The sequence below is a fragment of the Ylistrum balloti genome, unplaced genomic scaffold, assembly GCF_031769215.1.
Source record: "Ylistrum balloti isolate Yb309-2 unplaced genomic scaffold, AGI_CSIRO_Ybal_v1 Utg371278, whole genome shotgun sequence".
NCBI classification, from domain to species: Eukaryota; Metazoa; Mollusca; class Bivalvia; order Pectinida; family Pectinidae; genus Ylistrum; species Ylistrum balloti.
In genome coordinates this window covers 193,474-265,562 of record NW_026782687.1, presented here as the reverse complement: position 1 = coordinate 265,562, position 72,089 = coordinate 193,474, and the positions used below count along the sequence as shown (strand labels likewise).

At 35.0% G+C, this 72,089-nt stretch overlaps 3 protein-coding genes and 1 pseudogene across 3 annotated transcripts in view; all 4 read left to right on the top strand.

Annotated features, from left to right (window-relative positions):
• Positions 1–6,631: 6,631 nt before the first annotated feature.
• LOC132561790 (ras-related and estrogen-regulated growth inhibitor-like) lies at positions 6,632–24,697 on the top strand. The gene is made up of 4 exons (XM_060226489.1): positions 6,632–7,537; positions 19,295–19,351; positions 20,466–20,539; positions 21,977–24,697. Exons 1-4 carry the CDS (start codon positions 7,387–7,389, stop codon positions 22,475–22,477), a joined length of 783 nt encoding a protein of 260 aa, XP_060082472.1. The 5' UTR covers positions 6,632–7,386; the 3' UTR covers positions 22,478–24,697.
• Positions 24,698–44,026: 19,329 nt separating this feature from the next.
• On the top strand, positions 44,027–61,601 carry LOC132561794 (isobutyryl-CoA dehydrogenase, mitochondrial-like). The gene is given in 12 exon segments (XM_060226493.1): positions 44,027–44,147; positions 54,676–54,776; positions 55,341–55,510; positions 56,003–56,112; positions 56,593–56,669; positions 57,766–57,903; positions 58,194–58,329; positions 59,052–59,128; positions 59,130–59,150; positions 59,946–60,098; positions 60,335–60,437; positions 60,812–61,601. Coding segments are annotated over 12 exon segments (1,278 nt in total). The 3' UTR covers positions 60,883–61,601.
• Positions 48,986–50,400, top strand: LOC132561800 (uncharacterized; annotated as a pseudogene).
• Positions 61,602–67,553: 5,952 nt separating the features above from the next.
• The window catches only part of LOC132561795 (uncharacterized), a 19,671-nt gene continuing 15,135 nt past the window's right edge, over positions 67,554–72,089 (top strand). The window contains exon 1 of the mRNA XM_060226494.1: positions 67,554–67,756. The gene's annotated coding sequence lies outside the window, so the exon portion shown is untranslated. The remainder of the gene's footprint in view (positions 67,757–72,089) is intronic.

Here is a 72,089-nt window from a genome sequence, read left to right as displayed (position 1 = left end):
TATTTCTATAATGTAGAGTATGTGACGATGAATTACTAGTTAGTGTGAGGCCTGAGATGTTGACTCCCGAGTATACCTGCTGACACGGGAGTACAATACGTACCGTGACAAAGCGTCAACGTGGATACAGTGGGTGGGGAACGCACTTAGGTCGTTTACATTACATTGTATAGAAAGCACGATGGTAAATTCAGTAAAAAAAAAACAAAAACAAAAAACAAAAAACAAAAAAAAAAATCTAGATATGGGATAATTTAAAGTAATTTACAATATTTGTTGCCATGCTTACTTTGAATCCAATAACAGTGATATTCTCTTATAATCATTAAAGCAATGAAATGGTGTAATATTGAAAAACACCACTAAATGACCCAGTAATGCATGGCAGTTATGCTGTTATGACGAGTCGAGATAAAAGAATTGTAACGTCTATCGTACATGTCAGAGTGGAAACAATGGTTTACCCTCTGACAAAATAGTAGTAGTTCCCTTTCAACCCACCCTCTTCACTGGTGGGGGTGACACGGAGTGTTGACAAAAAGATACTATCAATCCGTAACCTACTCGATAGTGAACTAGTCAAGGAGAAAACTGCCAAGCGACGTGCCGTGGTGTTGGGTATCTCTAACTCACTTCTGTGTACTTCCATTGTTTTCCATCCTGAAAAATGTACTTGACTATTTCAGCATGAAGACGAAACCGAAGCCATATTATCGAACCTCATGCACCTGCAGTTTTGGGGAAAAATAAGTAGTATGCTGTAATCGATCGCAATGAGGCGACCAATGTGGATGCCATGGTAAAATTTAGGATATTCTAAAGTATACGCTACTAGCGGTGATTTCCATTGCGTATTAGCCTATGAGATGGTCAAATATGACCTTTAGCATTTAAGTTGTACTCTGTATTAATTAATCCTAAAACTGTTCTTAGCATCTTACATTTATCAACCAGTACTCTCTGAGCTGTTGCAGCTAATGATATCAGTTGACTAACAATTCACTAAAAGTGGGGGAACTCCGGATAGTCAACAAGATCTCGAGGTACTGACAAATAACAACCAGTTTGATAACATACTATTGTCTTGGCAGTACCACATATAGATACTGTGTGTATTTTACCATAGCGACTATTGAAATCACTCACTTTGATATAGTATTTGGGGACGCCAATAGTGGTGTGTCAGCTTTTCCATTGATATTGATGGTCTATTATTTGAAACAAAATCGACATTTATGGAAAACACGGCATAAAGCACAAAATTATATATAGATATATATATATACTGTTCTTCGTTATACGCCGCACGTGTGTAAGGTGCAGAGTAACACAAGCCAACAACAGATAACAAAACACCACCTCAGAAGCAGACATAGAGATGTCAAGTGTTCCTCATTACTGACAGTCCGACTTCGAACAAGAACAATAATATGTATTTGTTTAACATTCCAACACCTAGTCGTGATAAACGTTTCTCCTACTTATTCTCCTACTCGGGAGTATCTATTGAGACACCTGTCTCCACTTGACCTTAGCTGCTGCTAGGACGAAAAACTGTTACCAACCCAAATAAAAAACACCATTTGCAATAAACCCTGCAAACGCCATACTCTCCTTAAAGTACAAAAGCAGACACAGAGAATCAATTAATCAATAATATATGTGTGGTTGTTAAATAACGTAAGTTATTGGCATATTTCCACACACACACACACATATACACAAAGAAATTGACTCTGTGTTGTTGTAATGTAGTATAAAATGAAAATACTCATCCAAGCACAACACAACAGAAAATAATTTGTTAACATTTAGTGTCTAAGAAAAGGATCCAAGACTTTTACGTAATTCTGATCATACCCTCTATTCTAGCACCGAAACGTGTTGTAATGTTTTCTGATTTGGACAATATGCAGAGAAAAAACATTAAAGTTTGACATTTTCTATTTTGTTTGTTGTAGATATTCCCTGCAACACACGTGCAATCGGTAGACATATATAGAATAGGGTCGATTAAAAACATTAAAGTTTCTGTAATACTGCATTGGTGTTAAACGTGACTGTCAAACACGTCTGATATTGGTTATATGAGAAAATCATATCGATGAACGACATTCCAGGCTACCTTGTCTTATTCTCATTGTACAGAACATTGGTTTTCTGTCGATCGTTTTTATGTTTTCCTTCCTTTTGTCAAATAAGTGTTGGAATTTAAGAAGTTTTTTTTTTTTCATTGACCTTCTAGTGGTATGGGAACATGATATGATATGTAGCATGTTGCTTATATATGTATTGTGTTGTCTGGAACAAGCATGTATATAATTAGGCGTGTCAACAACATGCTATTCCGTCAATAAACTATCATTGCCCACACCTGGTACATACCTACCTGTCCATATTTTACAGCCAGGGTGGACACAATCATATAAGTATCCCATCATCACAAGTAATACAGGTAAGCCTGATATCAAATACTTTCCAACAGTAAATCAAAACCTCCCATCACGTCAATAGTAAAAGAATGTACACTATTCGGTGAATCTGATTTGTCATTTAACATTACATTTTATCTGATCAAAATGAAGTTCAACATCTTTCTATTCTGATGTGAAACATTCCCAGCATGTTGTTGGGAGCATTAGATATTCCAGAAACTAAGGTGAGTTTTTTTTTGTTGAACTTTATAATTTCCACTTTTGAAAATAAATAATTGCCTATCACAATGCATTAAACGTAAATGTTCAATTGTAAGGCAACAAAAACCTAAAATAAACGCCATCTTGATTCAGATTAGAGATTTGAGGATGACGTTATAGAACTTTCTCATTAACAAAGTCACTCCTTAACCGACTGGTTCTATATCAGGACTGTTATACTAGGGCCTTACGTGTGTGTACTCTGGTGGTGTAAAACCGTTATACTGATCAAATGGCAACGTCAAAGTGGAAGGAACATATCAGAGCCTTATTGATATGGTCATCGTTATGTTTTTTTAATTCGACAGCAGCAAACAGATCGACCCTGTATCTGTGGGTGTAGAGGTCACATTTTGGGGGTGTCAGTGCATGGTTTTTCAAGCTTTGTCAGTTTTATGATTTCTTTTATTTTACAATTTGTATTATTATATCTGATTGTTTTAACAATAAATGTTCATGTTTTGTATCCTTCAGAAACGATATTTGATCAATGGCGATGTAAGTTTCTTTAAGTGTTTTCTTCTTTCTATATTACATAACATTTAAAAAAAAAAAATTTTTTGTTATCAAGCTTGTCCAACATCGAATATCCGACAACTATTGAGGTTGAATGGATGTGATTTGTTAATATTGACTTCAAACACGGTTTTAAAGAAACTGCGTGTTACATGTTGAAATACCTAGTTTATCTATATTGTATTATGTATGTTGAGTTAAACGATAACGGAAGGAAAACATTCAAAAATTCATTAAAATATTGAGCAGGAAATTAGTTTTCTTATAAATACACCTCCCTTTTTGATTGGTATGTTTACCTGCCTTGTATAAGTGATAATGTGTATATTAGCTTGATAATTTAAAACGTGGGAGCGTTCCAGGTACAAGGTACCGACTCTTTAGATATCTTAATTAGCAGTAAACCTGTGTACATTTCTATGGTACTAATGATATGATAAAGCACTATCAATGAGAGCAAAAAATACTAATACGCTGATATTGAATTTTTTTATGTCATTATTTTGCTAACTTGAAAAATATGAATGGAAATGTATGGGAATGTTACCACACTTTTCAAAATATAAACTTAATATATTGTTATTTTGATAAGCAAATCAAGCACAACGTTTTTACTCTAACCCCACAGAAAGGGCCAGGTTTATCTGTTTTACAGTGCTTAGCACATGGTCGCATAAATTAAATTACTGATATCTAACAATAATTAATATAGAAAGCAATATGGATCAAGGCGAAGCCGAAATCGAGATATCGAGATCTTATCCTGGAAGTATCACGCGAGTTTTATGTTTATCTTTACATGTTTACGTGCCACCAAGGGCGAACACCTTACCTGTAGTTTTTACCTGAGAAACGGGTTTACACAACAACCATCCAGGATGTGTAATTTCATCTTAATTTCTTATCAAACTTCTTGCATTCTTTTACAGGTGATAAGCCACATAATCGTGCTACTGTTAAGAGTGTAGGACTATATAAAAGATTAGTATTGGGTTATGTGGTTAGTTGAGTTTATATCGTCGAACGGATACATTACATTAGTCTAATAGGACATCATATAAAATTCCGGGAACTGTGTATCTCCTTCATATAACCTTACATTTTAAAAATTAAGTAATAATTATATAGCGTAAGTATTTGACTTTTCTTAACGTTGTGATTACACATAAGTCTATTCTATCCATTTGGTTAGTTTTTATCTTAAAAAAAGAAATGCAGAATGTTCTAAATATAGTTCGGGAACTGTATCTCATTAACATAACTCTACCTGTTGAAAACTAATTTATAAATATTTAACATAAGTATTTGACTTTTCTTAATGTTCCGATTACACATAGGTGTATTCCGTTTATCTGATTAGATCATTTCTTTAAAATGAAAAGCAGCATGTCCTCAGAATATAGATAAATATTATCAATATATTCTCGAAACTTTAAAAAATAGAACAAATATTAGTTTGCACCTTTGCGATTACTTTCCGCCTTCGTAGATGTTAAAATGATATCTTTACTGCCAATGTTTGATATAACCCTACATCATGCTACATCCATTATGGTTTGTTTACCACACAACATCCCTCATGTTTTGAGAGCACATCTTTAAATTGTTCCCGTGATTTCATAGTTGCTGGGAAAAAATAAACGCATGAACGATGACCTTTGATAACAAATGCTTTTAACTATTCGTTAACGACCTTCAAAACGTAATTACCTTTGATAAATTTCTGTGAGTTTCATAAAAAAAAACTGAGGGAAAAGCAATCATTATGCGGTGTTTTTGTTGCACTTTTTAAGATTCGAGGGAAAAGAGTGTAGATTTGATAAGGATATTTTTTGTTGATTGCAGGTGTACGTGGTGCTATGCGAATTCTTCAGCATGAGGAACGACGGTTTAAGGTATCAACTGTAAGTATAGTAAAACATATAGTGTTAGACAGCAGGAAGAGTGAGAACACACACAGATTGATTCTATAGCTACATGTAAATATATCAATGTCAGAGAGTCCTAGAATTATTTTTCATCTCAGTAGATCCATTCACTAACACCTCTGAATTAAAGATAAGCATTAAAGAGCTTTCTTCAAAACCTTGAATTCGCGTTCTTTAATTGATTTTTATGGAAGCTAATACGGGTCCTATATAACAATGATTATATACTGCTGTGTAGTATATTCCTACAAATGAATTCATTAATTTCTTGGTACCTTTCGTTCGGATAGACGATACACTTAACAGCCTAAATCTAAGTCCATGCTACATATCCTCTTTGCCTGTTGAAGTTAAATGCTGAAATACTTTTTGGGAGTCTCTGGTTGAGATATACCATTTGCTGAACATGTATACAGTGAACTAATTGATATATTCCAGTATAAATAATCTAGATCTATATTCAACTTATGTACATATACAATTATAGACATGCATTTTTAGACATTTCATGTCTTTGAGGTACGTAAATGTATCTGTTACTGAGTTTACATGAATATCTTCATGCCTTCTTATTATGATTTGAAAAAAAAAAAAAAAAAAATTAATGTATCCTCCCAAGAGGATCCAAGGCCGGTATCGATGTAGATTAATACAGTTACGACTTAAGGAAACTGAATTTTTTTTCACGTTCAAAATAGTGTACTGATAATATCATTGCACTCTCTTGCCCCTTCCAAATAGTTTAATTCTGTGTCACTATCATCAACACTTTGATTTGCCTCTGCGTGAAGTCTGTCTCATTTTTTCTCAACGTTAACGAACATATGTATACCACAAGTACCACATGTGGTGCTGCTAATTCTGTTAATATGAGAAAGGAGGTAAAGTAGCACAAGCTCATAATTAAATGATAAAAAGGCAGGCGTTTTCGTGTCTAGCTTTTCATATTACCTTTGTAAATCAGAATTTCTTAACTTCTTTGTGGTTTTTTTATTGACGATATATACCGTTACTTCCGGTTAAGATATACTTCTGTAGCAATTTCCGGTTTGTTACAGTGGTTGGCTAATGTAAATGCTTCATGTAGATACAGTGGTTTTGCGTTATAATATAGTAATTGGTTTGACATTCGGAAGTTGTTACAATGCTCATGGAATATCAGTAAGTATGTAAATCTTCCTTTGACAGGTTTCACCTAAGTTTTTTCTTTTTAATTATAGTCCCGTTATTGACACATCACAGTATTCCACTCTCTCGTGACAAGTTACATCCAAATTCAATGTACAATATAGTTTATAAAATATAATAATCGGTTTTAGACAGGGTTGACCTTACGCGATAGTGCTAAACGACCTGATTTTATGACGCCTAGTATTTATGAATTAAGTCGCTGACAATGTAACCACCCTTCCGAAGCCTGCACCTGTTTGGTCGTGCTGTCACTGTTCTGTGGTAAACCACACGGGAACACAGCAGTCCCTATCAAACTGCATTAGTGCTACTTACTGTGATAAATACGTATGCTCCGACACCGGCGCTGAAATAGTAATACACGTAGTGTAGTAGTACGGGATACTGAAGTGGAGTGTCGCTTTTCTAAATCACAATTCGTTTTAATGAATACATGTTCTCATGTTTTAAGAGCGATGACGACTGTTCAATGATTACAAATAACTACGTTCGGGATTTCTTTAATAGTGTATTGTTATTTTGTTTGCGTGGAGATTTGAGATAGAAAAAAAACACACGGAAAGTTATTTGTGTAACATGAATTAAAAATTGCCGGGAGAGTGATTATTTCCGCTGAATGACTGATAGATGGTGGAATTAATGGTCAAGCACTGACCCTGTCAATTACATTTGCTGACGAAGACAAGCGTAATCCCTGTATCACTATACCGTACGTCAGTGGAAGTAGATAGATACACTGAGCACACAGAGAGAGGGTATAGTAGAGAGACCTTCGGTTGAGTGTCAGTTGCTATCTAAGTCACACTCGTCTGGGAACTCATAGAACTGTGGGAACTTCAGTATTCTTGGCATCCAGTGCCACCGGAACATATTTGTGTGATACGATGTGTCCATGATCAGATGTATTTGGGATGGTTAATGTTGTGAAAAACATACCACATTGAACATTGTATACAAAACAGAAAAATATGTTATCGAGGTTTTAGAACATCAGCGTTGTCAGTAACTGTATGAGGTGTGGAGTATGTTAGTTTAATTGTGTCGCAGTTATTACCATGACAGATATTACTTCAATACACAGGGAAAAACTCAAAGAGAATATGAGAAACATGTCATCCCCCAATCTCCTCCGCAAGATATCGATGTCTTCAAAGCAACGTCCATTTCGAGTTGTTATCCTGGGACAGAATGGAGTTGGCAAATCAGGTAAGTCTTTTATTTTTCCTTATTACAGCAATTCGGTTCTAGTTAATTGATATTTTGGTAAAACATGATGATAAACATTAATTACAGAAATACTGGTTGATGTAGTCATTTTGATAACTGAACTTAATAATACATACACTGCTGATACTCTGTTTATTGAACTTAGTTCCATCTTAGTTCATTTTTAAATCCATTAATGGAAAATCACATTAATATTCTGAGTTTGTGTCGTCGAGTTTGAGTCTGAATTAAACCATGTTGATAGCCTCTTTGTCGATTTTGTTTGTCGTATCATATGAAGGTTTTGTATTATGGTTCCTTTGCTTAAAGATTGTTCAAAATCTTAATGGGAGGTGTACTAGACTAACTTTCCTAATTTTCATATGCAAGATAAGTTTAGAGAAATGCCAACTACATATATATATTCTGAGCCGTGCCAAGTTAATTAAAATGTGGCATGCAGGTTATGGCAAATTTCGGAGACTAAAAGTCCACCAGCAGTGTCTACCACTTGCAAACTCCAAGATTGTACAAAAGACACGCATGTTGAAAACACTGCTTAATACAAATTTAGATAAGATACAGCAGAGTCAAACATATTTATTACTTAGTGTTAGCTTGAGCTTTTTCATTTCTTGATTTTAGATATGAAATGTTGATTTCGAAATGCATTTTACCATAATTAACAAAGACATTGTACAAAGAACAGGCAATGACCGCTCTGAATTAACTGTAAAACTGAATCTCGCGAGTCTTTTGAATAACTCCTAAAACAACCTAGATTTGTCGTGATTTTGTAATTGTTGTTCAACGCCGATCTGACATTTGTGACACCATGACACAATTTCTATGGAGCCAGAATTTCCACTTGAATTCCATATCGAACACAATGTGACATTGGGACCGTTAATAATAGAGAAATTACAGGAGAAAGCTAGACGTTTGATAAACACCAGTGTATGTGTATATCTCACGGATGGTGACACAAATATTGAATTTATTTGTTGTAAATAACAATACAAACACCAAAAGCTATAAATCTGTGGTCCGTTATTGCTCTGACATTTCGCGCTTAACTGCTGTATTATAAAGTTTAAATACAGCATGCGACGGTAAACCAACATTGTAAAACGTTTTATTTATAACGTTAAGGATGCTTTAAATACTTAATTCAGGTCATATAATGTCCAAAAAGGTTGTAACCGATTAGGGTCGCCTTGGTTCTGAACACAGCGAGTACTCGTTAATGGAGTGTGTTTATTTCAAGCCTTCAATTACCTTTATTAATTTGCCACACTTACATATCAAAGTTCTATAAGTTTTTTCATTTGCCCTACGTTGTATATGCTAGCTGACTTCATGTTTGGGCAAAGTTATAAACCTCAGTCTTTCTCTAGCTCCCAAGTCTGAGAGAGTTCTAATACCCGAGACTTACCGTAACCCGCATGCAACGATGTAATTCATACACATACTCTTGACGTTCTTTTAAAACTATCAGACTAGTGCACTTGCCCATCTAGATTCTTACATTCCTTTAGATCGCTTTGTATTTCCTCGGTCGCCTTCTGCTTCAACATTTAGACCCCTAGCATCACTGGTGAGTCCAAGAAAGACGACACATTTGTATGATGCGGTTCAATTTATTGTTTTTCTTTAATATATCTTCTCTAAATTTGTATTAAATTTACTTGTGTGTCTTTTGTACAATGCGACGGAACAAGGACGGATGTTTATTCTTGGACTTTGTATTTGTGAAGCTGTTGTCTTTTCTGTAAACTTTTCCCTTACAATTATCGTATACGTCTTTACTGTTTTGCTTGGTCATGAATTGTGTACGAAAAATGATCTATCCAATATTATCATGCAAAGCATACATAAGTACAGATTGTGAACAAGCACAGATTGTGAACACATGTCTAGAAACTAGCTGGTGAAGAGATCCGATCTCGCGTCCTCGGCAAACATTCTTGTATATTGTGTCGCAGTCGATATATAGATTAGATAAAAAGGAAAATAACAAGATTTTATTATCTGTTATCAGATCATGAGAGAATTTCAAAATATCAAAATTTCACTGATTGTTCTGTTGATTGGTAAATTTGATAAATAAAATAAAAATATTGTATAACTTTAAATAATGACACGTGCAGACGATAGCACGATATACTGGCATTATCTATTCACGTACATTCAACTGCTCAAATGGTTGACATGAGTTATTAATCTCGAATAATCTGATTTCACAACACGATTAGAAAATAATTCATATCATGTGTGTGGTAAGTCCTTTTACTTCTGCATTTAAGGCATTTTAGCTCGTTGTTCATCCAAAGAAAATGAAACAAGTTGATATGTACAGATGATAAGCCGGAATTTTTGTCAATCACACACAATTATGTAGTATTGTCTGGGCTGTGGACATCCAGTTAATGCTAGACATACCTTGTGTCATTTAACACTGCATTTACCCACTTTAAACATCTGAAGAAGATAGATTTACTGTCGACCTGTTGACTGAGGACATTTCAACTTTCACTTTCGCTAGTACAGCGTAAATTTGTATTTAAAACGTGACGAAATCTCCAGTGACATTAAGAAATAAAAGAAACAAACAAGACTTCATATGTCAAATATCATATATTACAGTATAAAGGGAAATTTAGACTACAGACAGATTGTGTTATTTGATTGACAGATAAACGAGATTTTTGCTTCCTAATTGGTTTATACCGGGGAGGATGTTTAACAACCACAAGAACGTTGTTCTGAATTTCAAATATCACGCACTATAAAAGAACACGTCTTTTATATAGGAAAATACATTGAAATATCAATTTCCGTCTACTTCGACTACAATTTTTCGTAGTGAAATGTGACAGAATTTTGTCTGAAAGATGCATTTTTAGAACCTGAATGATGCTGAAGTTTTAAAAGAATAAATTAGAAAAATGAACCAAAAAATAGAGAATGAAGTTCATTTACAGTTGAACAGAAAATAGGTCAGTTGAACTCATCCGGCGGTGAACTACTCCACTAACTCATCACTGTATTATTGTACTGTTATAGGGATGAAGCTAATATCTTATCTGGGTACTGAAATTTGTCGATTGTTCACGGGAAACATTATAACAATATTTAATCACACGCCCCGTGGACGTAATTTCACGCCAAGTTTGTAAACTAGTTTTCTCGGATCGTTTGTAGTGTTATGTCGTATACTGATGGAACTGTAAGAAATAGTCAACTTGAATTTTTATTTCGTTATTTAAAGTTTCAATTATGTGTGCACCAATACCGTATTGTTCTGAAGAAAACAAAAAAGCGGCGCTTTTAACTTCTAAACCACGGCATCGTCTACAATATCGTTAACAACTTTTTAGTCAACAAAGGATAATTTCATCTACATCGAGCTTTAGCTGACTAATCTTTTTGTAAAATATCCATTGGTACAAGACCAGTGAATGTTTCTTGAATAAAGCAGGTTCATATGTAAACTCGGAGAACCTGTAATGGACGAGAGGTAATTTAGACCTTTTGTGATATAGAGGTCGGCGACACATACAAATTATTGACGTCCGACACATAGACATTAGGGAAAACGAGTGTTAAACATTGGGGGAAACATCTCCCTAGCCTTTGATGATTCAATTCCAACACTGTTTACGCAAAAACTTCAAGGCTGCATCTTCCACTATTATTAAACATTCCCATGTTTAACTTGTACATTGAAATGTAAATGGCGCGACCTTCACCTGTGTTAACGTTTGACCTTTTCCAAAGAGGTCTGTCAGAAAAACTTGCTGACTTTGTAAAACATTTGTCATCAGATCTACGTACGTCAAAGTTTCACGCGTTTAGTGACAACTCGAAATATTCCACCTGTGTGTATCAACGATTAGTTTGCTGTTGTTTAACATATGTCTATATCGGAGCTTATAAAGCCATAATGTTCGACTGGTATTGTATTATACTGTTTAACTTAAACATTCTTTTCGATATGATCAACGAAGTAAATTGATTTTATTATATGTATCGATTCCTAGCACCAGATTGTTATAATGTTTACCCCAAGGAAAGTCGGTATGTAGCTGTATAGATTGACAAAAACCGATGAAAGTGTTACCCGTCATATCATAAAGTCTTGGGTTAAGGTACGAAAGTTCAAGATGACAATGAGCCAAGTTTACCTAGCACATTAAAGCCTAGATCAATATGCCGAAACAATTATTAGATGATATGTACACTGACACATTGCGGCAGATTTGTAGTTTTATCTTTGGAAGTAACGTTATAACCAGCCCAAACACAATATCTATTCAGTCATATCTGTTTTGAAGTATAGACATCGTTGAGTTACTTACATGCAACTTAACGAAGGTTGTTGTGCTTTTAGAAAACAAAATTCACAAAGTATTGAACAAAACAACCTTTCGTGTCGATCTTTGGCATAATAACGTTTTATCCAGTATACCCTGATACCCAGCTGTATACCACTAATCAGCCTTGACTGCTTATTGTATGATCTACAAGTTATCGTATTGTCAACAATCTAGACAATCCGGTTACTACCTGTTTAACTTGTTTCATTCTTTAATTCTGACACTATCATGTAATACCGGTAGGTAATACTCTCCTAATCTGGGTTAATAATCGCTCCCGTCTGGTAATAGTGACTGTTTATTGTGTTGCGCTGTGTATTAATGCAGGGAGCGGTTATTATTTATGTTGTAATCACTCTTTTATAGGACTAATACAGCTATAATTTGATGTCGATTTCGACCAATTAGTAATCCAGTCCAGATGTCAATACATGTATATTATTTTGCACACGTAACCAGTTTTCGAATTAAGGCGTAGAGTGTTTATATAAGTACTAACAAAACTTGTTGTAATTTCATTAACAAAATATTAGGCCATTTGGAATGTTTAACCAGATCAGCATTTCAGAGAATAAAAATATTTTGATAAAAGTGACAAAAGGCCTAAGGCTAACATAACCTCTATATAAATGTATATAATTCCACGCACCAAAAATTCAAGCATTATACAAATATTTGTACCAGCCATCTCCAATATGTATTACATACTTCCAATATATTCGTACCCCTTACAACAGAGCCTATGTCCAACGACACTCTAAACTGATTATGATTTATCACACCTGCTTGTAGACATAAACCTTTAACACTTGTCTATTGAGAGCATAACAAACACCACCTTTCAGAAAAAGGTCATCCTCTTCTTCATATTATATACTGTAACGTTGTGTAGATGTAGCAGGACGTTGAATTTATTGACTGTATCCAGTTTATAAATACTGCCTAAAACTTTATGTAAATTCTCTAACATTCAACACACGCCCGGAAAAAGTTTATCTTTCTTCCTTAGAAATAACATATTCCCGCAAATTATTGCTTGAATCACATTGGTACCACCATTTTTTTCAGTTACGCGATGTAAAATTCATAAAGAGTGGTTGATCTAAATTGCAAAACGAAATACCTTCATAAAAAAAACATTTTAAATATGTATACCAAAGTTGACAAATGATATTATATTGATAAAGTCAACAAAAAAAAACTTGACATATTTCGGCAAATTCCACGTTAAAGATATAGTGTTATTTCTTTCCTGAGCCGTAATGAAGCCATCGGGGAGTTGGGGAGGGCGTTGATATTTAATGAAATTTATAAATAGGGATAACTGGTACGATTTTACAGCTGTATTTGAAGTTAGAAATCACATAACGATGGAATATGTCGGTCTTACATCTACATAAGAATGAAAGCGACCTAATTTCAAATTACTAAAATTTCGTATTTTGTGAAAGTGATTAAAACAGTCCGGATATATTGCCGATCCGACCTATAACAGAAGACTGATTCAGATCATTTTAAGAAAGGTTTGTAAAGGCTTTGTACAGTATAAATGATATCTGACAGTTTGCTTGTATAACGTAAAACCCGTCAACACTTGATATCTGACACTGATTTTCAGTTATCGGTTACCTGGGCGGTCGTCGGAATAAGTTACAAGAAAGCTCATAATCCGCTTGATAACAATCTCTCTGACATGTTTTATGATTTTATCGACATATAGTGCCATTATCAAACAGCAAATTGACTGTCTACACTGCTAATCTTTGTCAGTCTTTCTTGTTAGATTTCAAAATTGCTGCTTATGTCGTCCAAGACATCAGTGGTATCTGACAAGTAAAGTGGATAGTGGCAGGTTCTATTTCGTGTCAGGTATCGATGCATTATCTAAGTATATACTTGTACATTCATATTGAATACGGTGTCACTCGCTCCTAAATAGTAAGATGTCTAACAGAAACCATTTAAACCGATTTGGCTGTCAAAATATATTTTTACATATAAATGGCACTCCGAAAGTAAAATAGTATCTTTGTCTTTAACTGACATGATGGATTCATGATGTATTTATGGTTTTATATCTATAAAACATCCTTTCAACTTCTATCCTTTAAGGACGAGCCGTCATGGACTTTAGGTATACATAAGAACTTCAAATAGTTTGTCAAGTATCTAAGTGTACAATTAAAGCATCACTTTCATGAAGATTCTCAACATTTATCATGGAATAATTTGGCATCACATTGGCAGGCACAAACGGACCGTTAAGTGTGTAGTATTTTTGGTAACCAACTGATAGTACTAAGTGGGAGTGTGGACCTTGTTATCTCAAGTCCAACTACAGTCCCACATATCAAGTATGTGTTAGGTTCATATGTACTTATGTTACCCTCCTCAGTGGGTAACAAACGTAAGTAATTATTTAACTAATGGGACCTGATTGATGGAAATTTAGTACATCATTCGGTCGTTTCGTTTACCATTGTTCGGAATATCATCGGGATTTAAGTATCGTCTGGATTACGTCGTCTCCTTTTTCTGCTATTTACCTATTTTCTTTTTTCTGCGTATTTTTCTTCTTTTTATCATCTAATGATTATTTCTTCTTTGTTTAAGGACCAAGCTATACTCATGTCAGATATAATGAAATTAAGGACATTTTGGCTAATGAACTTTGTCAAATAGTAAATGGTAAAGTTGTTTCGAATTTTGATCATATTCCGTTGTGTATTAAGAAGCGATACCAGTCGTTACATAACAAAGAAATTAAGTAAACATACTTATGTTATAGATAATAACTTTTATGCCAACACCAATATTAAAATGATCATGATGTTTATGACATGATTAGACAAACTCTGAGACAGGAAGTTGTTGTAAACTCAATATATATTGATCAAATTTCAAGAGTTGTTTTCGGGTCTCTTCAGGTTTTATTAATTGGCATCGACTGTCCAATATGCATCCGGATATGGCCTGTTATGATATACAATACTATTGGTGCTTGAGATGTGCATCGTCACGTACGTCTCTGGGGAAAGTGTTTAACCATGTACAATATAATGCAGTGTTTCTCTGGTACTTGATTCTATAAACACAGCACTCAGGGGAATATATTGTATACAGTCAGAACATGAACAACGACTTGTAACAATACATATACCTTTAAACACTTTTTATCAAACCAGAAATATGTTATAATCTTGATTCCATGTTTCGTAATGACATCAAATACGTAACAAACGTTATTAGTAATGAAATTTAATTTATTACGTTAAATGAAGCTTAATTTGAATATGTACCAGATTATGGACGTTTCTCCGACTAAGGAATTCACTCAGTGTAACCCACTGATAAGATCGGAGAGTTCTATTTCCTCCCGTCACGCACCATTTGTGTATGGCATGGCCTTCGGATGTAGAGTAAACACAAAGTTCAGGAAAACTTCACATTCAGGCCATTTTTTTCCGATTTAAATTGTGATTAACGGTTTCTACTTCATGTTTTTTTACCTACCTGGCAACACTAAAGTACGTGTTAATTACCTATATACGTCACTTTGTCGTGAGGCTATCAGGTTACCACTCAGACGATAACGTGAAGCTATGGTCAGACATTACATACTAACACAGATTTCCGGTAAACAAGGAGAGTTAATTGTTTCTACTTTGATGATCATTTAGAATCTGCCAAGATCGAAAACAAACAAACAAACAAACAAATAAACAAAGAAACAAGCAAGCAAATAAACAAACAAATCAATTAACTAACTAACTAAAACTCGCATATTTTTCACGATATTACAGACTGAACTGAAGTACAAAAAGACACAAAAACATGCAAAAACTTCAACTGAATTTACTTTTCCTGTTATTTTACTTCAAATTTGATTTTTTTTTTTTTCGAATTCCCGAAGATTGAAAAGAACAAAAACTAATATACTTTTCTCTGACTCACATAACATAATCATTTTAATGTTATTTAAGAAAGAAGCAGAGTCATAAGAAAATTTCCGCCGAATTTACTTCGCCATTGTACCGGTGTATTGTTAACTTAGAGAAGACAATGAGTACACCGATCATAGCCTGACAGAGGTGTCGGTAAATATGTATTGTGATGACGTAAACATGGAAACTTGAAGTCAGTTATGTTACATAACATTGTCTACCGCTGTATTGACACCAACTCAAGGTTAAACATAATTGACATACGTGTTGTAGCACGTACTGTTTGAGAAAATTCTTTTGTGCCGTCTAATCTCCACAGAATGAACATTAACGTGATTGACGCGCAAACCACATGCCGATATGACACATGTTTGAAACAAATGTTACGTCACGAGAATCTCTGTTGATATTATACTGGTTTACGTGTTTATGCACGTGAAGAAACCAACATTTGCATGGCGACGATGTCATACTTGTCTTCAGTCCGGTATGTCAACAAAAGACAATATTTTTCTGGAAATTATGGTGAATACATCACTCAACATTGCAGTCCTAACACCAACTTTTCTATCTGCTTCATAACTAATGCTGGTACATATTTCATTATTCGTCCTGGCCATTGGCCATAAGTTCTAACAATTTGGCATGGCTATCAGCTGTCTTCATTACCTTGCTACATAAGAGGGAAATAGTCTCTTTCTGCACGTATGCTTATACATGCAAGTGTTTCAATGTCCCGATATGAAAGGACATTTTTGTTTGATGAAACAGTACTGATGCATCTATAAACTATCCCTCTGTCGGGATACATGACCCCAATGTCTGGAAGTGACATCACTATCTTTTTGAACTCGTTCACTCTGAGGTGATTCCTTATAATCACAGACAATAACGATCCAAATAGAGAGGGTGATTCATTACAGGCAATTAACCTGTAATCGACCGAGATGATCCTTGCACTAAATAAAAACTACCACAACCGACCGATGTATCAATGCGAACATTTGATAAGGGTAACAACAAACAGCCATAAAGTTCTAAACGATCCCCCCCCCCCCCATTTCTCTCTCTCTCTCTCTCTCCCCTCTCTCTCTCTCTCTCTCTCTCTCTCTCTCTCTCTCTCTCTCTCTCTCTCTCTCTCTCTCTCTCTCTCTCTCTCTCTCTCTCTCTCTCTCTCTCTCTCTCTCTCTCTCTCTCTCTCTCTCTCTCTCTCTCTCTCTCTCTCTCTCTCTCTCTCTCTCTCTCTCTCTCTCTCTCTCTCTCTCTCTCTCTCTCTCTATGTATAATTATCTCGTCATACTTTTCAGTGCTCGCTCATACCGCGCAAGTATCGTTTGCAGATGTTAACTTTTCTTTAACACCTGTCTTTTTTTTCTTGCATTCTAACATGTTTTTCATTGATTATAATCCTAGATTGGGATACGTGCGTTATTTACTCATTAATAATACTAATATCATCTGGGTTTTTTTTTGCATCAGACATGCACGGCTTGTCGTGAAACTATCAATAAAGGATGGCATTTGCTACAATTATATTGAAATTCCTGTCTGGAATTCCTGTGTGGAATGTGATCACATTTCTTCTTCAAGCTATTTGTAAACACGGTGGAATCAATTACAAACCCTATCTCCTCCCAATACCTAGTACATATATGATTTCCTATCAAATATTGACCGGTCACTCGACACAGTGTAGATGTATAGTATAGAAATGTCATTAGTTGTCATTCATCGGAGAGGACATTCCCCCAATAGCCAGGTCAGTGTCACAAGTAATTCACAGGAATATACATCAATATATAGTATCATTTTGGACAGGAATTCCAGCCATACCGGTCACCGGAGGGTCGACATCTTCTCCTGAGCTATTTGACGTTGCTACTATCTAGGACGAATTTAATCGTTGTACGAGTTTAAATTGGAATTTATTAATCGTCAAATAGATGTCAGTAGCTTACATATATTTATCATTGTTCGCATATTTTATTAATGTTTACTGACATTTGACATTTTTATGCGGAGGTCAATATTTGCTGTAAAGAATAATGTTATTGAAATTACTAGCAAACACACATATCAAAAGTAGAATGTTGATAGTATACAGGAACATCGCAAAACCAGTGACAAAATTAAATCAGTTACTATGGTATACAAACTGTTTGATACCCTGGTAATGTGTTTCGAGTTGTTACCATGGTAATGCCAGAAGTCACGTGACAATGTAATGACGTTTTCGTACCGTTGACATGGAAGTATGACCTCACGGGCCTAATAGGTCTGACAACATACGAAATTTAGAAGCCTAAGTAAAAAAGAACCTTATAGATAAAGAGACAATTAGTTAACAATAAGTCGAAAATAATTCCTTTAAAACAGTTTCAAGCAAAGTGACTCTGACACCAACCTGAAACACGTCTAAAAACTTATGAAGTATATTGCAGTGACATTTGACCTTTGACCTATATACAGCTACGTTGCGATTCTTGGAACTCGTCTTGTTTTTTGTGATAAATACAGGAAACACGTGTGTTGTAAACCAGATTTTCGAATCAAGTCACAGCTCATTAGCGTGAAAGCAAGTCTACGTAAATCTACGTAAACATAGTCACGTCATGTTTAGGGTCATCCTGTCCTCTACACGGAGCGTCAATGCATGACGTCACATTAGCGTCATGGTGCAGATGTAAATAAACAAAAAAATAAACAATAAAGCGTTTAATACCATCAACAAGGAGTTAGAACATATCATTTCGTTTATCATTATCCTACCTTTATGTACTAAACTGTGATAAAGTAACTTTCTACAAATTTTTACGTGCATGTATAAAGCGTATTCCGTGCTGTGGAATAAAGAATATGGACAATAAACGTATTTCGGAATATGATAAACGTACATAAGAAACAGGAATATATTTTAGGGCCTTTATATGGCAGTTCTATTCTTAACCTATGCAGGAACATGGAATACGAACATAGGAAAGATAAATAGATAATTAGAAAATGGACAATGCTCCAAGTCAGGAAAGTTCCACATATTTCAAAGAGATAAATTGTTATGCGTTAATATCGTCAAAATACAAAAGAAATTATATCTCCCTAACGGCTATCACCGAATTGTGGAATCTTTACATCATATTAATAGATTTATTTGAAAGTAAATACGGCACTTAAATAGCCTTTAACGATACAGTGAGAAAAAACAAAGAAAAAATTATAAATTTTCATTATCTGGGTCAAAAGCAGTGTCTCTAAGTTTCAGGATAGAAAACAAATGTTATGATATTTTCAAATCGGTGTTTCCCCCCGTCTATCAAACATATTATCTCATGTTAGAGATCGCATTTCTTTATATCTAGACTTACATTGCAGGATATAACGTTATACATGCGTGGTGTAATGGTGCCCTTCTGAGAATTGGCCTTTGTGTTTTTCAGCTCTCACTGTACGATTCCTGACGAGAAGATTCATAGGAGAATACGATCCGAACTTAGGTAGGTAACACATTCCATCCCATCACCATCCCATCAACCTGGCACCCTATGACCCTGTCAGCCTCTGTATCTAACACTGTTCCAGCTGCAGACTCCAGATTTTGTCCCAGGTCATACCAGCCGATCTTTGATTCCCGCCAGTGCCAATCTTAACGGCATCAAAGCTAAGGGATGGTGCGATGTTATGGGGAGAGACTATGCGATCGTGTTTACAGAACCCGATATAACACGTAGTAAAAACACGTAATTCGCGCTGATTATTCTTAACTTTCATAAAAAAAATCAGTTAATGAGCTATAAAATAGCTTCTGACCTAGCATGGTTCCTTTCTTTGTACCTGGTGTTACACAAAAATAGCATTTGGAAATCGTTGCATCGACCTGAATATCTTCTTGAAACAAGTTGTTATCGAGTTTTTTCATCGTTGTCTATGAAATGCACCCTTCGTTACAAAGTCTTTCATTCATTAAAGAATTGCAGTTTATCTTACAAATCTTAAGCGGCGCATAACGTTACCCCTTGAAGCCACCAACTGTAGTTACACAACTAATACAGGGAACAGACTGTCATTTTGACCTAGTTCTAACGAGTTACAAATAGCTTTTTACTTTCTGGCAGATAATACAGTACATACACAATTATCTAACAATCAATAAATCACGAACTGCCTGCCTCCCTAAATAAACGGTTGTCTATGTGACAGCTTTATGATAAATTGGACACCGTGATCGCTGGTATTGAGATCTTGTGATCAAGTGTTATATTTACAAGTGCAAATGCACATTGTGCCCAGGTCAATAAATTCTAAACTTTTGAAATGTTTCCAGTGACTATTTCAGTTCATGAATAATTCAGTGAAGATATCTTATCTAGTTAAACAATTAAATGTTAATTCCAAAGTAAGATATACATTGACTATAGTATGCTAGAATTCTCAGACAAAAAGATAAATGTGTCAAAGAAAATAAACATCAGGTGTGCGTGTTCCATTAAAGGTAGATTTAAAATTCGATCGTTTTTATTGTTGTCATGAAAATGAAAATACGGCTTGGCTACATGTAAAATGTAACAGTAGACGCGAACTGTTGTTACCAGGGTAACGTTTCTATTACAGAAAAGACATATAGCTGTAACAAGTGCATAGACGGAGACAACGTCACCATAGAGGTCCTAGACACGGCAATACAGGTGAGTCACGTCAGGGGACAACGTCATCATAGAGGTCCTAGACACGGCAATACAGGTGAGTCACGTCAGGGGACAACGTCACCAAAGAGGTTCTAGACACGGCAATATAGGTTAGTCACATCAGGGGACAATGTTACCAAAAAGGTCCTAGACACGGCAAACAGGTGAGTCATGTCAGGGGACAATGTCACAAAAGAGGTCCTAGACACGGCAATACAGGTTAGTCACGTCAGGGGACAACGTCACCAAAGAGGTCCTAGACACGGCAATACAGGTGAGTCACGTCAGGGGACAATGTCACCAAAAAGGTCCTAGACACGGCAAACAGGTGAGTCATGTCAGGGGACAATGTCACAAAAGAGGTCCTAGACACGGCAATTCAGGTGAGTCACGTCAGGGCACAACGTCACCAAAGAGGTCCTAGACACGGCAATACAGGTTAGTCACGTCAGGGGACAACGTCACCAAAGAGGTCCTAGACACGGCAATACAGGTGAGTCACGTCAGGGGACAACGTCATCAAAGAGGTCCTAAACACGGCAATATAGGTGAGTCATGTCAGGGGACAACGTCACCGAAGAGGTCCTAGACACGGCAATAAAGTTATATTAATGGATATGGGGTCTGATTTTCTGTTTCCCGTTAATATACAAGACAATCCAAATTTTGTCTATAAAATAGAATGTGATCAGCTTTGAATTTACGTCATATGTCACCTCCGTAATCCACAACCATCCTAGATCTTGTTACATTAGAATGCTTACGTATAATGTGCGATAACAAGCGGCAACATTTAAGTGCAATAAATAAGTTCCAGCCACAACAGATGTAATATCATACTGTATATTGCGTAAAATTCAATCACGCAGGATTCCAGATATTATCTTAATGTAAATATTTATTTTGATTTCACTTTTCTGATAGGATCATGATAAATGAACATTTGGACATATAATTTTTTATGTTTGTCTCGGAGTAAACAGCATCACAAAGCAATACTTTAATGTATATTCTTCTTGAGTGTCTTTATCGAATCCTTGATCACTGGGAAGTAATTTACGAAGGTAGTTCTAGCCCATGCACTAAGGACACGGGGTAGTGTACAGTCAATGACACGGGCTTTGAACACTGGATATTGCTACTTATGTGCAGTTCATTCATCCATAAATACATTCATCAAAATATACTAAAAAAATAACTTCTCAAATACTACTGGTGAAATGTTTGTGTAGTTAACAAATGTTATATGTATTTGTTGAATTCATATAATACCAGGCGAGGAAGGAAGGTGAAAGTTAAAATAAAAAAATATATATATTTCAGTTGTTTTATAATATTTGTATCATACCTGGAGACTTTTTCGAAAATCTCCAGAGACTGCTGTGTCGCTCAGTGCGTATGTAAACGATTCTAACTGATAATATATTTGTGTTTTAGGGTGAGAAAAATAAAACGGAAGAGAACATTAAGTGGGCAGATGCGTACGTGTTAATGTACTCAGTCACAGACAGTTGTAGTTTCAACGAGTGCAGCAGAATCAAATTCCTGATTAACTCATACTGCAAACGGGTAAGGAAAATGAGCATGGCGATGGAAAATGGCCAACAGGGGGCGCCATGTGTACTGATTGGAAACCAGAATGACAGACTACACGACCGAATGGTTACGGAGGAAGAGGGTAAATCACGTGCAATAGAACTTGGTTGCTCTGCTTTTTATGAGATATCTGTGCGGGAATCGGTGGACAGTGTTTTTAAAATATTCGAAGACATGTATATCTTTCACCGGAAGACGAAGAAGTCAAAACCGTTTTTATACAAACAACAGTCTATGCCAAGTATAGTGTTGGAACAAGCGGACGCTGGTGACAGTTCAGAGGGGGAATCGAGGGTCAGGGGACTGTCTCGGAGGCGACAAGCCCTTTATACCATCAGTTAGCACACAAATAAATACTACTAGCAATCGATTGTAAAAATGAGGACTTTGAATCAGCTATTGAATACCTATTGAATACCCATTGTTTCATTTCAATTTGTGCATCAAAGACAGAATTGTATAGTCATCGTAAGGGTGTAAGAACTATTATTGGTTGCAATTTTTTATTCGATGAAGCAAATTGAAAGACCTAGAACGTTGGGCATTCATTTAGAATACCTTACCACCAATGGATATTCTTACTAGGATAATTCTAACACTGGAAACTTAACTGTGCTAGCAATATGTATACCACTTAATTATTCAATTTCAAATAAAACGTCATTAGAAGTGAAATTCAAATCGAGTTACCTCCCCTACTCATCGAGACTGATACTGTTGGAAGTGTTTAAAACTTATTTTCTATAGTTATTTTATGTATGTAACACTGATTATGATCCGAATGTCACTAATGTAAGCTACCTAATTTCAGTTTTGGTCTTATGACAATGTTTTTAGTAAAATATGTCACGAGCTTCCCTACTACAGATAATTACAGCTATGGTATTGCCAATCTGCTAATATCGCTATTGCAATATTCCAACATGACCATTTGATCAGTAAGCGACAGCATAGTTAGATAAACACTGGTTTTAAAAAATACTGCATAACACAGACGCGTTTGTAGAAACGAAAATAGATTTTCATTGGCTGATTTACAATACATATATTGCTTTTTGTTTCACATTCTATGTGAAATTTTCAACTCTCTCTCTCTCTCTCTCTCTCTCTCTCTCTCTCTCTCTCTCTCTCTCTCTCTCTCTCTCTCTCTCTCTCTCTCTCTCTCTCTCTCTCTCTCTCTCTCTCTCTCTCTCTCTATAAATATATATATTACCTCTTTTCCTAGTTCTAACAGTAGTAACGCTTTAATAATCAGACATCTATATTACCTCTTTTTCCTAGTTTATCTACATTTTGTCTGCTATCTGTATAAAAGTTAAGACTAAAATAATTTCGTCCTAGGCAGAATGCTCAACAATGGTAAGGGGAGGTCAATTTTGAAATGTGAAATCGCTAAAGACCATTTTAAATTACGAAAATGATAAACTACAATACGTATATCAACATAGAAATGTTGTTTTACAACTGCCACAATTGTCAACATTTGCCTGTGTCATTTCCGCGAAATTGTGAACATCAAATTACAATTCTCTTCGGTGTAATGTTAAACCGCATAAGACCCTGTAATCTATATTACTCATTGTATATTGTATAAAGCATTAACAAAACGAATGAAGTGAGTAAATGTGAAATTTGAAATGTCTGTTAGAGAGGAGAGTGACTATGTAATGTGTGAAAATGCAGCTTCCGGATGTGTTAGAGGGGAGAGTGACAATGTAATGTGTGAAACTGCAGCTTCCGGATGTGTTAGAGGGGAGAGTGACAATGTAATGTGAAACTGCAGCTTCCGGGTGTGTTAGAGGGGAGAGTGACAATGTCATGTGAAACTGCATTTTCCGGGTGTGTTAGAGAGGAGAGTGACTATGTAATCTGTGGAACTGCAGCTTCCGGGTGTGTTAGAGAGGAGAGTGACTATGTAATGTGTGAAACTGCATTTTCCGGGTGTGTTAGAGGGGAGAGTGTCTGTGTAATGTGTGAAACTGCAGTTTCCGGGTGTGTTAGAGGGGAGAGTGACAATGTAATGTGTGAAACTGCAGTTTCCGGGTGTGTTAGAGGGGAGAGTGACTATGTAATGTGTGGAACTGCAGTTTCCGGGTGTGTTAGAGCGGAGAGTGACAATGTAATGTGTGAAACTGCAGTTTCCGGGTGTGTTAGAGGGGAGAGTGTCTGTGTAATGTGTGAAATTGCAGTTTCCGGGTGTGTTAGAGAGGAGAATGACAATGTAATGTGTGAAACTGCAGTTTCCGGGTGAGTTAGACGGGAGAGTGTCTGTGTAATGTGTGAAATTGCAGTTTTCGGGTGTGTTAGAGGGGAGAGTGACAATGTAATGTGAAACTGCAGCTTCCGGGTGTGTTAGAGGGGAGAGTGTCCGTGTAATGTGTGGAACTGCAGTTTCCGGGTTTGTTAGAGCGGAGAGTGACAATGTAATGTGTGAAACTGCAGTGTCCGGGTGTGTTAGAGGGGAGAGTGTCTGTGTAATGTGTGAAACTGCAGTTTCCGGGTGTGTTAGAGGGGAGAGTGACAATGTAAAATTGATGCAAATTTATCGATTGTTTTCTCATGTTAAAATGAATTGTTATATTACTTAACTTTGTGTCCTCGTTTTTGTAGACGTCATACCTCTAGACCACCGTCGAGAATACTCCATATTGAACTATTAAGTATAACTACTTATTTTGGAAACAGGTGAACATCAGCGGTGTTGGTTCTTTTATTTATATATAAACATCAGAACACTTTTTCCTAACAAAGTCTGCTGCGATAACAAATTCTACTGTGGTAACAAAAACTAATGTGTTAACACAGCCTACACTGATAAAACATACTGTGTTAACACAGTCTTGTCTGATAAAACATACTGTGGTAACAGTTTAGTCTGATAAAACATACTGTGTTAACACATTCTAGTCTGATAAAACATACTGTGTTAACACAGTCTACTCTGATAAAACATATTGTGTTAACACAGTCTAGTGTGGTAAAACATACTGTGTTAACACATTCTAGTCTGATATAACATACTGTGTTAACACAGTCTACTCTGATAAAACATACTGTGTTAACACAGTCTTGTCTGATAAAACATACTGTGTTAACACAGTCTAGTCTGATAAAACATACTGTGTTAACACAGTCTTGTCTGATAAAACATACTGTGTTAACACAGTCTTGTCTGATAAAACATACTGTGTTAACACAGTCTAGTCTGATAAAACATACTGTGGTAACAGTTTAGTCTGATAAAACATATTGTGTTAACACAGTCTAGTCCGGTAAAACATACTGTGTTAGCACATTCTAGTCTGATATAACATACTGTGTTAACACAGTCTATTCTGGTAAAACATACCGTGTTAACACAGTCTAGTCTGATAAAACATACTGTGTTAACACAGTCTACTCTGATAAAACATACTGTGTTAACACAGTCTAGTCTGATAAAACATATTGTGTTAACACGGTCTAGTCTGATAAAACATACTGTGTTAACACATTCTAGTCTGATAAAACATACTGTGTTAACACAGTCTAGTCAGATAAAACATACTGTGTTAACACAGTCTATTCTGATAAAACATACTGTGGTAACACAGTCTTGTCTGATAAAACATACTGTGTTAAAACATACTGTGTTAACACAGTCTTGTCTGATAAAACATACTGTGTTAACACAGTCTAGTCTGGTAAAACATACTGTGTTAACACAGTCTAGTCTGATAAAACATACTGTGTTAACACAGTCTAGTCTGATAAAACATACTGTGTTAACACAGTCTAGTCTGATAAAACATACTGTGTTAACACAGTCTAGTCTGGTAAAACATACTGTGTTAACACAGTCTAGTCTGATAAAACATACTGTGTTAACACAGTCTAGTCCGGTAAAACATACTGTGTTAACACAGTTCTAGTCTGATAAAACATACTGTGTTAACACATTCTAGTCTGATAAAACATACTGTGTTAACACAGTCTAGTCTGATAAAACATACTGTGTTAACACAGTCTAGTCCGGTAAAACATACTGTGTTAACACGTTCTAGTCTGATAAAACATACTGTGTTAACACATTCTAGTCTGATAAAACATACTGTGTTAACACAGTCTAGTCTGATAAAACATACTGTGTTAACACAGTCTAGTCTGATAAAACATACTGTGTTAACACAGTCTAGTCTGATAAAACATACTGTGTTAACACAGTCTTGTCTGATAAAACATACTGTGTTAACACAGTCTAGTCTGATAAAACATACTGTGTTAACACAGTCTAGTCTGATAAAACATACTGTGTTAACACAGTCTAGTCTGATAAAACATACTGTGTTAACACAGTCTAGTTAACTCTATTCTGATAAAACATACTGTGTTAACACAGTCTATTCTGATAAAACATATTGTGTTAACACAGTCTAGTCTGATAAAACATAATGTGTTAACACAGTCTAGTCTGATAAAACATACTGTGTTAACACAGTCTATTCTGATAAAACATATTGTGTTAACACAGTCTAGTCTGATAAAACATACTGTGTTAACACAGTCTAGTCTGATAAAACATACTGTGTTAACACAGTCTAGTCTGATAAAACATACTGTGTTAACACAGTCTAGTCTGATAAAACATACTGTGTTAACACAGTCTAGTCTGATAAAACATACTGTGTTAACACAGTCTAGTCTGATAAAACATACTGTGTTAACACAGTCTAGTCTGATAAAACATACTGTGTTAACACAGTCTAGTGCGGTCTGATAAACATACTGTGTTAACACAGTCTTGTCTGATAAAACATACTGTGTTAACACAGTCTAGTCTGATAAAACATACTGTGTTAACACAGTCTAGTCTGATAAAACATACTGTGTTAACACAGTCTAGTCTGATAAAACATACTGTGTTAACACAGTCTAGTCTGATAAAACATACTGTGTTAACACAGTCTAGTCAGATAAAACATACTGTGTTAACACAGTCTAGTCTGATAAAACATACTGTGTTAACACAGTCTAGTCTGATAAAACATACTGTGTTAACACAGTCTAGTCTGGTAAAACATACTGTGTTAACACAGTCTAGTCCGGTAAAACATACTGTGTTAACACAGTCTAGTCCGGTAAAACATACTGTGTTAACACAGTCTAGTCTGATAAAACATACTGTGTTAACACAGTCTAGTCTGATAAAACATACTGTGTTAACACAGTCTAGTCTGATAAAACATACTGTGTTAACACAGTCTAGTCTGGTAAAACATACTGTGTTAACACAGTCTAGTCTGATAAAACATACTGTGTTAACACAGTCTAGTCTGATAAAACATATTGTGTTAACACAGTCTAGTCTGGTAAAACATACTGTGTTAGCACATTCTAGTCTGATAAAACATACTGTGGTAACAGTTTAGTCTGATAAAACATACTGTGTTAACACAGTCTAGTCTGGTAAAACAAACTGTTAACACAGTCTAGTCTGGTAAAACATACTGTGTTAGCACATTCTAGTCTGATAAAACATACTGTGGTAACAGTTTAGTCTGATAAAACATATTGTGTTAACACAGTCTAGTCTGATAAAACATACTGTGTTAACACGGTCTAGTCTGATAAAAAATATTGTGTTAACACAGTCTAGTCTGATAAAACAAACTGTGTTAACACATTCTAGTCTGGTAAAACATATTGTGTTAACACAGTCTAGTCTGGTAAAACATACTGTGTTAACACAGTCTAGTCTGATAAAACATACTGTGTTAACACATTCTAGTCTGATAAAACATACTGTGTTAACACAGTCTAGTCTGGTAAAACATACTGTGTTAACACAGTCTAGTCTGATATAACATACTGTGTTAACACTCTAGTCTGGTAAAACATACTGTGTTAACACAGTCTAGTCTGATAAAACATACTGTGTTAACACAGTCTAGTCAGATAAAACATACTGTGTTAACACAGTCTATTCTGATAAAACATACTGTGGTAACACAGTCTAGTCTGATAAAACATACTGTGTTAACACAGTCTAGTCTGATAAAACATACTGTGTTAACACAGTCTACTCTGATAAAACATACTGTGTTAACACAGTCTATTCTGATAAAACATACTGTGTTAACACAGTCTATTCTGATAAAACATACTGTGTTAACACAGTCTAGTCTGATAAAACATACTGTGTTAACACAGTCTATTCTGATAAAACATATTGTGTTAACACATTCTAGTCTGATAAAACATACTGTGTTAACACAGTCTAGTCTGGTAAAACATACTGTGTTAACACAGTCTAGTCTGATAAAACATACTGTGTTAACACAGTCTTGTCTGATAAAACATACTGTGTTAACACAGTCTATTCTGGTAAAACATACTGTGGTAACACAGTCTAGTCTGATAAAACATACTGTGTTAACACAGTCTTGTCTGATAAAACATACTGTGTTAACACAGTCTACTCTGATAAAACATACTGTGTTAACACAGTCTTGTCTGATAAAACATACTGTGGTAACACAGTCTAGTCTGGTAAAACATACTGTGTTAACACAGTCTTGTCTGATAAAACATACTGTGTTAACACAGTCTAGTCTGATAAAACATAATGTGTTAACAGTCTTGTCTGATAAAACATACTGTGTTAACACAGTCTTGTCTGATAAAACATACTGTGCTAACACAATCTAGTCTGATAAAACATACTGTGTTGACACAGTCTAGTCTAGTAAAACGTACTGTGTTAACACAGTCTACTGTGGTAACTGAATTTAAAATATTTATCATATATATGTTAAACAGACCAGGGAGTATGATCTATGTCGTATGTCCCTGAACAGATCAGCGGTGTAATATTCGGATAACTCATTGTTTCAAACCTTCATTCAATTTTCAACAAAGGAAGAAATAACGTCCGCTTTTGATGGGATGTTATTGATATGAAACCAAAATATTCACAACACCATAGTAGGACTTCAAAATAAAATGAACGCTGATAAACTTATCGATTACAATTATTTGAAATAGATTGTTCTGAATATGATTTAGTAGTGCAACGTAACAGATAAACTTACATCATGTCTCGATTTGTTGTAAAGAAATTACATGTGTGATTTTTGCCATGTTTAGGTGTCGGTAGAAGGTGAGAACAGGTGAAATCATTTGTCCTCCATTGTATATGACCATGTCTCGATTTGTTGTAAAGAAATTACAACTCTGAGGTATGTCAGGTTTAGGTGTCGGTAGAAGGTGAGAATAAGTGAGATCATTTGTCCTCCATTGTGACAGGGAAATACCTATATATACATCACCACATATCTACCTGCTAGATTGCCTGTAAAACCTAATATAAATGTCCAATATTTGTCAAAATGTAATCTTCACACGTTGCTTAGATGGTTTGTCATAATAAAAATGTTTTTCGGTGTCACTAGCTCCGGCGACCACAGTGAATAATTAGCAGAGGTCACTATCTGTTTAACAACATATAGGTATACCTCATTTCATCTTCGAACGAATACAGCATTACCGCTCTCTTTCGTTCCGTCCGAACTATCTATCTATCATACATGTCAGACCTGAAGAATGTACCACATTTCAGCCTTACTAATCTTTATATTTCCTTGGAAAATGGAGTTATCGCGCGTGTTACTTGCACGTGTGAGCCCGCGTGTCCTTTAACATAAATCTCACGTGGGATATTTCGTGAATCCCTCGACATATTGTGTTTGTAATCTTTCCATATCGTGGTAACATCTGCTTCTAAAAATATACGTACTTTTATTTTCCACGATAGATACTATCATGTGTATACCATACCTAGCAAACGCTCATCAGGTGTCGTTATCACATTTAACTCCTGATTATAAAGAATGACCACACTTGACCACTTTGACATAAAAAGTAACCTTTGTTCAAATCAATCCTGACCGCTAAAACTGGAAAGATTTAGATGCCGATCGGTCACAATGAAAGAATTAAATGCCTCACTACATTATCATTCAACATTGATATTGTTGATGCCAAATGGCCAAGCAACCGTTTGTACAAAATTGAACATAAACGAATTCCATGTTAACACAACCGCTGCTGATTTCGTTTGAATTTTAATCTGAGTTAGAATGGATTTTTTTCATCTTTATACAAGAAAATCATTTCTTCTCCCTGCTGTCGTCTGTCTATATCCACACTTGTGCTATATTTGTAAGAAATCGTACAATTTTCGAATTGGTGTTTGTAATGAATAAATAAATAAGTAGATAAATAAATAAATAAAGTATACTGACATTCATTTAAAGAAAACATTATATATATATGGGGTGGGGATGTTGAGCAAACAAACAAAATCTTTGTTCGTAAGGTGATTTTAATTTGCTGCCATTGGTATGAACGAGAATAGTTAAATGTATTTGTGTTGACTGTACATGATACAAAATATAGCTGGGCTGGATTGAAAAAAAAAATCTTGATGCAGGTGGCGTACTCTAAGTTAAAGCCTCCCTTGTCACATTGTAACGTTACTGAAGCCTTCATTAGAGACATAGCACCGTAAGGGTTTTCGTGTCGGATGTGGAACTTAAATCATTGTTAAATCTTATAATTTGCGTTTCCGACAGTAAACAAGCTCATGCCGCATACATGTCTACTTAAAAACTGCATGTTCGTATGCAAATGCTTGTAAACTTTACAGACTATAATAACACATAGGAAATAGAGGCCTGGGGTAAGGTGTAAGGCATTAGCATAACGATAATTTACAAATAAATGTCACATGCCATTCTATCATGCTGAAAATCCGACAGGAATCTTTACGTTCACTTGTTTTATATATAGGCCTATCACCAGAGTAGTTCCTGTCCTAAATGGACACCCAATATTCATCAGGAGACGTTTAGCAATTTGCTTCTTTTTTTCTGCGAGTACTAATTTTAGCAGAGATAGGCATACTTTGTGTTTGGGATCACTTGGTACGGAATGTATATGACAGTGAGAGGTCCCTGTTGCCACATTCTGTATTAATGGAAATTATTCCTGGACGAAAGTGGAAACCATGGCACAACAATATTATCCGTAATATATAGGACTTCCCACTGATATCCCCACTCGCAAGATATCATTCATATCACACCTCCTAGAAACTTATCATCCCATCAGATCCGAAAAACATGTGCTGCGCAGAGTGCGGATATGTACATCGGCAGTAATTGCTGTGAAGAAAGTCACACCCGCTGAGTTTATATTCAGAAAAGTGTATAAAAGATGAAACAAAATATGCAAATATGTTGAAGGAGTTTTTTTTGTCTTTCTTTTCATTTTTTCCCCTTGAATTATTTTGATATCCGATTTAACAGCAGTGAACAGTTAAAAAATGATCACTTATCTTAATTAAGGGGAGACAACTCGTAGATCCCACAAACACAAAGAGGGAAACAATACCTATCTATACCTGAAAAAGCGATCTTCGCATGTACAGCTATAAACAAATATAAACGGAGAACTAATTCACCACAACAAGAAGATATCAATGATGGACATGGAAGTCACAGGATTTCATTATGACGACATTGTTGTCATAAATAACCGGCCATTGTCACTCGGAATTCTTTCCAAGCGTGCTTGTTTGAAGAAATGCCATTTCAAAATAAATTCATGAAAATATCATATCTATATATATCTTGTTTAAAAAAGCCCACACATTTTCGAAAAACTTTTAAAGAATCACCAATAGGGATTTTTTTTTACCTTACAAAGATGTTTTAAAAAGATTAGCGCATCGTGGATGTCTCTCTGGACAAGTTTTTATGTTGTATGGAGTTTTTTTTAATAATGTTCATAACCAGGGAGGTATCTCTGTATAGGTTTTCTATCTCACTAAGCTGGTTTTTAAAAGATATTTCGTCATTGGAGATATCTCTTTATACAGCTTTTCTAAATTACAAAGGTGTTTTTTAAAAAGGTTATTAAATCACCATGGAGATCTCGTTTTTACCTACTAAGAGTAGCTTTAAAATTATTGTTACATATACAAGAGGTTTATATCCACAGATTTATGAGTTTCTATCTAACAAAGATGGTTTTTAGTAAGGTTTTACCAGATTTTTATCTTCAGTATCCATAATGTATTGAAGATCATGCAGCGGTAATGTACTCCACCCCCTCCCCCCGCGCGTCACATAAGCGACTGTAAGGTTTACTTGTATGATTGCACATGAAAAGGTCAGGAGTAATCAGTCTGACACAATAGTTTTTCCCGAGGTACTCCAGTTTCCTCCCACAGTTAAGACCGGCCCTTCCTCTCTTCTACCTGTCCCAACATTAACCATGTGAATTAAGTTTATATAGCTCACATTTGTTGAAATCAATCATTTTTCCAATAGAATTCATGCAGGGTCCCAGCTGAATGGGCAACCATCTTATCCAATTTGGTACCCACTAGGACGAATCGCTGGAAGTCCGCTGATACCATGGAACCGCTAAAAAGATATCACGTTTCCATGTATGAAACAGCTGATTATTAGTAAGAAAAGTGATTCTCTATGTGGTTTGGTGAACAAAAAATTATAATGATCTAGATGTTTTTGTTTTGTTTTAGTTTTGCCTGTAAAAATTAACATTTTGTGTAATCTTTACTTCGTAAAATATACATGTTATAGATTGATTGTGTGAAGAGTTGAATAAGCTACATCACGGTAGATTCTGGGTGTCACATAAATGATTTACATGTAATGAATTCTGGAAAAACCAATAAACGGAATAATGACGAACTTAATGTTGAAGCATTTCTGTTAAAATATCGTCCTAGTGTATTTCATGTGAAATATTTTTGTCCTCGGAATAAGTAACAGAACGTGCCTTTATAACAGGTCAGTAAAGTGCAGATATCTACAGTAAATATTGATTTAAAACTTAGTACCTTAAACAAGATAACTACAGAAAGCTGATTTTTTCCTACAAGCCTACAAGTGGAATTACCACCTGAATTTCACTGAAAAACATTTGGAGTTCTTGGTACTAAGCTGTTTTGGAACACATTTATTTTGCTTTTTGTATGCATATGTATATTGAAAGATTGGGCTACTGGAAGATGAAAACAGGCTAGGGAAGATATTGGCATTCAGCCATAGATGGGGATAATTTACGATTACAGCTCCCCCTATACCCGTCACAGTGTTTGTTCAGGTGACCTAAAAAGTATTAATTTCCTAACCCCTACCCTTCCCTAGAGGAGAATAGGGGACCGGGAGTTTATAAAATTTACATTGTTTCATTTTTGACAATTTCAATAGAACCCAATCTGGACTTTTCCCTTATTAATTCTTTGATATTTCAGTCTGGTAGATAAGATGTTTTGAAATAATAGCAACCCCCACCCCCAACCCAAACCCCCCTCCATTAAGCCCAACTTTCCAGACCACTGGGGAATGCATTAATAGCTTACAATCTTATTTTGTCATTGGCCATAGAACCTTCGTGTAAAGTGTCATTGATATCACTGCGGTAATTTCCCAAAAAAGTAAGAAATGTAAAAATGTTAAGGGACAATGGATAACAGATGGATCAGAAAAGATCACACAGGTTTACTCAGATGACGTGATGATCTTGAAATGTATTTTTGAAGAAACTTGTTATCTATTTCATAATTTCTGTCGAAAGCATATTATTTTTGTTTCAAACTTTCAGTTTCACTGTCGACTGCAAAATCTTACACCCCACAAAAATAAAACCTTTTTCAGTATGCTGGGTGAGAATAGAATATACATGAATATTCATAGAATATGAATAGAAGATACATCATTCTAGGTGATACCAAAATCAAGTCCCGATCTTTGATAACTAACTCTGTAGTTGGAGTATTTCAACTTCACATGATAATTTCAGAAAGGAGATGAGGAGATGCTGGTGTATTACATATTATGGAAAATCATCCTGTTGTCTCCCTCTTTCTGGCGAGCTTAAGAAAAGTTGGTTCAAATTCAAATTCATTTATTGACTTTGAGCTTTACAGCTCATCAGTATGTACACAATACATATAAATACAGTGGCAGGCAATGCAATACCGCAGTGGAGAATGGACAGAAAATGCATGTAGTTACATATATTTTAACATTATATCATGCTATTCCTCAACTGGGTGGCATCATATATATATATACTTAACATAGTTAATTCTTTAAAGTTCGTTGTACTCAATAATTGTATCAGCTTGAAAACTGATGGTTTTTTCCAGTAATACAATTTTATACGTCTCTCTCTTAAAGCTTGATAAAATGGACAAATAAACAAAAAATGATATTCGTCTTCAATATCTTCAGAATTACAAATTCTGCATATACGTTCATTTCTAACAATGTTTCGGTATCTCCCGGTTTCACTATACAGCATATGCGCTGATAAACGTAATCTAGTTAGAGCAATTCTATTTCGCTTTGGTATATATTTACATAAATATTGTTGCAATGTTAAATTATCAACTAAATGTCTACACAAAAAACATTTCGAGGAATTCTCTAATATTTCAAACAGTTCTTGCCGTGCATTATCAAAGATTCTCTGTTTAACAATTGGCAGGGCAACAGACGGGTTCACATTGTGTTGATACAACCACACTTCGCCAAGACCGAGTAAAAAAAGTTTGTCTTTCACAAAAGTTACCCAATTAAAAACAGTATTTCGCTGTGGCATATACATGAGTTCATCATAAGCAGTTTTAAGAACACAGTTCTTAGTATTTAAAAGCTTGAACCAGTATCTAATTAAATTATAATGTCTGGTATGTACAATTGGAAGTCTACCCAATTCAAAATAGATCATTACATTGCATGTTGACTTCTTAACACATAATATCCTTTTGCAAAATTCCAGGTGAATTTTCTCAATATCTATGCCTTTGCACGAGCCCCATACCTCAGATGCGTAACACAGTATACTGTTAACATATGTATCAAAAAGTTTAATCAAGGTATGACAGTTTAAATTCAAATGCTTACATTTTGTATATAAGGCAAATACTGACTTTCGACCTTGCCCGGATAATTGCTTTTGTACAACATTAAATTTATTGTTCCATTTAAAAACGATACCTAAATAAGTAAACTGTTCAACGACTTCTAATTTGTTTCCATCGAAGAACCATTCCTCGTTATTACGTAAGCGGCCTCCATTTCTAAAGACAACAATCTTAGTTTTTGCCGTGTTAACGGTCAATTTCCATGAATTCGCATATATATACAAACTAATTAACATATTCTGTAGCTCATTGGCTGATTCTGCAAGTAGCACCAAATCATCCGCATACATTAATGAAAGAGACTGAGTTCTCCAAAATCATACGGCCTAATACCGTTAGCAATAAAGTAATTTTCAGAATCATTTACATACATTGAAAACATAATTGGGGATAAAATTTCCCCTTGGGCGAGACCCATATTGTTTACAAAAAAATCGGAACATCTTCCCTTAGATGAGACACATGTCTTAACTTTTTTATACATAGCTTTCAAAATTAATTACAGCCTTCCTCGAACTCCTAATTTTGACAATTTATACAACAATTTACAACGATCGACAGAGTCGAACGCTTTCTTGTAGTCAACAAAACAGCAATACAAACGTTTACTATCATTTAGAGATTTTGTAATAATGGCATGAAGCGCGAAAATGGCGTCAACCGTACTTGTTCCAGGACGAAAGCCAAACTGTGCATCTGTGATAATGTCATTCGCCTCCGACCAGTCTACTAGTCTTTTGTTCAGTACAGATGTAAAAAGTTTCGCCATACAGCTCAGGAGACTTATTCCACGATAATTATTAGGATCGTTTTTATCACCATTTTTAAACACCGGGACCATCACCGCTTTAGACCATTCTTCAGGGAAACATCCAGAGTTAAATACATTATTAAAAATAGTGTGTAAGGCTTGTAGTAAAATGTCACCAGCTTCAATAAAATATTCGTTTAATAAACCGTCTAAATCATGCGCTTTTTCACGTTTTAGATGCCTTAGAGCGCTTTTAATTTCGTCCCTAGATATACTACGGTCAAGCTCATCAAAGACGGTGTTCATATCAACATTATCCTCTAAACGTTCATTATCCGGCGGGTCAAGATTCATGGCTAAATCCTTGAAGTGATTAAAAAAGTCATCCAACGACACATTTGAAACATTGGATTTTGTAGTTGAGAATTTTTTATAAAAATACCGTGGATTGGTTTTCCGTAAGTGTTCCATCATATCTCCCTCGAACTTCCTATATTACCTTTTACATGCGGCTTCAGAACGTTTGTATTCCCGTTTCCTTCGTATTAAAAGTTCATGGGTTACATCACATTTATTTCTATTAAAATTATTCAATGCAGTCAGATATTCTCTCCTCAAAGCACGCAACTGCCTGTCGAACCAGGGCTTATTATCTTGGTGAACTCGTGCACGTGGAATGGATTTGTCCGATGACCTTGTCGCGCTGTCACGTGATGACCCGCGTGACGTCGTAGTAAACGGTGATAGTATTTGTAATAGTTCATGCGTGAATTTGTAAACACTGGAATTTATGGCTCTCTTGTGTTGTCTCCCCGTCAATAGTAGCAACCTGATTAATCTTGTCTGTATTTTCCCTGATTGCAACTAAGCATTGTAAAGTTGGTTAAACCTCATCAGATACAGATAATTGTAATAATTAATTGTTAGTAATTAATTGTTTTTTTTATATAAAATGTCATTGTAAAATCTGTTTAACCTGTATAAACTATAACGCTGTGTAGGACAAAACTGTCAGCTGAAGTGGTATAATGAGTGGCGGTTACGGGTTTACACATACTTTTTTTATTCTTGAACATGAAGATATGCTTTGTATATTGTATTTAAATCAGGACAACCAGGTTATGTGAAATTTTGAAGGAGCCGTGTTAGATCTGTGTGTTCTATAATTACACGTCAGAATCAGCAGTCGTCTATCACAGTTGATAATAGATCAATTACACCACCATATTAAAGTCATTTTCATTGTTATTCAAATTGTATCAAAATATTTTGTACTTGTATGTCTTGTTTATTTCATTACAAAGAGGAGAATTTGAACAGTGATTTCCGTTCACTCAAAAACAAATCAGTGCTTGGAGAACCTACACGCTGTCAGATTGTCAGTGATGGCATGAATTCTGAGCTGACACTTTTTTTCGTGTTTGTAAATATGAATAGCCAATGAGGAAGCTGGAACTTTTATTTATCCTAGTTGTCTCCCTTGGCTCCTGAGTATGTATTACACATATTGCTGTATCTATGTGTGAAGAATAATGCAGTTGATGAACCTAGGACATTCATTTGCAGTAGAGTATAATCTGTTTTTTGGGGTTTTTTTTCCATTTTAGAATTTCCTTTTGTGATTGAAAGTAAAATAATTATCCTGTTGAACATCAATACTTCTTTATTGGTGTGTTCAAATATTAAATCCAGCAGTTTCAGGTAGTGTGTAACTGTCACGATTCTTTCAGCATTTTCCAGGTATTTTTTATAAGTGTAGAACGCATGTTTAAACAATTTGGATGCAATTAATATTTTGATTCAGGCTATTTGCACATAAAAAATTGAATGCTAAGATTATACGTAGGTCGGAAGGTGTTGTGTCAGACGTCAGTACGTAGGTCGGTAGGTGTCTTGTCAGTGATCGGTACGTTGGTCGGTATGTGTCGTGTCAGTAATCAGTACGTAGGTCGGTAGGTGTCATGTCAGTCGTCGGTACGTAGGTCGGTAGGTGTCGTGTCAGTGATCAGTACGTAGGTCGGTATGTGTCGTGTCAGTCGTCGGTACGTAGGTCGGTAGGTGTCGTGTCAGTCGTCGGTACGTTGGTCGGTAGGTATCGTGTCAGTGATCAGTACGTAGGTCGGTAGGTGTCGTGTCAGTCGTCGGTACGTAGGTCGTCAGGTGTCGTGTCAGTCGTCAGTACGTAGGTCGGTAGGTATCGTGTCAGTCGTCAGTACGTAGGTCGGTAGGTGTCGGGTCAGTGATCAGTACGTAGGTCGGTAGGTATCGTGTCAGTCGTCGGTACGTAGGTCGGTAGGTGTCGTGTCAGTCGTCGGTACGTTGGTCGGTAGGTATCGTGTCAGTCGTCAGTACGTAGGTCGGTAGGTGTCGTGTCAGTCGTCGGTACGTAGGTCGTCAGGTGTCGTGTCAGTCGTCAGTACGCAGTTCGGTATGTGTCGTGTCAGTGATCGGTACGTTGGTCGGTAGGTGTCGTGTCAGTAGTCAGTACGTAGGTCGGTAGGTGTCGTGTCAGTGATCGGTACGTAGGTCGGTAGGGGTCGTGTCAGTCGTCGGTACGTAGGTCGGTAGGTGTCGTGTCAATACGTAGGTCGGTAGGTGTCGCGTCAGTGATTGGTACGTAGGTCGGTAGGTGTCGTGTCAGTCGTCGGTACGTAGGTCAGTAGGTGTCGTGTCAGTCGTCGGTACGTAGGTCGGTAGGGGTCGTGTCAGTCGTCGGTTTTTCTTTTTCTGTTTTCTTCAGCCAGTGCCCAAGCTATATAATTTGTAATTCTAAAGAAAATGAAATAAAAGTAATTTACTGTTACACAGTAAAGTAACAGGTAGTAACAGGCAACAACAGAAAGTAAGAGTGAAATTAGAGTATCAAGTAGTAACAATTGATAAAGGAATGTCGTTGAAGATGCAGTAACAAGTAGGAAATATATGAAAGCAGCCGAAAGTGGAATTACAAGTAGTAGCAGGTATAAAAGAGGAGAAAGTAACTGAAAGTGGAGTAACAAGTATTTACATACAATACAGGAAATTAATAATGTTAAGGAACAAGTAGTGAAGACAATAAATAAAATTACCTGAAAGAGGAGTAACAAGTAGCAACAGGCAATAAAGGGGACTGAAGGTGGAACAACAAGTAGTAACATGATATACTGGAAAATAACAAAGATATCCAACAAGCAGTACAGGCAATGAAGGAAAGTAACACTTAAAACTCATGTTACAAGTAGTGACAGTGATAAGTGATTAAGAAAGTTACTGAAAGTAGGGTAACAAGTCTTTTCAGCAAAAGAGAGAAGTAAAATAACTGGAAAGAGTAACAAGTACTTAAATGCAATAAAGGAAACCAACTAAAAGTAAAGTAACAAGTAGTAAAAAGTAGTAACAAGTAATAGGAAGAACTGAAAATCAAGTAACTAGTAGTGACTAAAAATGGATTAACAAGTAGTAACAAGCGATGCAGGGAAATCAGAATGTCAAGGAACAAGAAGCTAAGGAAAGTAACTGAGAGTGGATAACCCGTAGTAACGGGCAACAAAGAATGTAACTTAAAGTAGGGTAACAAGTAGTAACAGGCAATAAAGAGAAAAGTAACAAAAAGTAGTAACATGATATACAGGAAAATAACAAAAGTTAACCAACAAGTAGTACAGGCAATTAGGAGGTAACTGAGTGTAGATCAACCAGCAGTGACAGGTAACAAAGAAAGTAACTGAAAGTAAAGTAACAAGAAGTAACAATCAATAATAGGAAGAACTGAAAATCAAATGATTAGTAGTAACTGAAAATGTATCAACAAGTAGTAACAAGCAATACAGGGAAATAACAAAGTAAAAGAACCAGTAGTAACAACCAATAATAGGAAGGACTAAAATCAAGTAACTAGTAGTAACAGGGAAAAAGAGTTAATGAATGAATAGTAACAGGCAACAAAGAAAGTAACAAAAAGTAGGGTAACAAGTTCTTACAGCAATAAAGAGAAACACGTAACTGGAAAGAGATACAAGTAGTAACAGGCAATAAAAGAAATAAAAGAGTAATTCGTAGTAAGAAGCATAAAAGGAAAGTATCAGAAAGCTAAGTAACAAGAAGTAACAGGCAGTTAAGAAATTAGAGTAACAAGTTCTTACAAAGTTACTGGGAAATAGTAACAAGATGTCAGATCCAATAAAGAAAAGCAACTGAAACTTGGGTAGCAAGTAATAACATAAAATTTGAATAACAGTCAGAATATTGAAACAAAAGAAATTATCAACAGAAAATAAATGATTGTAACAAAAATCAAATGGCTCATGTGCATAAATGGTCATCTATTGAGATCTATGATAAAACAATTCTGATATCTAAGCAAGTACAGTAATAAAAGCTAAAAAATTTTCAATTATTTTCTCCATATCCCAATAGAACAAGAGGAATGGGAGACATTATCCAAAATGTACTTCAAGGAATGGCGATACAACTGTCAAAATCCACAAATAATCCAAGATGGCTGCCTGCCATAAGATGAAGCAATGAAACGAAGAAGCAACACTATCGAATGTGGTCTAATGTATCGGTACCATAGCAAAATAAAGCAAGGGGAAGTAACCCTATTACTCTCATCCACAAGACAAAAAACATGACTAAAATTACAGCAAAAGTAAATATAAGTAATTAATTTAAAGTTACATTTACTTGAACGCACTATGACCCACTGTGTTGAATTCTCACTCATCAATCATCAAGTGTTATCCATCAAGTGTAGCCATCCAGGGATTATAGGCCTATAACACTGTATCAAGATATGAAATTTTTTATTAAATTTATTTATTAAATTTCTAGTACGAAGGGAAGTAACTCTTATGTAACCAAATACTACCGTTTTTCTTACCGTTCATATAGATATACATGTTTATCAGAGGGATAATACATGAAATTAAAATGACTGAAGAAATCATCATCATTGAAAATGGAACAGTCAGAGAATATCAATGACTGAAAGTAGATTGCAAGGGAAGTAACTCTAATCATTTGATGTTGCCTTACACAAATGTAAAAAAAAAAGCAACAAGACTTTCACTTAATATTTCACTGTACCATTTTGTTAGTAAAGTAAGTTTTAAGCAAAATACACTAAAATCAATAAATCACTAAAGTCTTCTTCATAAAATACTGTTTAAGATAAAGAAAGATATATGTAACTTACTTCAAGTCCGGAATACTGAGCTTTGTATTCCCCGTTCACTCTACCAATGTGGTTACTAAGTTCCTGTATCAAAATAAAACAATGAAATATATATCACAAGAAATTCCTAATTAAAAGAAATAGAACACAGTTCTTCATGTAATATGGTGAAACAATACTTAAAACAACACTTACAAATGCGGTCAAATTTATTTGTACTGTATTTTTTTAAAATACAAGGGGAAGTAACTCTGTTATAACAAACTTCAATATTTTAACTGATGATGTCTGAAACACTTACAAATATTTAATCTGATCAGGGACGTATAATACGATAAATATTGAATCACAATATATACAGATATATCAAGTTAAGTTATCCTCAGTTTTAGGTAAGGCAAATCAACAAGCTGAAATTGTGATGAATTAAATTAACTTCTATTTATCAAAATAAATCATTAAAGAGCCAGACCACTCCGTTATAGATATTTTTAAAATATTTTTTTGACTGGAGATGTTGTTGTATACTAATAGATAATATATAAATAAAGACTAGTATAAAGTTTCGAACTTGAAATTGTGAAATGTGACATCGCTTGTAAAGAGATTTTACCGATAAATGCAATCAATACTCTTAATATCCTGTATGGAAATCGTCTAACGTATGTATTGATCACATCTTTCAATGCTTAGAAACACAAAAACGTGATTGTACGACTAAAAAGAGGCCCTCAAATAGGGGCTACATACGGAACGAAAATATAGAACATCGTGATATGGATCTATCTAAAGCGAATATTCGATGTTAAGAGTATATATGAATATGCTTTTAGAGTGATTCTACACGAGAGAGCCAAACAGAGAGCGATACAGAGTATGAACAAGCCATCTTCCTTCTTTTCGCCTCAGAGTTCGTCAAAACCCGTTTTCTTCCCCGCTTCCCTCGCACGCTTTCTACCATGTCTTGTCTAGTAATAGGAAATCCCTCCTTTGATAGGAGCACCCCTAGCTTTTGCTAGGGCCGTTATGGTACACTATTGAACAGTTTTTGTGAGTGGATCTTCGACTATGTACATCGTTAGTAGCAAATAGGTATACACAGCCCCTGGGTGTACTTTACGCCATGTAGTAAACAAACGTGCAGGCTATGTACAGGAATATACATTCAGGTAGGAGTGTTTATATATAAACACACGGGCACACAGCAAGCGTGGTAGTTGGTAAGCAGTGTTAATATGAGTCTCTATTCTACTGACACACCACGATGACAATACACAGTTCTTGCGTTTCTAATCACAGTCACAATCCCTTTTTCTTGTTTGATGGAAGTTTACTCAGTATGCTCATCCTTTTCTGGTGTAGAGCAGAACACATTCTTCGTGACAGATATTCACAGGCGAAGTTGTATTCTTCCGGAGCAAGTATTGAGATGAATCTAACACAGTCTGTATGGAGATAGGTTCCTCTTCTGGAAATAACGACGAGAAATTTTCAAGGAAAGGACGATGGATTGATTCATGTACAGTACGGCCGAGGATAAAATGTTGACGTGTCTCTGGTGCAGACTTGCATAGTAAGCATGTCGGGTCCACTGTTGTCTGATTGAATGCACTCCTGTTACTTTGGAGCATGAAGGTGTTGGTAACTAGCTTCAATTTAACTGGTAGTCTCTCTACATCTCTCGGGTCAGATGTTACAGTCTTGAGGATAGGGTGTAATACTCCAGGATCGAATGTACGGCTGAGAAGAGACAGTGAAGAGAAATACTTTGACTGATCCAGGTTCCAAGTCTTCCAATATCCGTCTACTTGTTTATTGACGATCTGCTTCCACAAGTTTTTCTGAAATTGTACCTCACCGTCCAGAATCTTTTGGGTGCTTGGTAGATCATAGACTGCAAGTAGAGTGAAAAAAAACCAGCTTCTTGGGTTGTCTTCCCTTGTTAGAAGTAGTCTCTCAGCAATGTCCGTCACAGCAGGCTCCTCAGAGATGAGGGTTCCAAACATCTTCAACATGTTCTTGTGGATAACAGCCTTAAGTGGAATTGATCCTGTCAAGATGTACACTCCGACACTGTCAAGATGTACACTGACACTTGGCATGTTCGGCTGTGTCTATTAGTACCAAAGCGGACTGTCCATGTTGGAGGACGACAGATTTATTTACAGTTCTTTGCGCATGCGTCAGAGGGCAGGATTTCCCGCATAATTATGAATTAGCACACAGTCGTTTCGAATTCTTTATTAAAACTATTTATTACGTTAGATTTGTAGCGATTTACTTTAAAATTGCGGTATTACAGGGTTAGTCAGAACTTTTGCTACCCGAGAAAAATAGAAAATCATGATTTTTTTTTTATATATATATAAAATAATATCGGTCGAGGAGTGGGTCTGGCTTTTTAAACTTCTAGACTTTTATGTTATATACATATATTAGCAAATTTATTGTGCGAATGTTTATAAAGTTGTATGTATGCATTTGTGACTGTGTTTACTGAGTGTTATTTTCATAGTCCAATTGATTGAAGAACATACTGTTTGGTATGCTCTTTACAAAACCAATGCGTAGCTTTTCTTGAATGGTCCAACCAAGTCTATCAAGCATTTATAGCACTGACACTTGGTTTGTTCAGCTGTGTCTATTAGTACCAAAGCGGACTGTCCATGATAAACCATTCTTTCTGCTGTATATCAGTCTTGCAGTAGAGGTCCCTTGTATGTACTACAAAATGTACAGAAGGCATACAAGTGATTAACACCTTCTCATAATTTAGAGTAAGGTACAGCTATACAGGCATCCGTATAAAACAGATAATACAATGTGTAAGTCCCGAGTTGAACCGACTTTTAATTTCTTTTTTATGGAAGCCTATGAATATAAACTGGCTTTATTACATTTTTTCGCACATGTGTTTCCAATTTATTGTGTACAGACGAGCTGAAAACAAGGGAGGTAACTCACACATCTTCAGGAACAAATATGGCGGCTCTCAGCAGAACGACACGATGTTTACATTCGTTATTTTCGCGAGTGCAACGAGTAGTTACATCACAGTACCGGCGTATCGGTGACACCTGGGTGGACGGAAGCTGTATTGATCGTAAGTTATCATTTGACCGTATGATACCCATGGATTTTCTTGGAAGCTTCTCATCATCTAGTGTCCTTCAAAATCGTCTAACATTGACCTACTGTACGTTAACACGTATTTTAAATCTTCTTGACAGCCCATGATAAAAAATAAAATTTATATTTGGTTAAAATCGAAGTTGGCAGTTGGTGTTGTTTTTTCAGTTTGTATAAAAATCGGTCAATACATTTCCTTTCAACTGTAGTTAAATCCCAACCAGCAGACATACGCTGCACTCGGAAACGTCATAGATGGTTTCAAACGTTGCAGTTGCATTACAGCGTTTCTATAACGTTCGTTTAACGTTACATTTCTGTAATGTTAAACACAGTTTCTAATGATGAAAATGACACGTGTAATAAACGTGATTGAAACGACCGAGTTTTTTCATCAAACATTCCAATCATTCAGTTTAATTATAAACGTTAATGAAACGTTTGTCCAACGTGTAATCCTTCAGGATGAAAAAATATTTAACTTTTTTTTCAGACGTTGCTGGAACGCTTATTTCTCCACTAAAAGTTGTGAAATTTAACGCTTATTTCTCATATCAACGCGATAAAAGTTGTAAAATGAAAACAATAAATAATTGATAAACATTATGAGTTCACGTACGGGCTAGGCATGCAGGGTTTTCTACAATTTTGCTAGTAGTGGGCTGTGTAACTTGCCGTGTACGTGTAGTCTTTTAGGAACATTTTACATAAAATGAAACATGGTTGTGGAACAAAAACTACCATCTATTTGTAATGTGGTAAAATGAGGCATCGGCTCAACTTTTCTACAGATTTTACATAAAATGAAACATTGAACAAAAAAGGTACCCCACACACCCACCCACCAAAAATAATGGGTTTTTACATAATTATAAAGATATGGTACAAGGGAGATAACTCGCAAATACGTTGAAGCAGAGATGCTACGGGATCACGTAACTTTTTGTGTTCCCGCTAGGAAGAACGCTGTTTGGTCTCCTAATTATAGGTAAGTGCCATTTAAAGCATGTTTTGTAAAGTAATGGCAGTCCGATTGTAATATTTACCTGTAATAATCCTTTCGTCATTACTTTGCATAGTTAAATCGTTCTTGTAAAGCATAAATATTGCGATTTGTCTTAATCGAGTTGGGAGCAGACGATGACCTGCCCAGCCGCAGCGCTAACCGAGCGATGATCGACTTTCTATTTTGACATTTTCTGGTGAAAATATGTACTTTAAGTTGTTTCAATTGTTGTAAGCTCATGAAAATACGTCAGTTATAATTAATCAGTTGAGTATAATCATAGCGTAGAAAAGAAATTAAATACGAAATTATGCAGGTGTGCTAAAAATAGTAAATGTGTACCCTTAATAACATGCGGCAATCAAATATGGCTGCGCCCATACAAGTTGTTGGCGGTGAATCGATTGAAATAATTTGTAAACAAATAATTTGAAGCTGGGTGATGCAAGAAAACCTTTTGTTAAAAAACATTTTACTTGGAATCTATTGAATGTGTCTATATTAATCAGTCAAGTCAGTATTTTGGTAAAGTTTATGTAGCTAAATGACTTTGTGTCATTGTTGATATCTAGTCAAGCTTGAAGTACATGAAGAAAAGAGATTGACTATTTAAGAGGAATAGCCAAATGTTATTTGTAATGTCAATGTCAGGAAATATAAAATAAAAACTTTTAGAACAAGATTAAAATGGTTTTGATTTAATCAAATCGTTCTATATTCCGCCACAAATTCTTCTAATGAAATGGTTATTATGGAACTCCTGCATTTTACTGAGGTTTGCATTATTGCTTGACTTGTTTTGCATTTGGTCCTGGATCAAATTGTATTACAAGTAGTTACAACTAATGTTAGTTAGTGGTCATGTTACTTTTACTATAAGTTACAATGATTGAATCCCAATACTGTCCTATAACTATTGAGTCAGTTAATTGGTATGATTATGGACTTGTGATGGAGCATAACAGATCAAGTGGTGATTGTATTTGCCTATTGTATTTTAGAATTAGAGAGTTACATAGAATTACACAGAGTTATAATATAGAATTACACAGAGTTTCATAGAATTACATAAAATTATATAGAGTTACATAAAATTATACCAAGGGTCTCAATAGTGCCACTTTGCTGTATATGATAGGATTTGCCATACTTTACTCTAATTAATGCTGTTATGAAGTGATAATGTGGTTAAACTAGTTACAATTCAGTACACTTTTTTAAAAGATTTCTAAAGTGTTTCTGTTTGAAGGCTGTTGATGTATTGTATGATGAAGTACTGGATAGTTTGTGAAACCTTAGAACTAGTTTGTACTGCACATTATACTTATATCAGTGACCAGCTGATCTCTGGTCAGTAGTGTTTAGTAATTTTGTAGGCTTTGATTAAATTGATTACTCTGTAAGTTGCCTATTAAAGGTATGCAATATGTATTGTGACTTCTCTGTTCCAGCTAATAAAAAACATCAATTTAGATGCTGTTACGTCTCCTTGTAGGTTGGCTTATCTGGTACATCTCCCGAAGAACTTTGGGGTAACAAAAACAACAAAAATCTATAAGATTGTGATATCCCTTTATATACTCTGATGTTTATATAATATACTTTAGCAAATGATAAAACGTTGTAGTGCAAATTTTTGGATATAATACATGCATATAATATATATCATTGATACATTATACATTATTCAATATTATAGCATGCTGGAACATAAATAATTTTCATGACAAATTAAGTGTTAATAAATAATTGTGTCATTTATTTATTTCAGATTTCAATTTTTGGTGTAAGTAGGTGGCCATATCATAGGACACATTTCTTCCTTTGATATTAACTTGGAAAATTGCAAGACGATTAGTAAGTGACTGAACTATCCGGCACTGTGCTGTAAGTTTTGAATCCAAATTTGATTTGCTTGACCAGAGTTTTGAAAGTATATTTAAAAATGAAAATGATTCATTAAGAGAGAGAGAATCAGATAGATCAGACGATTCAACTTTAAGAAATGGTCAAGAAATTAATTTACAAAATGATATTGAGATAAGAAGTCAGCTTTCAGGTAGTGATTTCAGTGAGGAATTGTCAGAAACCTAGAAAACTGATGTGTCAGACTCGGATAATACTAATTATGACAAAGGATATTAATTTGGGTTTGTCCGTCCGTCTGTCACAATTTTGTTTCCTTGTTCTAACTTCCCCAAATATCATCCAATTTGGGTGAAACTTGGTCAGCAGATGCATCTTGGGGTCATTAAGACTGAGTTTGACTGAGTGTAGGGCTCTTGATCTGCCAGATTTGGGGCTGATATTCGGCCTCATTCCCAATGCAAAATAGTATCTTTTTTTTTCCCAATTTAGACCCCAAGTTTTCCCAATTCGAAGGAAAACACCATTATTCTTCCCAATTCAAAGGGCCCCAGGCCCCAGTCCCAAAATGGGATGTGAGAGCCCTGCAGTGTCATCTATTAATGATTATGCATACTAATAAGGTATTTGATTTCATTGGTCGGTTCAATTCTGTGCTCTAACTTTCCTAAATATAATCCGATTTAGATGAAACTTGGTCAGCAGATGCATATTAGGGCACATAAGACTGAAATCAGCAATCTATGCATACTAATTAGGTATCCTTTCATTTCTTTGGTCGGTCAGTTTTTATGCTCAAACACTCCTAAATATAATCTGATTTAGATGTTACTTGAAGTCCCACAAATATTATCAGTTTATCATTAAACTATATCATTCTACATAGCATTATGACATGTTTATTCCTAACATGTAAAATGTTTACTTACAATTGGTTTGAAAAGCGGGGTTTATAAATTCAATAAATTTGCTTGTTTACCTTAATCTTTCTGTTGCTTCAATTTTATACCATGTTTGTCAATAAGAAAGTTCAATCAGGCAATATTGGTTTGAAGTTTACATTGTTTTTCAAAGTGGAGAAAACATTACTGTGTGGTTTTTTGTAAAACGTTGTTTCATTGGAATGTATTATTGCATATTTTCATCCGGACCAATCAAATTGCGCTAAACATAAAAGAAAAGCCGGTCGGAAATGGGTCTAGATTATGCTTTGAGCAAAAGTTGTCATATAAGTACATTGACATTACGAAATGTTTGTCAAATGACATGTTCGATTTAAAAGATTTTATATGATATACAATATTCATTTTACGGGAATGAATCTTTCGATATACTGATCACATCGAGCTCGATGTGTCAAATCAGTAGGACAACTGTACTGTACAGTACAGCGAACTTGTTCACAAACTAAACTGCAGGGTATGTGTTGAATTTTGCATTTAAAAGACATATCTTTTAAATTAATTTTGTATATTGTTATACTTAGGCAGACACATTTGCGAAGCAGATTCACAGGTTGGTACAGAGTTGGATTGCGCTTTGATACTGGACTCCTGAGCATTTATGTTAAACAAAAACATTTCTGTCATTAATAAGTGGTTAAGTTTATACCCAGATGTACCTACCGGGTTTAAAACTGGTTGCCATGCCGACAGGTGGACCTTACAGGTGAGAGGGGCCAATCAGTGAGCCATTTGTGAAAAAGACACTGCTAGGTCATGTGTTTTTTACGTAATTCATCCAGGTGTTAAACAAGATCCTAAGGGCATAGATTAATTGCTTATTAACTGTGATTGTTGCGTTTTACTGGCCAAAATAATGTGATATTAACCAGAATTATCATCAAGACAAGTGATTAAAAGAATTAAAATACATGAATTATATAGCAGAAAAATGGTGCATGAGGAAAAACATGATAATAACAGGAATGTGATATTAAATGGAATCTACTGTAATTCATAATAGTGGATAAAATATGCTTAATATTTTCCATGTTGTCCTCTTCATCTTTTTTGAGTAAAAGAAATAATGTACGTGATGATATCGTTTCAGTTTGTATCCTCACCTCAACTTGTTTCATCAAGTGATGATGAGGAGGTGGAGGATCCTCCTACAGCACCCCCAAAAACAAGTCAACTGAAATGCCAGATCTCCCTTCACCATCGACAGTTCCATCTCCGTTGTGCACAGCTGTCCGGCCATCGACAGGCTCTGCTCGGTCAACAAGCACTCAAGAGCAAACAGGTACTTTCAACTGATTGAAAAAATATAATTGATATTTACTGTCAATGTTCTGTTAACTTAAAGTTGCTTTTATCTCTCTTTTGGAATATTGACTGTGGCATTTTTAATCATTGATTGTTGAATAACTTCATTTTTTCCTGTTACAGGTGTCGGGGACAAAGCTATTTTAACTCTCCTACATGAGATCAAAGGCCATGTTAGAAAGAACACACTACTGCTTCACGCCCTCTAAATCCGACATGAGCTAGTCCAAGAAGAAGACCTTAACTTTGAAGACGATTACAAATTTCCTCTAACAACAGAGGAAACCTTCCATAAGGCAGAGAATCTTCGAGAGAGAACAAAAATAAAGCTGTTGTAAGTTAAATATAACTTCACAAATTAGTCTTGATGCAAAATGTGGGTTTTGATTATGCATCCTGTCAGGAAATTATTGATACACATATTTAAAAAAAAATTTATTTTACATATTACATACCTCGCAAGCTTTGGTGGCCATAATAATGAAAATAAAATAAAGAGGATTATGGAGGCTGCAATGAAAAATGAACTTGCGGTGTCATTCAACTGGGTCGGGAGAGGAGGGAAATGGGCATTTTCCCGCACCAACCTGGCAAAATCTGTCTACGGCGATACTGTTTTAATATATTTCTGATTACTTTTAAAATTTGGACTTCAGAAGTATGATGGAATATATCATCAACCAGCTTTAAGAAATATATAAATTTGTACTTGAAGGTGCTGGCAAAAAGGTAGGACTTACCCATGCCGAAGCTGAGCAGAAAATAAAAAACTGGTTAAAATGCACCGGTTGTACGGGCGGAAAACAGGCAAGGCCAAATCTCAAGGTAACAAACCAAACGATATCAATTTTGCACTTTAATGTTTAGATTACTAGTATATAAATTTTAGATCAATCATAATGAATTTTCATGTAATTCCTAAATGCAAGTTGTGTATTGTTTTAGACAATCTTAACTGGAAAAATGGATGTTTTAAATATAGCAGCATAAATTTAAATGATGTCCAGATATTTCCTTTTCATTTTATTTCAGAAGAAGTACAAGAAACACCAAATACGTCCTTGAGCAGTGGTGATGAGTCAGAATGAAGACGATGATATTTTTGTTAACAAAATAAATACATGTCTCACACTAACATACAGTAGGTGCTGTTGTATATAACAGATAGCGTTGATTTGGTGTACACTTTGGTTTAGTTTGCTGAATGTGCTAGGGTCATTTAAGGATGGCTTCCCTGTGTATGCAAGGTGAATGACAGAACCCAAAGTCTTCCTCACAACACTCAACATAAGGCTAAAAGTGAGGCATGTCAAATGTGACAATTAGGAAGAAAAACGATCTTTAGGAAAGAGAGAAAAGATAAAGATCCCAAATTTAGTCGCCTCTTACGATCATGCAATAGGGGCAGCACAATTCTTACGTCCCAGGCAGTTTGGTGTACACTGGAAAGCGTAGGTACACAAGTAGCAAAAGAAATGAGAGGAATACAGCATGGGGCTGTATTCAGTTCACTATGATTTAAGAAAACAACAATTAAGCGTAATTATGTGTTGGCTATCTGCACGTGTTAAACAGAAAATTCAGAATACATATTTCTTAATAAGATAAGTTTGTATATTTACAACCTGGATACTCAAATTGTTACAATCAAATATACTTTTCCTCTGTGCCCCCCTGGAACATGTCATGGCATATTGAAGACACAAGTGAAATATTTTGATTAGTTCTAGGAAGAAAAACTGACCAATCACAGGCTGATATGCTCCTTTTTAAGATTACAAAGGAGCAACACCCAACTTAAAAGCCATTACAGTATGCCTTTTGCAGCTATGAAAATTCTTTGAAGTAGCCTACATTAAAGGATCAAACAAACTAGTCTTTTTGCTGTGTCCACAAGGTGTCGCACATGGAATCTTCAATTTTTCCATACATGTTCCAGGAGTGCAGAGAACTAAAGGGATTGTAACCTCTGGAGTATCAAGGATAGTATTTTTATTAGGTCGCCTGAGCCGAAGATTTGTCTATCGTGCGTCGTTAACTTTTCACATATTCGACTTCTCAAGAACCACTGAATGGATTTTGACCAAACTTGGCACAAAGCATCCCCATGGGAAGCCGCTTCAAGTTTGCGAAGACCATATGAAATTATGTTGAAAAAAGTAATTATGTCCCCTTTGGGGCCCATTAGGGGTGTAAAAGGGGCCATATGTAAAAACATTCTTTAAATGACATCTTCTCAAGAACCATTGGATGGATTTTGACCAAACTTGGCACAAAGCATCCCCATGGGAAGCAGCTTGAAGTGCGTGAAGAAAAAGGGTGTGGCGCCAATAGGGGCCCCAGGAGGGGGGAAAAGGGGTAAAATTAGGTAAATCTTTTTTTATCTTCTTCTCATGAACAGTCAGATTAAATTCATATCTGATATTTAGGGTCCTTATGGCAAGGTCTACAAAGTTTTGGAATGAAAAAAAATTGGGTCAAAAACTGCCCCACTAGGGGGCACTCAAAAGGGTCAAAAATTCAACTTTGACCGATTTCAACCAAATTTGATAGAAAGCATCCCTTAGTGAAGGACATATGAAATTATGTTGAAAAAAGTGATTATGTTCCCTTTGGGGCCCATAAGGGGTGTAAAAGTGGCCATATGTAAAAACCTTCTTTAAATGACTTAATCTCCATGGATTTTGACCAAACTTGGCACAAAGCATCCCCATGGGAAGCCGCTTCAAGTTTGAGAAGAAAAAGGGTGTGGCCCCAGGAGGGGGAAAAGGGGAAACTTGATATGAATGTTCTACACAAGGTCCTGGCAAGTGTTTAAACATTTTGGGGCGATTCAAAATCAAAGATGGCCACCCTGGCCTCTGTTTGGCTAAGATATTAAAGACTTCCTCACAAGAACCATTGGGTGGGTCATGTTCAAACTTGGTACAGATGTTTTTTTAGAAAGAAATCCATAAGGAAGGGAGGGAAGAAAATGTTGGACCGTGACACATTCCCACAACATATGAATTATTGTCTCCACTTCAGTCTTACAGTGAGGCAGTATGCACTATCAATAAGACCAATCTCAGATTTAAAAAAAAAACAAGAGATTTAAGATATGATGATTGATTTACTGTAGCCAGTGTAATTCTAAATTTTATTCATGAGAAAGGAGAAAGAAGTATTATTTTCCAGGTTTCATTCTCAAATTCAAACATTCATTATACCCCCCGCAAAGAAGTTAGGGGGGTATACTAGAATCAGGTTGTCCGTCTGTCTGTAGACACATTTTGTCCGGCTAACTCCTCCTAAACCTGTGAACCGATTTTGATGAAATTTTACAGGAATATTAAGGATCATGCGTAGATATGCATGCCCCTTTCTTTTTTTGAAAATTTTGGTTGCCATGGTAACTGGTCACTATAAACAAGTTTTCTAATAAATGTCCATAACTCCTCAGTTATTTGACCGATTGTATTCAAACTTAGTAAAAAGATGTAATTCAGTAAGGCCAATAATTGGACATATTAGACGTTTCCCAAACTGTTACCGTGGAAACACAATCCTGGCCTCTGATTATCAACCGATTGCCAGATGAGTTTGAGATTGATGTAGTACCCACTTATTATAGTGACCATTTTTTTGTCTCTGGCCCTTCAGTGGAAAATGTTACTTCAATAAAGATGTAAGTATTGCAAGACTCTCTTGATCATGAACAACATGTATTCCACCCCTTCTGATTTCCAGAAATGCAGGCACATGCAGAATATGTCAATTACTCTCAGAATAACACTTTAACTTATCCATTGACTCGTTGCAGTGTGCGGGGGGTATTGGTCAGCCATCTAGGTGACAGTTCTAGTTCCATTTGCTTTTTCCCTGTAGGTATATAGTATTTTTACACAGCATAGTATAAGAATTTGTTCTCTTATTATGTTTGAAATTTTTGTGTCCAATTTTCTAGGGAAAGTTTTTCAATTATTATATGAAGTTTTTATCCAACTTCTGATATTGAAAATGTAATACTTTATCAAAACCCTTGATAACAGAATCAAATGCCTTTTCAAAATTACCACTCAAATGCATTCTGGAAGATGGTGTTCCTCAGCATAGTGCTTAATATCAAATACTAGACTTGGGCTTACCCCAATCAATCTGTTTGAAATGAATCATGACTGACCTGAATTAATTGTCTTAAACTGATTTTTTTTTCAATTGGATGCAATTTTATATACAATATTAAGCAGGCCATTAGGTCTCAATTTTTAGCTCACCTAGTCCAAAGGGCCAAGTGAGCTTATGCCATAGCGCAGTGTCTGTCGTCTGTTCGTCCGTCCAGCATCCATCAACTTTTCATTTAAACAACTTCTTCCAAAATACCAGAAGGCCTAGAATAATTATATTTGGCTGGAAGGTTCCTTTGATGAAGCCAAACAAAGTTTGCAAAAAAAAAAAAAAAAATAATAACCATGACCCATATTCAAAGTCACAGAGGTCAAATGTGTTAAAACATTTAAACGACTTCTTCCAAAATACCAGAAGGCCTAGAATCATTATATATGACTGGAAGGTTCCTTTGCTGAAGTCCAACAAAGTTTGCAAAAAGGAATGACCTTGACCCATATTCAAGGTTACAGAGGTCAAATGTGTTTAAACCTTTAAACGACTTCTTCCAAAATACCAGAAGGCCTAGAATCAGTGTATTTGGCTGGAAGGTTCCTTTGACGAAGCCCAACAAAGTTTGGACAAAAAACCTTGACCAATATTCAATGTCACAGAGGTCAAATGTGTTAAAAACTTTAAGTGACTTCTTTCAGAATACTGGAAGGCCTAGAATCATTAAATTATGCTGCTATGTTCCTCTTATGGTGTCCTACAAAGTTTGTTAAAAGAAATGACTTTGACCAATCTTCCAGGTCACAGGAGTCAAATGTGTTAGAAATGTTGAAACAATTTCTTCTGAATAATCAAAAAGCCTAGAATCATTATATTTGGCCAGTATTTCCTTTTATGAAGTCCAAATTGTCTTGGCTTATCCCCTTTTGGTAAACATGTAATAACTCCCTGTCTGTGTGTTACCGATAACTTTCCCTGTTCATATAAATAGTTAATGTATCTCAATACAGACTTTCCTAATTTTTCCAATTTACAAACTTTCTCAATACTGTATATGAACATGATTTTGATGTTATGCTGTATATTCTCATTATATATATATATTGTCAGTATATTCTCTTCTGCGTAAAGCTTAGGCTAAATATATATATTGTCAGAAGATAGCCTGGATATTCTCTTTTGCATGAAGCTTAGGCTAAATATAGATATTGTTAAATGTTTTAGATTAAATGATGAATACATGTGAATTCTTTGTAACATTTCAGCATCTACTGGACTAACTGAAGACCAAAGAGAGATGCGGAGAGTCGCTTTAAACTTTGCAAAGAGGGAATTATTTCCAAACATGGCCATATGGGACCAGGAAGTAATAATGATTATATACATATATTATTATCACAATAATTTTTATAGGACTTTTTCAGGCAAGTCCAGAATACAATTTCCAAAATGAGAGATGTAGTGGGTCCTTAAAATTTTAGCAAGTCTTACAGAAAAGTCATTAGTCCAGGACTCATTTATTGGTCATAACACATCAGATTTTCCTGGGAACACCATTTTCGGTAAGAGTTACTTTTGAACCCCACACCCAAAGTGGCTACCAATGGGTTATTATACCTGGTAAATATAATACAAGTGTCTGAAAGGGTTGATTTTAAGACCATGCCCCAATTTTTCTTGGTACCCCTTAAAATAAACCCTTTTAGATACTTATTATAGCCTACTGGTAGTCATTTTGGGTGGGGGGTTCAAAAGGAACTCTTTCCGCATTTTCAAATCAGTACCATGTATTTGGTTCAATAATCTAATGTCCTTAGTTAACTTGGTGTGAACTCACTGTGTTATGGATCATGTGAAGTTGTCCCAAAAACGAATTCAGGTAAAATGTAGCAGAAAGCATGTGTTTGTAATTATTTGTTTGGTTTATCAGGAGACATTCCCAGTTGATGTGTTGAAGCGTTGTGCAGCCCTGGGATTTGGTGCTGTGTACTGTAAGGAAGACTGTGGCGGTACCGGACTTTCCAGGCTTGATGCTTCCATGATATTTGAAGCCTTATCCCAGGGCTGTGTTAGTACTACTGCTTACCTCAGTATCCAGAAGTAAGTCTACACAACCATTTGTCAGTGGTAGAATTAGCCACTGGTCCACTTGTTTTTGACTAACAAGTTTGCTGATGATTCAATTGGTACATGTAGTCCAACAAGCATTCCCATTACACCAGTATCTTTTATTAAAAGGAAATTGCTGTTCAGTATATTTAACAATGGGTAAATCAGTTGCTTTGATTTAAAAAATACCTTTAAACACATTCATATGAAAACTTTAACGATAATTAGAATGTCTTTAACAGTACAACTTTTGAAAAATCACATTTACACACAACAAAATCCTCACTAATATTAAAACGATGAAAACTATCTTGGAATGGTTTCTTTCTAGAATACCTTCAGTCCATGAAACATTTTGTTTCTCTTATCCACAAGAAAGCATCACATAGCTTTTAGATTTTAATTATTTTCTTGGAAACGTGCACTACTTGACACCTAGGTATGAGTAAAAAATTAAAACCTTTTTGTGAATGTTTTTTAAAGCGTGTGTGCCTGGATGATCGATGAATTTGGCTGTGATGACTTGCGGCAGAAGTTTATTCCAGATTTAGCAACGCTGGACAAATTTGCTTCTTATTGTCTCACAGAGCCTGGTCAGTGTGTCTTAAATGGAAAGAAAATGATGGTTTTATGTAACGTATGTGTGTGTTTGCATGCATGCGTGTGTGCATGTATGTATGTTTAATATTGGTGTATCCATTAAAGTTTCTCAAAACTGATGTTGGAGTGTTTTTCATGTTACATTGTAATTATCTCATTATTTTAGGATACATGTAATGTTGGAAATTTGTTTATTTAAATGATAATCATTAAGAAAATGCATCATTCCTTCTGACACACATGTCACACCTAAGAAGTGATGAACAGATTTCAAGTCATTTTCAGATTTTGATATTTATTGCTTGTTAGAGAGAAATTATCAGGCATGAGATATGTTTGGTTTTTTTTTTTTTTTTTTTTTCCCATTCCTTAATTTAAACTTTATTCGATAGATAATTTCACTTTGGATCATATGTCTGCATACTTTATATAACATTGTTTTGTATGTTATAATTACTATATTTTGTCAAAAGATTATGGAAGTGATGCTGCTAATATCAAGACGACAGCTGTTGCCAAAGGAGATCACTTTGTTCTTAATGGATCTAAGGTAGGTTATCATTATTTAAATCAGCCATACCTTAATATTTACCATTGCATGGCATTCATGATTGCTACCTTGTAACCTTATACTTACTAAAGTTAGTTTTGCATTACCAGCTCATGAATTGCCATGAATATTGAAAGGAACTTGCGAATATTGGGGTTGCCTTCCCTTATAATTTGATCTTGATACATTAAAAGAATGGACAATGTACAACACCATTACAGTTTGATTGTTCTATTTCATAGGATATTGTATTCTTATCAGGCAACAAAAAATCTAAGGAAGTTACTTTTGTGTTTATATTTGTGTAAAAAACTTATGTGCTTAGATTAGTATATCAAAGTGAAGCGAATATTTGGGAAGTCCCATGTAACTATATTTGGATACAAACTGATATTGTTGGATTGTTATGTCATCCTTGAGAGCTGCTTTCGACTGATTTACTGTAAAAATTATAAAAAATACACATTACGAAAATTCACACTAAATATGTGAAAGTTATTTGTCTTCATAAATTTCACCAATGCATATAAATATGTTAGATATTTCACGGTTATCAAAATATAAATTAGATATGCAGAAAGGTTCATTGATCCTGAAAATAACCCTGGCACATACAGCTGGTCTGTTGCAAATGCTAAATTAACCCACCACAGAAATACTTTATTACACTAATGTTTGAGCACGGTGGGGAATGTTTAGAATCTACCAATCAGAAATGGCAAAAAAAAGCAGAAATAAATGCAAACTTACTCAAATGTAATATTCATCAGTGCCTTCAAGAAAAGATAATCCTCAAAAGACGAGTTGGGATATTCTGACTTAATTTGTACATTGATCAGAGAGGAAGCATGCACATATGAGCTGCTGTTTGTATTCCATTTTAATAACTTTTTTAACATTTAAAATTATACTAAACTAACACTGAATTTTGACTGAAAAACTCAACACATGTGTATTTAATTCAAAACATTGTCGTAGAAATTAAAGCACAAATGAAAACATCCTGTTTTAAATATATATTAAGGTTGTTGCTAAGACATTTTAGTATTTTCTGAAATTTAGATTGTTTTAAGTCGGGTACAAATGAATGTTTCAGTCTTTCATAAGTGGAGGAGGAGAGAGCAATGTGTATTTGGTCATGTGTCGGACAGGAGAAGCCGGAGCTAAGGGAATATCCTGTCTATTAGTTGAGAAAGGCTCCCCTGGACTTTCATTTGGACAAAAAGAAAAGAAGGTAAACCCAGTTTAACTAGTTATCTCCCTTTAACTTACAGTGAATTTCAGAACAGTTATGGATGAGATACTATTAAAGTAAGTAAATGCAGTGTTTATTGAGAAAACTGCAAAATAAGGCAATAAATGTGTACCATGGATGAAAAGTAATATGAATAAGTTGCATATGCTCCAGAAAACAACAGTCAATTGTCATTTTCATGTTAAGAAAAACATCCAAAAGAATTATTTTTCAGTGTACTAAAGTATTGCTTTCCTGTATTTCACTTCAATTAATTCTTATCTCCTTAGATGGGATGGAATTCACAGCCAACACGCCAAGTGATATTCGAGGACTGTGTGGTTCCTGTGGAGAATGTGGTTGGAGAGTTAGGAGATGGATTCAAGATTGCCATGAGAGGCCTCAACGGAGGAAGAATTAATATTGGTGAGGGCTTTGTAAGCTATACAAAAAATTCAAATTTCTTTAAGTTCACTCTTTGGTATTTTAAGAATTAGCTTTGCCTGTATGTTTATTAAGTTTTGTGTTGACATCAACATCAAAATTGTCTGATAATTTTCTTGTTTATGACAGTCTGTACCATAATAATAAAAAAATCTTGTCTTTGTTTATGTTGTTGATATCACATCCTCCTCATACCCATAAAATGAGCATTCTAACAGTTGAGTAGAGACAAGCATCAGTGCCGTAGTGCATTATAATGATCATTGTGCTCCTTTGTCAACTTCTTTGTGCGTCCAGTTTCCTTGGATAATTTCAGGAGATTTTTTTAGAACCCTAAAGCCTAAAATTCCTCAAGTTTCATAAGCAGTTTTAAACTTTACATATTGAAGTGGAAAAAAGTTTTCATACAAGTTCAAAAAAGCCAGAAAGACCTTACCTGCATGATACTACATGTTAATTAAGTTGTTAATACATTTTACCACAAATGTCTTGTTTCTAAGGTCTAGAACTTCATTATAATACTGTTTAATGTGTCATATTATGGTGCAGTAATTTGCAGTCATATTATTATCCATAAATGTGAAATGTTATCGCTGATAAATTGTTGATAAGGATTCATTCTAGTGATACATGAGCCATTTATTTGTTCTGTATATTTTGATAAGTGTCTGAAAATTGAGTGTTGAGATGTCATTATGTTCTAGCTTCCTGCTCTCTTGGTGGTGCCCAGTCAAGTATAGAACTCTGCAGAGATTACCTGAAAGTGAGGAAGCAGTTTGGAAAAAACACTAGATAACTTTCAGGTAATGAACAAGATTTCATTTATGTGTTTTGGGGGAGAGGATATATATAGTGAGTGAGTATTATGTAATGAGAACTTTTACATATCTGGTTCATATTTACTTCATAGTAACATACAATCTGCACCTAATCTGATTCTGATTTGCGAGACATTCATGTCAAATAGACATATTTATGCCCCTGTCATACATGATCAGGGGCATATAGTGTTGCACTTTCCGTCACTCTGTTCCCCTTTTTTTCTTCACAAGGTCTCCTGAACCCTATGGAGGATTTTAATGAAACTTGGTAAAGAGAAAGATCACATTGTGTAGATGTGCATATTGCAAGGGGAATGCTGTCCAACAGTTTTACAGGAGTTATGGCCTTTGTAGGTCCAACCATTGTGAAGATGTCATCCATCTTTCACAGAATTACTGAACATCTTAAAACAAATTCACCAAACAACCACTGTTTATTTGTTGTGCAATTTGTTTCATTTATTTTAGTTTTATTTTGTAGATAAAATGACAGTTCTTAGATCTTAAATTCATATGAATTTCTTTAGAATCCAGGGGATGTATTTATTTCTATTTATTTCAACCATTCATTTTAGTTTCAACATAATTTTAAGATTTTATGTTTTGTTCATGATTCAGAAACAATTTTATACAAGTGTTTGTTTTGATGATGATGATACACAATTTTTGTCTGTATTAAACATGCTGTATCCAACAACTGCTTTACCAGTCCATATATCTCTAGCCTTTATCTATCTCTTGTAAGATCTTGTGACACATTTCTGCTCTCATTGACAGTATTTACAGTTTCGGTTAGCGGAAATGGCCACTAATTTAGTTGTGTCCAGGAATATGGTGAGAACTGCCGCCCGGTCACTGGACGAGAATTGGCCGGAGAGGGTCATCTTATGTTCTATGGCCAAACTTTTTGCCACAGAAGAGTGTTCAAAGGTGGAGTGAATACAGTATAATGGCTCAGACTTATCCAATGAATATTTATTAAATGATTTGATAAATAATATGTTTATATTTATGTAATACATGTAATTGATTGGTATGGCTTATCGTTATTAAATCATTTTCTTCTGACATTCTGTTACCTGGTGTTAAAGTAATTCAGTATAATAAGTACATGTATAATGAAATGCTTTGAAGAAATTTCTTACCAGACTTATCCTTCCTGACAGATATGTAATGATGCAATACAGCTCCACGGAGGGTATGGTTATTTGAAGGACTACCCAGTACAGCAGTACACACGAGACATCAGGGTACATCAGATTTTGGAAGGTAGATGTCAAATCACATGTAGTTGATCAACTTTAAATTCTGGTATTCAAAATAATCTATCTTTCGATTAAATGAACTGGAAAGATGAGCTACACATCATCCTTCTGTTGTATGTTGTTCTATTTTTCCCAGATCAAACATGTATAATGAGTGTACACTTTTAAGATGCTATTAAAGTTCTCCAGATACCATCTATAAATTAGACACCAATAAAAATATGAAGACTGCATGATTCTTAACAATAAAAAAAATGTTCTTTTGAGTACATGTACTATGAACATTTCAGAAACAGAAAATCTCAAGTATCTTTTCTTCCTAAAGCAAGAAGGAAATCTATATAAATCTACATGTGACATATTATCTCTATTTACCAGGTACCAATGAAGTGATGAGAATGTTGATATCCAGAGATTTACTGACAGACGATGAGAGGAAGTATGCATGATGGACAGATGGAATCACCTTGATAACACTGCTATAATATTTCTGGGATAATTAATACTGGTGTCTGGTGTTGTTTGAACACAATATCTGACTGCTGTGTGTGTGACTAAAAAATATTAAAAAAACCAGCTGGTTCTGTTACACATGTCTGTGATATTGAGAGTGTAGCTACAACATGGAAGTTTTACAGTGAACACATTACCTAATAAACAATGTATTTATCTGTTGCTCTCCAGCTGCCCAGTGTCCAGTTGTGATGTCATAATGTATATATATATTTATCGAGAATAATTTAAAATTTTAACAAATCTGCTGTCATTCAATCAGGTTTCTGATATCTTGGCCATTTTTTATATAATGGGGAATTTTTCAAAATGAACTATAGCAGCATAAAGAGAATGGTGATTTATAACAACTGTTGTTTCTGATATGATTAAATAGTGGTTATCATAGTGGTAACTCTCTTGAAATGGAGGCGATTTTATATGTCATTGGGGTAGCAAGCTTTACAGCAGATATCAAACCACTGGTTGGTGCTCTTCAACAATCTCAACATTATGTACAGTATTTTTTTATTTTTTTTTCCAAATTTATCAAATTTTAGCAGAAAATATCTCTGTTAATAAAATAAAGGTTAATATTTAAACAGATGTTTTTTTTTTCAAATTTAATTTGGAATATGCTGTTTAAACTTTACTATATGTTGAAATACTTTTTTATTATGAGATTATATGTAGAACTTAGGAATATGGAAATATTTGTTTCCCTTCATTCAGATGTATTTTCATTTGTATATTTGCCTACATGATCTTGCTATTGACGAAATTTATGTCTTGTAAACTCTAGCACAGGATTCACATAAAGGGCCATAACTCCTCAGCTATCGGGAAAGAGTGTTGTATAACTAAAGATATAGGGATGTCTCTTACATCCATACCACTTGTACTTATTTCTAAGGGTAGAAACACCCCATGTATTTGATTTTGGAACAATCCTAACACCGTAAATTGATCACTGAAATAGTATTGGAGCATAATATCAGTCATGCGAGGTACATGTATTTAATTTTGTATGGACTTGTTAAGCCTTTTAACAATAAAAAACAATCATATGGTTGAGTATTTATTTTTGTCTGATTATTATCAAAGAAAGTGTGATTGTTGTACAACGAGTTTAAGAAGCTGTTGTATATACATATGTAATTAACTTCATTGAATTTTAAGTTTGTGTATTTTGTGACGTTTGTTTAAAATTGTCACATTTTAGCAAACACCAGATAAGTACATTGTTAAAAATAAAATAAAGTCAAGGTTGTTTCTCTGTTTTTGTGTTTTATTTACTGAACAAAGTCATTGAATGACATTTCAGTCATATGGTATTCTGGAACAGATGGCATAGTATGAAAGGTTTCAAAAACTTATTTTTTTCTGTTTGAACCCTGCTCAGTAGGTTTAAGTCTATCTGCACTCCACTTCAGTATTAACAGGGAGATAGACATCTTAGATTGTATCACATTGATCTACTTACTCAATTTAATGTGCTAGATGTTATCAATGTGTATATCTACAGACGTAACTAGTGTGCTGCTTGTGTACTATGATCACTCACCCACCGGGGGACTGTGTACACAATATACACAACACAGGGACTCGGAGAATTGACCTCCAGAGAACTACAATATATTCAACATCGGGATTTTAGAGCTAATATTTACAAAAAACACCCGATAAAGGGACTAGAGAGCTAGTCTTTACACAGTATTACCTAACACATAGACTAGAGAGCTAGTCTTTACACATAGACTAGAGAGCTAGTCTTTACACAGTATTACCTAACACATAGACTAGAGAGCTAGTCTTTACACAGTATTACCTAACACATAGACTAGAGAGCTAATCTTTTCACAATATATCCGACACAGGGACTAGAGAGCTAATCTTTACACAGTATTACCTAACACATAGACTAGAGAGCTAATCTTCACAGTATTACCCAACACATAGACTAGAGAGCTAATCTTTACACAGTATTACCTAACACATAGACTAGAGAGCTAATCTTTATACAATATATCCGACACAGGGACTAGAGAGCTAATCTTTATACAATATATCCGACACAGGGACTAGAGAGCTAATCTTTACACAATATACCCGACACAGGGACTAGAGAGCTAATCTTTACACAATATACCTGACCCTGTGACTAGAGAGTTAATCTTTACACAATATACACGACACAAAGACTTCAGAGTTAACCTCAAGACAACCACACATTTATCACGATGTACCATATATATAGCCTACAAAGAGACTACAGCGTTCCCTTTTCTTCAACAGACGCAATCATATCGGGATATTAAATATTCAATGTTCTTCAAACGAACCTTTTCATTATTTATAAAAAGAATTGTTTAAAATGGTCTTAAAATATCGCATGAATCTATGCAAAATAAATGGAAATAAGATAAACCACACCTTTAGACGTCTAGATTATCACAAATTGTTTCACGACGTAACACATTCCGGCTCACATGTCCCTGTGTGCGTGCGCGCGCGCGCACACACACACACACACACACAAACACACACACACACACACACACCACCACCACCACCACCACCACACACACACACACGCACACACACACACTTATGTACGTACCATGTTCTTGTATATGAAATGGATGTTAATGAATGCTAGTAATCGGTAATTACACAAGTAGTAAATACATACATACCAATGCCTAATTGGTGTATTCTTGTCATTTAGAGTGATTTCGTAATAGCTGACGGACAAGATAAAGAAATTCTTTATGTTCAGTATTATCACGGGTTTTACATAGTAATCTACAATGTGGGTGTATTTCGTAACTTGTAAAGATATTAGTAGTGACATATCCTATTAACTAGTTTTGAATTGAACATTAAAAAAAATCTTATAAATACAGTAATTTAGGTCATCAGATTTTATACACGAGGTGAATTGGTGGTTATGTTAGAAAATATCTTTGAAGCTGTAATACTGAGTAAATACTTTAACCTAAAATTCTAAAACGTCTTGATCGTTTGATCGTATTACTCTGCAAATTTAGATAGGTAGGGGAGATTCATGAATTCTGGTCGGTTGTATTTTTATTTTTATATTTGTAATAAAATACTTTGATGATTTATTCTCGTTGCGAAAGAAATTCACAGAAATTTAAGATAAATGGTTTTAAAGTAATTGCTATATCTTCACCATATGTGATAATTACGATAGAAATGAAACGTCATCATTTAATTAAAATTCAATGAGTGAAATTAACAGTATGTGTGTTGTACGTGTGAACCTATGTATATCACCACTCAGGGTCATTCTTACGATAAGGACCATCGCTAGGTCACCATACTTATTTTTCGATGTGGTGAAATCATTGCTAATCAATCAATTATTTGTAACGGGCATGGACCGACCCTCCTATTGTACCTTGTACTTTTACTGTTACACGTCATACCATATACTGTATAACTGCTGATTTTCGTGGGAATGATAGATATTTCCGCTTTTATAAGCGAAATCGTGAAATTTTGATGTGTGAAATAATATCATTGGGGGTAAAACTAGCACTTTAATATCCAGAAGTGTCATTTACTCTTCAGAGCTCAGTATTGTAATACATACGTATTCTCTGGAGCTGTTGGGAATATGCGGATTTTCATGTCATTGAGATTCTGAATTAGTTTGTGGGTAATATGTGCTTTGTCGTCCTGTCTCCTAATGATACGTGTATTCAAAAGTATCTTTTTAAATTTATCAGGTACTGTATTACGTTGATATTTCACGGAAAAACTGTTCAAGATTTCTCCTTGTAACATATGTATGGTACTGATCTTTATGTAGAGTAGATGAGCTCCGAATATGGCTAAATATACAGCTGATATTTACGTGAATTTCCTTTTGTTCTGGACCTTGAAAAAGTTCATATTAATTTGAAGAAAACTTTTATTTATAATTAAATGCAACTATTGAGCAAACACAATTTACAAGTGTTGTGTGAAATTGGTAATATGAAACAGCCGATATCTCACTCGCCTTGCACTTTATAGAGAATACTTTCTATAACCAGATTCTCAATGTATGTCCTAAACGATGACGTAATCAAACGATGGTAAACGACATTATTATTGAGTTTGGGTTTGAATAGATAAAATGATAATTAAACTCTGTCCTTAAGAGTTGACCTACTTGAAAATTATTTGAGTGTTGAATTACGTTTTCTTTCATTTACAATCAATATCTTACTATCAATATAGAATATTTGGTATGGAATACATGATGATAAATGTACACAATAGTGTGAAATCTACGAGCACTTCTATTGTCTTTAGGACTCTCAATTATACTATAATTGTGGTGATCGACACCTTAGTAAATCCCCAATGTTTGACATGCAAGCAACAATCTCAATAATAATGACCTGAATTACCGGTTCACTATTTACATACGGGCTATTTATTTGAACCCCGGATGTTTTAATGATTGAACGACATCAGTCTGAATACTAATTGATCAAATATGCTGATTGATCTTTGCTCAGTGACAAACATAAACATTATAAATGATAAACACAGGAATGAGAGTAATCGTAATATTTTGGTCTAATTTAAGACGTTCTATCGGATAAGCAATTGTGCGTGTCAGCGATTTTAATTGGTAGTAGAATTTTATATGGAACTTGGGTTCAAAATTTGTGATCGTGTGTGACGTTAACCTGCATGTCACCTTAGGCTGGTTAAACGCGTCTACAAACGTGAACACCTACCGTAAGAGTCCATTTCACTTTCTAGATTTTCAAATATTTGACATTATGCAGCAAATACTAAAAATACCCCGAATGCAAATTGTGTAGTTGATACGACCATGGAAAAGTAGATACAACGGCATGAACACTTTTGCGTTGCGAATTATTCAGTACCAGGTGAAACAAATAGCTAGAGTCAAACCAATCATTTCTTCGGCATTCATATTCTGAATCAATAATGAAGTACAGGTGAGATGTATTTTTCTTTAAAAGGGTCCCGCATCGAAGTGTGCCCTACCTACTCAGGTTGTCTGACTGTCTGTCCATTTTTGTTTCAGCACAATATTAACAAACGGGTCCCGAGGTCAAATGTCAAGATCATGGTAGCTATGAATAGAAATAGGTTTTTGTAAAATATCTTCAGTTCTCTTTGGATAACTACACTCGGAATTTCTCCATTGCTTCTTTACAGGAAGTGTTATAGTTCTCAGCTACTTTTCGTGCTACACTATCAAAAGGTCAAGGCTACTGTTACTATAAATAGAAACGAGAATGTAAAGCAAACATAGATACCCGGATGTTACTGGTAAATCTTCACTTACCTGTGACATAATGACGCATTATTAGTTAAAATCAAATGAGGAGAAGTCGCGCGGCTACAGGTTAAGGTCACCTGGTCAAAGATGGAGGTAAATTTTTTGTGTCTATAAACAAAAAAAAAGCACCTCATTATCAGTGTTATACGCTGGATAAGAGTCTGACACAATATGGGACCCTTCCTGACATGTGTCAGTATTCTAGCTCAAGATGATCAATTTGAATGACCTTTATTCTTTCTTCCAGTTATAGATCGTTCGAACAAGCTACATGGAACTACTGAACATGTACATGTAGCAGACCCCTTATCCTTACAGGTATATATGATCTACATAGAAAGTATTTGAACATTTAGATAAGATATGATGCAGATCGGAGCTTTAGAATGATACATCTCCAGGTACTACATACATGTAGATATCACGGCATTAGCTACCCATCAGTCTAACGAGACAATAGACAGACAACCAAGCTATAAAGTTATCAATAATATGATATGCTTTCATCGTACAGGTTTGAAAATATTTCATGACAGAACCTCACCCCCACCCCCTTCCCCTCCAAAAAATATATATACGCAATTTAATATTTGTGTAATAGATATATATAATATTTCAATATTTCATATCATTATGATATAAATAATATCAATTTACATAAATCAATGAAATTTCGTTTGCATTGTATATATAATGTATAATGTATATATAATACATATCATTATTATTTTCATGACCATCTCTCTGTGACATAAATGTATAATTTACAAGGTGAGCTCTGCAATATAAGACAAGCAGGTGAATTATCTAAGTAAAGCATGATTATAAGTGGCTTCATCTTCTTGGTTGTTATTTGCTGTCCAAAGATTTGTTCGCTTTCAAACAACTATGGTCATGAAAACCGATTAAAACATTAGAAAATGGCTAAAAGGCAAGTTTGTATATATAAGGTTTTTTAAGTCCACTGCAATGTACATGCAACGTCTACATCAAGTTTTAGATGCATTACATACAGTGAGATTAATAGATGTGTATATATGTATACAACAAAGATGTTTCCTTAACTAGAGACGTAAAACTTCGTTAACTGTAAAAACCCAAACACGGGGGTAAACTCGACCATCAGAACAGCTACGCCACCACCGTCGTCTGGTGATTGCGCGGGAAGCTATGCATGCTATGCGGCGACGTTCGGAAAACTCTAGCTGATGATTTCTTGATGACGTCATCAATCTTAACGGTTTGGTCGACTTCAGCAACGGAAAGGCTTTACCGTGAAGTAAATGACATTCTCTATGACAAGTTTTCAGCTACATCCGGTTATATAAGGCAGTTTGACGTCCAAAGAGTACAGTTAACTGATGTATCCCAGCAAAACCTTTATGCAAAAGTTAAGAGTTATGCTACAGGTGCGCGCTTGTACTTTGACAGTTGAAGATTGATAATTTGCCTGAAGCTGTATAACGTTAACGGAGAACGCTTGCTACCTAAATAACGTAAGTATGTTTTGTTTTATAAATTCCTCAACATCCTTTATACTATAAAAAAAATGTTTATAACACAATAAGACCAGTATAGATTTATGAACATCTGGCTTTTTATTGCTGTTTAAAACAATAAATCAACTTCTAGATATATCATACACAGGTAAAATACCTTCCTAAAGATTGCCAACTTAATTCAGTTAAACGAGGATAAAGTTCTGTGAATTCATAACCATTTGATATGACAATATATACATTTTAAAATATATGAATGAGTTTAATGCGCAGTTTTTGAAAATAAAGAATGTTTTAAGCTGATATTAATCATAGTAGTGTCGTATGTTTTCATCAGTGCAATTCAGAGCCAGGAGCAAAATAATTAGAAACAAGCCACTTTATGTTACGAAATATGAATAATTAAGAGCTAAAAGCTACGCGTTTATACACATACCAACATGTCTCTTCATCATAATAATTATATACATATATGGTATCACGTGATGTAACCCTACTTAGTTGGTAGCTTTAAATGTCAATTAGACGAACCCGCTTGTTCACGAATGCAAATTGTAAGTGCTTCTGGCTTCTTGCGCAATCTGCTAATTAAGCTTTTCGGGAAGTCTGTGTTGACACACGTTCGGTGACTATGAAGGCCTTACAATGTGTTTGCTTATTTTCTTTCTTTCAACGTCTCTCTGTGGTTCTGGACATGCAGGAAAGATATTTGCATAATCTGTCAGACGAGAGGTTTTTCCAGTAGCGTCATCGTTTACTTTGTTTTTTCTTAATATGATATACATAAATGACAATGGTATTATACACACATGAATCAGCACCGTATTATCATGCCCAAAGAATGATAAAGAACAGGAAGTGTTTCAGTCCTCACTCATGGTCACTGTATGACAAGGTGCTTCACTTGTGTGTCTTCTGTACTTTTCTTCGAGGTTGCAAGTGGTAGATACTGCTTCCAAAGGTTTGTAGTAACATGCATGCAAAGTTTTGATTTTATTGTTCTTCAGAAATAACCCAAAGTATGTAAATCATTAAATTATAGTGCAAGGTTACAAATTTCGATCTTTATCATCACTGACGAGCCCTGGAAGGACGAAGCAGATGTGTGATGTAACATCACTGACGAGACCTGGAAGGACGAAACAGGCGTATGATGCAGGCTACTTAATTGTTTGGCACTACTACACGTGTATTGAATTCTTATTTTCATTAGAAGGTGTCATTCACTTGTGTGTGTTTTCTACAATTTATCCATTATATCATCCTTTTTTTGGGTAATACAAGAGACATATGATATAATGGACTATTATAACAATACAATAGAACTGAAATCCATTGATAAAGCTAGCAGTGTCTAGTGGTCTGATCCAGCCCATTGAGTACACCAGCCACTGAAATCAAATTTGTAACTCCATTTTAATGTTTTGAGTGAAAGTAATCAGTGTTCATGACGTTAAAAACGCGACGTCTTAATGAAAAATGCAGAATGTTGTCACATCCTTGCAGGTCCCCGATTGAGAAAAGAATATGCATGCTGGTACATCGTACACGTTGTCAGCGACAGCTAATTTTACAACACCTGCAAAAGCAGGGATTTGCTTTATTTTCATTCGGTTAGAGATAAGGAGGGAACCAAAATAAATTCCCAGACCCTGATTTCAATATAACTTTTCTTTCTAAGGTTCATATGCGTTTTTCCCTAGTTTCACATATGACAAAATAACACGTCTAACTATTGTTCTGATCGTTTGCCTAAACCTGTTTAGTGATCGAGCTAAACTGATGTCTATTGGTAACGCTTTGACTGTTATCTGTCACCTGATCACCTTTATATGGGTGGTGGTGATTTCTTACCTGTAGCATCTGCAGTTAACGAAGACATATACAGTAATTCGACTTCAGTTCGTATACTTATTATGTACTTGAATATGATTTGAAATTATTTTAGGACTTGTGGTTCATAAGACACGACAGTAAATCGTGACAAATAGATGCCGATTTTGAATTACTTATTCAAAATATTTTTGTATTTCCTTTGGTTCTGATGTATTCTATATATATATATATTGTATTTTCTTATCAACTTCGGCTCCACATTTCTCCTAGTGCAGAATTTTTTTTATGCAGCTGTATTAATGTTTGAAGTTTAGTTTTAAATACATATGCAACACTCATTTTACCTAGTAGGAGAGTCGTATACACAGAAGATAGAGACAAATACCTTATATTACACAGAGATACAACCTACGGGCTGGGTGTTGTATACTTTATCTGAACTTAAGTACAAAAGAGTTACCAACACTACCTGACCACACACAACGGTTACCTATCCCCAGCTGTTCATAGACTGGACAGCTTGATGAGTTTCACCAAAGCTTACATATAGAAAACATATGTAATCAGAGTCTTTAAAATGTTAAAAATAACATTTATATCTATTTCAGGCAGTTTTCATTAGAAATTTCCATAATTATCATTTTGAATATATAAATTGACCATACTTTTAATGAGCGGGGTCTGATTTTTTTTAGCCTAAAATGAATTATCGGGAAATGTTTGATAACACTTTCCTGTTTTTTGAAATGTAAAATGCAATTACAAACATCTTTCAAATGTAACACTGGAATGCTTTTAAACATACACTTAGGGCGACATTTAATTATCGCTGATTTGTAGGTCAAAAACACTATCAACGTTAATGTTCAAATGCAATTTATAAGCTATAATATCTATCTTAGTTGTCTTTGCTACGCTGATCTCTGCTTGTCACTTTATTAACCTTACCTGTCATAGGTTATCTCTGGGCTTTACTTAACTGACTTTTTATGTTCTAATTTATTGAGTTCCCTCAGGGATAATCACCTGTTGGTATTCAAGGAGAATGTAAAGTTTCAGTCACGTGACAATTTCCTTCACTCATTTTAGGCAATCGCGGCATGTTTATGGAAATTTTAATTTTTTTGTTGAAATTATTTAAATATCGGTTACTTGTTTCTGTGTCACGATTATAATATTAGATTCAGAAAAAAACTGATGATTGATTGCGTCGCATAATTCTAAATAAAAAAAAAAGACAAACATTACACGGAAAGGCAATATCATGTCTGGTGAAATTAGGACAAAATAAAAAAAAAGTAAACAAAGCAAATAAATTGATATTGAATTACAAGTGATGACAACAGTGACGAAAATTATTATCTATTCACTGTGGGTGGGTTTTTATGTTTGTTATTTTGTTTTTGTTTTGTTTTTAATAGACCTTTCTGTAGCTTTTCTTGAAGACTTCCATTCGTGTTTAAATTTCAAGACGCGATATCATAGAAAGGGTATACATTTTTGTTTGGGTTATATATTAACTTTTAAGTAGTATATTATTATTGCACACAGTAGTGCGATATTAGCCAGTTTCGGCGATGTGTCTTTATGTGTTAGTGAGAATTTGTTAGATATAAATCTATCATTTTCTATACTTTTGCATGGTTGATATCAGATGTATATTTATGGTATGGAGACTGGTTTACATTGATTTCATAGTTATATGTCAGTCGTAACAGCTGTCAACACTCCTATGTTAAAACAACTATTACGTCTAAATAGACTTTTATTATATCTAGGCTAACCAACTGAATGACAAAAATGACAAATTCTGTCGTGTTAATACGAACACGTTGCGTGCTTAAATTGAATATTTTAAGTCAACATATCATTTTCATCATGGTTATTGATAGCTCAAACTGGGCCAATTTCAGTCTTTGTTCTTTTGGAATAACGATGAAAACCAGTAGTAGTCAAGCAAGGGTTTGTATTTTGGTATATTTTAAAATAAATCAATAGATATGTAAGTGTTTAGAAGTAGAATATTTATAATATCATATACTGACCCACCCTTGCCAGTTTACCCTACGGGTAGATATAAATATGACTGACCTGAATATGCTGGTTGACGAATATATTACGGCATGAAGCTAGACCAGTTTTGGTTTTTACCGACAGGGGACGACATTTTGACAGCATATATATATATAAATATTTCAATGTTTTTGTTTTCTGTTTTTCTTTTGTAAATGAAATTGAATTTGAAAGGTTTTGGTGCGTTCAGTGCGTTCGCTTCTTCAAACGTTGATGATGGCACAATAAGACATGCTCAGAAACATGAAATATTATTTTTAATACATCCTTCTCGAATTTCCAATGTTGTCGGCTTTGTCTAATAGGTTGATACCAATATTCTGTTACAAATTCTGTGCAGGAACAACAAAGAAATGATATTCATGACCAAATGTAGATACACCAGACAATAAGAAATGTGAATAAACCCTGTTATCTTTTT

Bases quoted from the DNA above. Each gene is read 5' to 3' on its own strand.
- LOC132561790 (XM_060226489.1), top strand. From the start codon at position 7,387: ATGACAGATATTACTTCAATACACAGGGAAAAACTCAAAGAGAATATG. The intron at 7,538-19,294 runs GTAAGTCTTTTA...TGTGTTTTTCAG, and splicing joins GAATGGAGTTGGCAAATCAG to CTCTCACTGTACGATTCCTG. The intron at 20,540-21,976 runs GTGAGTCACGTC...TTTGTGTTTTAG, and splicing joins TCCTAGACACGGCAATACAG to GGTGAGAAAAATAAAACGGA.